This window comes from Bos indicus, chromosome 23 (genome assembly GCF_029378745.1).
Source record: "Bos indicus isolate NIAB-ARS_2022 breed Sahiwal x Tharparkar chromosome 23, NIAB-ARS_B.indTharparkar_mat_pri_1.0, whole genome shotgun sequence".
Classification (NCBI taxonomy): Eukaryota; Metazoa; Chordata; class Mammalia; order Artiodactyla; family Bovidae; genus Bos; species Bos indicus.
This window is the reverse complement of record NC_091782.1, coordinates 18,037,507-18,095,735: the sequence shown is the minus strand read 5'-3', so window position 1 is coordinate 18,095,735 and position 58,229 is coordinate 18,037,507. Positions and strand designations below refer to the sequence as shown.

The 58,229-nt window shown below is 51.1% G+C and overlaps 4 protein-coding genes and 1 long non-coding RNA gene across 6 annotated transcripts; 2 read left to right on the top strand and 3 right to left on the bottom strand.

Annotated features, from left to right (window-relative positions):
• The first annotated feature begins 3,637 nt into the window (after positions 1–3,637).
• Positions 3,638–17,932, top strand: PEX6 (peroxisomal biogenesis factor 6). Of its 2 annotated transcripts, XR_002183506.2 has the most exons (18): positions 3,638–4,604; positions 6,872–7,035; positions 7,492–7,575; positions 12,077–12,179; positions 12,452–12,585; positions 13,216–13,327; positions 13,935–14,143; positions 14,716–14,911; positions 15,090–15,166; positions 15,308–15,440; positions 15,522–15,727; positions 15,865–15,926; positions 16,130–16,238; positions 16,533–16,649; positions 16,766–16,843; positions 16,993–17,132; positions 17,305–17,773; positions 17,860–17,932. XR_002183506.2 is itself a non-coding variant. In XM_019986058.2 (17 exons), exons 1-17 carry the CDS (start codon positions 3,723–3,725, stop codon positions 17,439–17,441), a joined length of 2,943 nt encoding a protein of 980 aa, XP_019841617.2. In that variant the 5' UTR covers positions 3,638–3,722; the 3' UTR covers positions 17,442–17,932. The 2 variants fall into 2 exon arrangements, 1 of the variants encoding a protein (XP_019841617.2); XM_019986058.2 differs by having other exon boundaries at positions 17,305–17,932.
• Positions 17,933–18,027: 95 nt separating this feature from the next.
• Positions 18,028–21,600, bottom strand: GNMT (glycine N-methyltransferase). Its single transcript, XM_019986060.2, has 6 exons — positions 21,255–21,600; positions 19,727–19,854; positions 18,974–19,090; positions 18,701–18,843; positions 18,474–18,595; positions 18,028–18,376 (listed from the first exon to the last, which is right to left on the bottom strand). Exons 1-6 carry the CDS (start codon positions 21,509–21,511, stop codon positions 18,205–18,207), a joined length of 939 nt encoding a protein of 312 aa, XP_019841619.2. The 5' UTR covers positions 21,512–21,600; the 3' UTR covers positions 18,028–18,204.
• Positions 21,601–29,513: 7,913 nt separating this feature from the next.
• On the bottom strand, positions 29,514–37,942 carry CNPY3 (canopy FGF signaling regulator 3). Its single transcript, XM_070778018.1, has 6 exons — positions 37,694–37,942; positions 34,097–34,220; positions 33,192–33,288; positions 30,827–30,949; positions 30,477–30,594; positions 29,514–30,177 (listed from the first exon to the last, which is right to left on the bottom strand). The coding sequence occupies exons 1-6, from the start codon at positions 37,860–37,862 to the stop codon at positions 29,960–29,962; spliced, it is 849 nt and encodes a 282-aa protein (XP_070634119.1). The 5' UTR covers positions 37,863–37,942; the 3' UTR covers positions 29,514–29,959.
• A 35-nt stretch (positions 37,943–37,977) lies between these two features.
• LOC109577304 (uncharacterized) lies at positions 37,978–38,733 on the top strand. Its single transcript, XR_002183527.2, has 2 exons — positions 37,978–38,264; positions 38,394–38,733. It is a non-coding gene; the product is annotated as an uncharacterized lncRNA (long non-coding RNA).
• A 1,892-nt stretch (positions 38,734–40,625) lies between these two features.
• PTCRA (pre T cell antigen receptor alpha) lies at positions 40,626–43,831 on the bottom strand. Its single transcript, XM_019985407.2, has 4 exons — positions 43,799–43,831; positions 43,057–43,377; positions 41,918–41,962; positions 40,626–41,394 (listed from the first exon to the last, which is right to left on the bottom strand). The coding sequence occupies exons 2-4, from the start codon at positions 43,373–43,375 to the stop codon at positions 40,892–40,894; spliced, it is 867 nt and encodes a 288-aa protein (XP_019840966.2). The 5' UTR covers positions 43,376–43,377; positions 43,799–43,831; the 3' UTR covers positions 40,626–40,891.
• Positions 43,832–58,229: the final 14,398 nt, after the last annotated feature.

The window sequence follows — 58,229 nt, the reverse complement described above, 5'->3', positions numbered from 1 at the left end:
ATTAAAAGACGCTTACTCCTTGGAAGGAAAGTTATGACCAACCTAGATAGCATATTCAAAAGCAGAGACATTACTTTGCCAACAAAGGTCCGTCTAGTCAAGGCTATGGTTTTTCCTGTGGTCATGTATGGATGTGAGAGTTGGACTGTGAAGAAGGCTGAGCACCAAAGAATTGATGCTTTTGAACTGTGGTACTGGAGAAGACTCTTGAGAGTCCCTTGGACTGCAAGGAGATCCAACCAGTCCATTCTGAAGGAGATCAGCCCTGGGATTTCTTTGGAGAGAATGATGTTAAAGCTGAAACTCCAGTACTTTGGCCACCTCATGCGAAGAGTTGACTCATTGGAAAAGACTCTGATGCTGGGAGGGATTGGGGGCAAGAGGAGAAGGGGACGACAGAGGATGAGATGGCTGGATGGCATCACTGACTCGATGGACGTGAGTCTGAGTGAACTCCGGGAGTTGGTGATGGACAGGGAGGCCTGGTGTGCTGCGATTCATGGGGTCTCAAAGAGTCAGACACAACTGAGCGACTGATCTGATCTGATCTGAGAAGTGTCTGGAGGAACGTTTCAGAAGGTCAACTTCCAGCAGCAAGTTGACTACATGAAGACACTGAGGAAGGCTCAAGAATAAGCCTGTGGTCCTTGCCCAGGAGAGCAGTGTTATAAGGCAGTATAGGTATAGAGAAGAAATGACAACATTGGGAAACGTGTAGAACTAACAGGATTTGGTGAGTAATCCGATTGCAAAGAGAGTGGTAAAGGAAAAGGAAGAGCTCAGGATGACTTCTGAAAGCCATCGGAGATGTGAGAGGAAACTGTGTGTCATAATGACAAAGGAAGTATAAGAGGATTGGTCAGTAATGTCAAATTCTAGAAAAAAGCTGATCAAGATCGAATAGCATAAAAAAAAAAAAAAACAAGATTGAATAGCATCAGGGCTTCTCTGTGGTTAAAAATCCACCTGCCAATGCAGGGGACACAAGTGCAATCCCTGGTCTGAGAAGATTCCACATGCCACGGGGCAACTAAGCCCACAACTACTGAGCCCACACTAACGCCGGTGAGCTGCAACTATTGAAACCCACACCCTAGAGCCCATGCTCCACAGCTCCACAGCAAGAGAAGCCACCTCAATAAGCCTGCACACTCTCGACCAGCGAGTACCCCCTACTTGCTGCAACTAGAGAAAACCCACACAGCAACAACTCAGCACAGCCAAAGATAAATAAATAAAATTATTTTTAAAAAGGTTACAGATGATCTTTGCAGGAAAGTTTCGAAAGAATGGAAGGAAGGTATAGTGGGTTAAAGAATGAGCAAGAGATATGGAAGTAAAGGCAACAAATCTAGGCTGCTAGCTGTCTTACAGAAGTAATTACTTTCATTGACTAATGATGATTTCAAGGTAATGCAGAGTGGACGACATGCTAACCATTATTTGCTCAAGGAAACACTTAAGAGAAAAGCACGTTTATCTGTGAATAGATATTTGCATCTATATGGATGCCAACCCGGGCAGGATACCAGATATACTTACCCATTTGCAAGACCTCAAGGAACACCATAGCTTAACTTATTCTGTGTAAAGGAGGCATATTCTCTTTGGAATCACTCCACCATCCTCTCAGTCCTTGGGTCTTCTGAGAGACGGGGGACAGAGCCACATAACAGTTTCAAAGTGAAGTCACTCAATTGTGTCACTCTTTGCGACCCCATGGACTGTAGCCTGCCAGGTTCCACCGGTCCATGGGATTTTCCAGACAAGAATACTGGAGTGAGTTGCCATTTCCTTTCTCCAGGGGATCTTCCTGATTCAGGGATCAAAGCTGGGTCTCCCGCATTACAGGGACTCTTTACTGTCTGAGCTGCCAGGAAAACTGCTAAGAAAGTGTGAAAGTGTTAGTCACTCAGTCATGTCCGACTCTATGCGACTCCATGAACTGTAGCCTGCCAGGCTCCTCTGTCCGTGAAATGGGAACTTTATCCTTGTGAATTCAGGTACCTAGTACATTCTTGAAAGTGAAAGTCACTTAGTTTAGTCCAAATCTTTGCGGCTCCATAGACTATACAGTCCATGGAATTCTCCAGGCCAGAATACTGGAGTGGGCAGCCTTTCCCTTCTCCAGGGGATCTTCCCAACTCAGGGATCAAACCCAGGTCTCCCACATTGCAGGTGGATTCTTTACCAGCTGAGCCACAAGGGAAGCCCAAGAATACTGAGTGAGTAGCCTGTCCCTTCTCCAGTGGATCTTCCCGACCCAGGAATCAAACTGGGGTCTCCTGCATTGCAGGTGGATTCTTTACCAACTGAGCTTTCAGGGAAGCATGCTGCTTTAAAGAGGTACAACTTGGCAATTTCAGGTTTAGGACTAGAGGTACCTCCTGAAACTATAATAAAACATTAAGTATATATATTTTTTCTTGTCTTTCTAGGGATAGAAATACCTTACAATATGTAAATCTTATATTAACCTCTCAGATTTTCAGGAAATTTTCAGGAATGCAAAATGTACAAAGTAGAAGACTGCCTCAAGATGAAGGAAAGGAGAAAGTTGGGCAGAGAAGGCAAGGAAGAGAATGCAAGGTCCAGAAAGAGGAGATTGCCACCAACCAATCCACTGATTCTTTTTAGTTTTTGGTCACACTGAGCAGCATGTGTGATCTTAGTTTCCTGGCCAGGGATCAAACCTGTGACTCCTGCAATGGAAGCACTCAGTCCTAACCCCTGGACCACCAGGGAATCCCCCAATCCATTGATTCTAAGTGCAAGTATACTGTTAATAACTGGGAGTGTGGCCAGCTAGTGTCCAGGTGTCTATACAGAGCAGTGGAGGTGGGGACAAGGAAGGACTGTTAAGTAACAGCCCAGATGGGAAACAAGCTGTTGGTCTGGTACTCAATGAGTGAAGCCTTGAATCTCTCTCTTCTGCCTGCTCTGCTGTTCATTCCTCTCCAGGGTGGAAATGGGAATGGATCTCCAGTCTACAAGGATTGGGAGGAGAGAACATCTAGTTTTGGAGAGATGAGAAAGGGAAGCTGCTTTGTCTTTGTTTCAAGCTTGGTGGGAACAGAATGAACAGGACAATAAGCAGGACAAGAAACACTGGAACGTGGGTTTTGTGTAGAATGTGTTGGAATAGGTGTGGCAGCACCAACCACTACAGGGCTACATGAATCACTTGCAGTAATTCAGCCAGCAGCCGCTCCACATCCAAATGCCTGTCTGAGACATATAACCCTACCACTCCCTCCTGCAACCTTCCCGCAAGCCTCCAAACCTCAGTGCCTACAGTTCCACGAGTGGACACCTTCCTAAACACTACACCCACAGCTCCCAGCAGTGGGCCAAGTTTGGTCCAGGCCACAATGATCGTTCACTGATCATTCAATAAACTGTTGAGGACATGCCCGTGGGGAGGTTAGTTGACAGACGTTACTCCCCAGGCAGGCGCGGAAGGTAAACCCCTGTACACACGTCTCACAAGCGGTGTGCATGGACTACCCGACCACAGTGACTGTGTTACTGCCACCGAGGCACCTTTCCTATCTATCCAAGGCGCAGCTCACCCTCCTGGAGCACGCCCTTGCACCCGACGCCCTGCCCACTTCCCTAGGGCTGCCCCTGCCGGAAGCGGAAGTGGCGTGTGAGCCGCTGGGACGTCTAGCTCTCCGGCTCAGGAAGGCGCCCTTCGCTGTGCTCTTTGGTCGCCTGTCACCATGGCGCTGGCAGTCTTGCGAGTCCTGGAGCCCTTCCCGACCGAGACACCCGCTTTGGCGGTGCTGCTGCCGCCCGGGGGCCCGTGGCCTGCGGCAGGGCTGGGCCTAGTGCTGGCGCTGAGGCCTGCAGGGGAGAGCCCGGCAGGGCCGGCGCTGCTGGTGGCCGCCGTGGAGGGACCCGGCGCGGGCACCGAAGAGCAGGGCCCGGGGCCCCCGCAGCTGCTGGTTAGCCGCGCGCTGCTGCAGCTCCTGGCTCTGGGCTCCGGGGCGTGGGTGCGGGCGCGGCCGGTGCGGCGGCCACCGTCGCTGGGCTGGGCGCTGCTTGGCACTTCATCTGGGCCCGGACTCGGACCGAGAGTCGGGCCGTTGCTGGTGAGGCGCGGAGAGACCCTGCCCGTGCCCGGACCGCGGGTGCTGGAGACGCGGCCGGCGTTGCAAGGGTTGCTGGGTCCAGGGACGCGGCTAGCTGTGACTGAGCTCCGTGGGCGGGCTAAACTGGGTCCAGAGGCTGAGAACAGCAGCCGGCTCCCTCTCCCGCCGGTGGTGTCCTCCTTCGCGGCCTCTGGCACAGTCCGGCGACTAAGGGGCGTTCTGGGAGGGACTGGAGATGCACTGGGGGTGAGCCGGAGCTGTCTCCGCAGCCTCAGCCTCTTCCAGGGCGAATGGGTGTGGGTGACCCGGGCTGGAGAGTCATCGAACACTTCTCAGCCACATCTGGCCACAGTCCAAGTTCTAGAGCCTCGCTGGAACCTCTCTGAAAGACTGGGACCCGGCTCTGGGCAGCCGGGAGAGCCTCTCGCTGACGGACTGGCCCTCGTGCCTGCCACTCTGGCTTTTAATCTCGGCTGTGATCCCCTGGACGTGGGAGAGCTCAAAATCCAGGTAGGATACAGGACTGAGATCAGGAATGCTTCTTCCTCTTTATCTCTTCTTTGCCTTAACTAAATTGGAAGATGAGAGCTGTAAAATTCGGATCCTTTACTCCTTAGAGCTTGGACTTTTCCCTTAACACCTCTTAGCCTTATTTATCCATTCTCTACAATTAAAACATGTTGGTGCATGGGAAGGGCTTTCACTATTCAGGTGAAAGGTGAGAATTACAGCCAAATTACCATGTGTAGTAATCTACTGAATCTAATCAGTTATTTGTCAAATTGTTGCAATGTATCCAGTATTGTGGGCTTACCAAGTAGGTGGAAATCCACCTGCCAATGCAGGAGGCGTGGGTTTGATCCCTGGGTCAGGAAGATCCCTTGGAGGAGGAAATGGCTACCCACTGCAGTATTCTTGCTTGTAAAATCCAATGGACAGAGGAGCCTGGTGGAAGTTGGACATGACTGAGAACGCACGCACACACATCCAGTATTGTATTGGGTAGTATGGAAGATCGTACTCCCATCTTTTGCTCACGCTGTCCTTGACTTCAAGTTCCTTCCTATTCTGTTAACCTCCTCCTCCTTCAAGGCCCTTCTACAAATGCCACCTGCTTCTTCAGTTCAGTTCAGTCGCTCAGTCGTGTCCGACTCTTTTCGACCCCATGAATTGCAGCACCCCAGGCCTCCCTGTCCATCACCAACTCCCGGAGTTCACTCAGACTCACGTCCATCGAGTCAGTGATGCCATCCAGCCATCTCATCCTCTGTCGTCCCCTTCTGCCCCCAATCCCTCCCAGCATCAGAGTCTTTTCCAATGAGTCAACTCTTCGCATGAGGTGGCCAAAGTATTGGAGTTTGAGCTTTAGCATCAATCCTTCCAATGAACACCCAGGACTGATCTTTAGAATGGACTGGTTGGATCTCCTTGCAGTCCAAGGGACTCTCAAGAGTCTTCTCCAGTACCACAGTTCAAAAGCGTCAATTCTTCGGCGCTCAGCTTTCTTCACAGTCCAACTCTCACATCCATACATGACCACTGGAAAAACCACAGCCTTGACTAGACGGACCTTTGTTGGCAAAGTAATGTCTCTGCTTTTGAGTATGCTATCAGGTTGGTCATAACTTTCCTTCCAAGGAGTAAGCGTCTTTTAATTTCATGGCTGCAGTCACCATCTGCAGTGATTTTGGAGCCCCAAAAAATAAAGCCTGACACTGTTTCTTAAAGCCTTGCAAAATCTCACACCACAAATTTAACATTACTTTTTCCTATAGCATTTTCTATCTTTCTGAGAGCTTTTATTTTATAGTTTTGTTATGATCATATACTCTCATTCTCAATTGTATATTGTTCTTGAAGGGACAGGTTTTTATTATCCTTAGTGCTTGGTGTTTAATTTTAAAATTAGATTAAATACATCCAAGAGGAGTTTTTGCTTTCTACCTTTAAGGAACTTACTTCAAAAAGAAAATTGTGTTCAGGGGGACAAATATAGTCTACTGTTTAATTAAGCACCTGGATGTATGATTTAGGCCCACACTGACCAGTACAAAAGCTGCTAGCCCCTGGGTGGTTCTTTAAATCAACTGAAAGTAAGTAAAGTAAAAAATTCAGTTATTTGATTGCTTTAGTCACATGTTGAGTGTTCAGTAGCCACATGTAAATATAGAGTTTTTCTATCACTGTAGAAAGTTATATTAGGTAATGCTGCCATAGACACTTAGTGCTGTGGGATGTCAAGAAGAAATAAAAGATATGCGTGAATGGGAGTCAGGTGTGGCTTTCCTTCTAAATGGAGGAAAAATACTGGAGCACTCAGGCAGGAGCTCATTCACCTGACCCAGCTCTTTCAGCTTCAGTGAGATCATGTCCTTTAACTGGAGCCTGAATTCAGTGTCCTCACTACTGTCCAATTAATGTTCCCAGTGGCTGCCTGGTGTCACTCAAATGACTTGTGGGAGTTAAATGTCTTTACCATTTTACTGGCTCGGGGCCAGTATAAAGGTGTCACAGAATGGTTATCATCACTGGTGAACTCTTTGGAGCTAGAGTCAGCAAAGTCAGAGTCAGAAGTCTCTTCCGGGTGCCCATTAGAAGGAGAGGTTTCTGTTTTCTAAGGAAGATATAGGTCTTCAGCTCTACTTTCTTAGGTCTCCCGTCCCACAGCCCTTGTGGTTATGGGAAGGATAAAGGATGGAAGTGTTGGTTGCTAAGAGACTGGGCAGAGCCTGAGTCCCTGGGAGAAGGTTCTAAGGTGGTGGTTATTTCTCTCATAGAGGTATTTGGAGGGCTCCAGCACCCCTGAAGACAAAGGAAGCTGCTCAGTGCTGCCTGGGCCTCCGTTTGCCAAAGAGTTACACATCGAAATTGTGTCGTCTCCTCACTACAGCACTAATGGAAACTATGACCATGTCCTTTACCGGCATTTTCAGACACCCAGGTTAGCCGCTTCCCCCTTGCAGGAGGGTAGCACACCACCCTCAGTGAACTCCTCCTATCCCAGGCCTGAGATTCAGATACCAGAAAGCCTCTGATTTTAAAAAGCCACAGTATGGTGGCTAGAAGCCTCCTGGTGTGTCAGATAGACAAGAGAAATCTGGGCCAGGAGGGTAAATCCAGACATTCTAGATTGAGAAACCACTTTGATTTGAGGAGGGCCCCCAAAAGCCAGGATCCTGCTTTGCCCCTCTCTCTGGACTCTGATGCCCTCTCTGCCGTATCCCAAAGCTCTTACTAGGTCAGGTTTGTTCTCTGGACAACTGCTTGGGATCTCTGGGTGGGCAGTAGACCCCCGAGAAACAGTCTGCAGGTTGAGGGGGTGGGGCATGCGGGGATATGTCAGGCGCCTGCTATTAACTCCCACTGTGAGCTGACCAGGGCTACCGCTGTGTTACAGGGCAGTCCAGGAAGGGGATGTCCTGTGTGTGCCAACAGTTGGGCAAGTAGAGATCCTGGAAGCAAGCCCAGAGAAACTGCCCAGGTATGGAGCTGCCTTCTCTCCTGCAGCTGGGATTCTTAACCTGCGTGCAGGAGTCCTCAAGTTGAATGGAATAATTCTGTGCATAAGAGCATTTTGTTGTTGTCATGCATGTTTTTCGGGAGAGAAGGTACCTATTCTCATGTTCTCAAATAGGCGTGTGACTGAAAAGAGAATTAAGAGCCACTGCCTGCTGGCTTTTGGGAGGTGTTTATCCTCAAATTGATTGGTGGTCCTAGGTATAGTAAAGCACTAAGAATGGTTCAATGGCCTAGTCCAAGGTGGGATTCCTCACTTTCTTCTTTTTTTTTTGGCTGCACCTCGTGGCATGAGGAACTCCCCCAACCAGGAATTGAACTCACAGCCCCTGCAGTGGAAGCTCAGAGTTTAAACCACTGAATCTCCAAGGAAGTCCCCCCTGCTTTCCATTCTTTTTAAAATAAGTTTTTATTTGTTTATTTATTTATTTTATGTTTTGGCTGTGCTCGGTCTTCGTTACTGTGTGGACTTTTCTCGAGTTGCAGAAAGCGGGGGCTGCTCTCAAGTTGTGGTGACTGCTCACTGCAGTGGCTTCTCTTGCTGCAGAGCACACGCGCTGGGGCACGTAGACTTCAGTAGTTGTGGCTCCCCAGCTCTGGAGCACGGGCTCAATAGTTGTGGCACACGGCCTTAGCTGCCCCACGGCATATGGGATCTTCCCTCGCCAGGGATCAGATGCGTGTCTCCCGCATTGGCAGGTGGATTGTTTACCACTGAGCCATCAGGGAAGCCCTGCTTTCCATTCTCAACCAATGTTGTTTGGGCCACACCTCCTGTACACTGAGCCAGAGGAGCCCCAGTACCATCATGATTTCTGCTCTAGTGGATGGAATGTGGACACGCTGCTTTTCAGTCTTGTCTCCCAAGACAGGAGAGGAAGAGATTTGCCTTTGAGAGACCTGCTGTCTTTCCTTATCCTCAACAGAGAGTGAGAAAGAGCGTAACTGAGCCAGGGACCCAAAACAAGGAGGCCAACCTTTCCTCCTGTTGATTCTTACTGCAGAGACTGCATATGAAATGGTAAGGCAGGGACTTCCCATGGTTAAGACTGCACTCCCAATGCAGGGGGAGCAGGTTCAATCCCTGATGGGGGAACTAAGATCCCACATACCACATGGCGCAGCCAAAAAAAAATTCAGAATTCAGAGACTGCTTGGCTTTATGTGAAGGGGAAAATGTGTAGCTTCCTACCCCCAGATGGATTTCCTATAAGGCTTTATTAGAAGAAGAAGACACTAACCCAACTTGGCAGGAAATCCCAGTGAGGTGGTGGGACCACCCTGCAGAAACTTGGGCACAGGAGCCATCATGCCCAGGGTCTCAGGCCGAGCCAGCCTGGGTCCTCTACTAAGAGAGCAGTGCCTTGTTTGGAGTACCTAATTCAGCTTTGGTCAACATTCAGAGCTTGGTTCTGGCCAGTGCTCAGTCTCTCCAGTTTCAGGGCTGTGGTACCCAGAGGAGGGGCCTGTGGTGCCATGTGTAATTCCATTTGGTGCTCCAGGGTGCTGCTTTGAGCTTTCCCATCAAATTTACAACGAGCCTGGTGGAGAATGCCCAGCTGCTCTCCATCACTTCCAACTTCTGTTTTCCATCTTGTGTGTGTGTGTGCTCAGTCGTGTCCAGCTCTTGGTGACCTGTGGACTGTAGCCCACCAGGCTCCTTTGTCCATGGAATTTTCCAGGCAAGAATAATGGAGTAGGTTTCCATTTCCTGCTCCAGGGGATTTCCTGACCCAAGGATTGAACCCATGTCTCTTGCATCTCCTGCATTGGCTTGCAAATTCTTCATACCGCTCTGCCACCACCTCTATCTTAAATAGAGCAACTGTCTATGAGCTAGCTCTCTGTAGGAAAGCTGCAGAATGCCCACCTTTTGTACTTTTAAAGGAAAACAGGCACTCGACCCTCCTGAGACAGACCAGCAAGCCAGTCCTGTTCCTGGATCTCTACTATACCAGCACCTTGGAGACCTGCCTCCCTCCTCTGGGTGCTAAGCATGTAGTTCTTACCTCTGGGTGGGTTTGGAAAAGCAGGGCCGAGCGGGCAGATGGGTCCAAGGACAGAGATGAGTGCTGTATCCTACTCCCTGGACTTGGTAAGAGGCTCCCTGGATGGAGGCTCCCCTGATCCCTGGCACAGAAGTCCACTGGCGGTGGTGCAGCTGGTCCATGCTCCCCCTGCTCCACCTCTCACACCAGGCCTGGGGCGGGGATCGAGCTCCACTGTCTGGCTCTCAGGAACGCAACCCCGTGTTCCCCAGCAGTGTCCAGATATGTTCCAGAGGTCTGGCCAACCTCAATGAGGTGGCCCATCCACTCTCCATGGATGGAGAGTAGGGGTGGAAGGGAGCTTGTGAGGGGGAGAGGTGGGCGTGTCTCCCTCCCCCTCCCCTGCCTCAGGGCTCTTCCTCCTTGGATTCCATTGGCTGCCAGATGCATCTGACCGAGGTGGTTCAGCTTGATTGCGAGTCTAGGTTGTAGACCCACCCATCACTTGTTTATGGGCTTTCCTGGTGGCTCAGACAGTAAAGAATCTGTCTGCAATGTGGGAAACCTGTGTTCGATTCCTGGGTTGGGAAGATCGCTTGGAGATGGGAATGGCAACCCACTCCAGTATTGCTGCCTGGAGAATCCCATGGGCAGAGGAGCCTGGCGAGCTACAGTCCATGGGGTCCTGAGCAGTGACCCCATGAGTTGGACACGCCTGAGCAACTAACACAATACCTATTTATAATGAACAGCAGTAGGACAGGGAATTACCTGGCGGTCCAGTGGTAAAGACTCAGTGTTTCCATTGCCAGGGCTGGGTTCCGTCCTTGGTTGGGGAACTAAAACACCACCAACCGCACAATGCAGCCAACCGAACAAACAGAAAAAACCAGTGGGACAGCTTTCCTTATGTTCCAGTTCTTTCACAGTCAGTGCCTCTGGTGGTGGTCCCAAACCTAGTATGCCTCCCCTTCCACCTGAAGGCCTTTCCACCCCCACCCCTCTCTGCTGCCAGAGGGAGCAGCTGTGTGACTGTGGGATACTAAGCAAAGGAATTTGTACCCCAGGTAGACCTGAAAGAGGCCCGGGCTCTGCCATTGCTGTGCTGCCTGAGGATTACAGACGGCAGTAGTTCCTCTCTGTATCTGGAAAACTGGACTAGTAATTGCTGTCTGCTGCCCTCGCCCCAAGAAAGCAATGGCACCCCACTCCAGTACTCTTGCCTGGAAAATCCCATGGATGGAGGAGCCTGGTAGGCTGTAGTCCATGGGGTCGCTAAGAGTCGGACACAACTGAGAGACTTCCCTTTCACTTTTCACTTTCATGCATTGGAGAAGGAAATGGCAACCCACTCCAGTGTTCTTGCCTGGAGAATCCCAGGGACGGGGGAGCCCGGTAGGCTTCTGTCTATGGGGTCGCACAGAGTCGGACACGACTGAAAGCGACTTAGCAGCAGCAGCAGCAGCAGCAACCCTCACCCCCCTGGTAGGCTGAGTAAGCCTAACTCACTCTAACACTAGCCAGTGACTGCACAGCCCTGGTTATGGCTGGGAGCTTTTGAAAAATAAAAATGCCTGAGCCCTACCCCAAACCTATTAGAGCAGAATCAGGGTTAGGCTAGAGCCTCTGCAGTCTTTTTATTTTTCCCAAAGGAAGGAAAATGTTAATTGTAAAATTCAGATATAATTCACATACCATAAAATTCACACTTTTAAAGTATATAATTCAGTGGCTTTTAGTATATTCACAAGGTTGTGCCATCAACATCACTAATTCCAAAACATTTTCCTCAGCCCAGAAAAAAACCCCCACCCGCCAGCAGTCACTCCCCATTCCCTCCTTCCCTCAGCTTCTGGCAACCACTCCTCTACTGAATGGAATCACAGTATGTGAGAGATGTTTTTTTTTTTTTTTTTTTTAAGTTTCACAGATAATTCTAATGTACAGCCAAAACAGAGAAACATTAATCGCTAAATGTCATTATGAAGGAATCTGCTTGCGATCATATCTTATGGGTGACTAAGAGCTGAAGGACTCTTTCTTTCGAGGTTTTAGGTGGCCTTGGTGGGTACATTTTTTTTTTGGTGGGTGCATATTTGAGGGAGAGTCTGTGTTCTCAAGCCAGTGAAAACGGGCAGATGGTCACTGCTTGGTGTGGCAGTGGCTTCTTCCATCGGAGTGAGTAGGCAGGAGAAACACACCCTAAGGTGATGTTGGTATGAGGGGTGCCAAGGACAGGCACAGCTCCTGCTCTTAAAGCGTGTATGATCCCGTCAGAGAGATAAGGAAGACCACCTGCTTTCCTTTACCACCACGTCCCCCGCTTCCTGCCCACCTCCGCCACATCTGGGGGCATTTCTTTGTACTGCTCTTCCATTTGTCCCTGCAGCGGACCTCTGACTGAGACAGCGCGTTGCCCTTAAGAAGGATTGGATGTGGGCTCTGGATCTGGGGTTCATTGGGCCTCTCTCCCTACAGGTGGCAAGAGATGTTTTTTAAAGTGAAGAGAACAGTTGGGGAGGCTCCAGACGGGCAAGCCAGAGCCTACTTAGCCGACTCCGCCCATACCTCCTTGTACTTGGTGAGGCCCTGGCGGTGGGGATTGACCTGGGGAAAGGAGCAGAAAGAACTTCTGTAGAACAGACTGGTGGCTGCCAAGGGGGAAGGAGTTGGGGAAGGCATGGAGTGGGAGTTCGGGATTAGTAGATGCAGACTTTTATATACGTGTTTAACTGAATCACTATGCCGTATGGTGGAAAGTAACACCACATTGTAAATCAATAAATTAAATACTTCAATAAAGTAAATTAAAAACAACTTCTAGAAACTAAAGCTTCCTCCCACCTTTCACAGGTGGGTTCTACCCTGAGCCTGGTTCCAAGGCTTCCTTCAGGGGACTCCACTCCCTGGAGCAGCTTGTCTCCTCCAGGCCTGGAGGCCTTGGTGACCGAGCTCTGTACTGCTCTGAAGCCTCGCCTCCAGCCAGGGTGAGTGAGGATGCTGCAGCCTCGGTGTGAGAGAGGGCTGCCCGGAGCATCCCCGGAGGAGCAGCAGGCCAGACAAGCAGTACCTGATGCCCTGGCCGTGGTGGGATTGGGTGGGCCTCCCTCCAACCATCGGGCCCAGGCCCCTAGCCCATGTCCTGTCCATAAGCAAATTCCCAGGCTTCTTTTTGGGAGTAACCTCTGCCCTCCAAGGTCAGCTGTGGAGGGAGACTCTCCCCCAGGGTCATTTGTCTCTGAGGCTGCCCTTCCCTTGGAGAGCCCACTAGTCATCCCGATTTTCACCACCTGGGCCCTGAAAGACAAGGTCCTCATACCGCTGGCCCATGTGTAGCCACAGACCCCTTCCTAATTCCCTCCATACAATCCAGACCAGACAGAACAGCCAAGGTTTCACTGATGACAAAAAGAAGTTAATCCCCTGGATATGTCCCAGGCCCCTGCCAGAATTTCACTGATGGTATGGGAAATATGGCCTCACCAAGTGGTGACGGCCCTGGCGGGGAGGGGTGCATCAAGGAGAGTGTCTGCTTTCTGGATCTGAGGGGGCCTGTGTCACTGGGGACTCCCTTCTGGGCAAGATAGAGGAAGCAAATGTCTGTTCTCTGGTTGCAGGGGTGCCCTGCTGACAGGGACTGGCAGTGTCCTTCTACGGGGCCCCCCAGGCAGTGGGAAGACCACCGCAGTTGCCGCAGCCTGCAGCCGCCTTGGGCTCCACTTATTGAAGGTGAGGGTCCCTGGAGAGTAGACCCCCAACTCCATCTCCTCTGCAGCCCAGATTCTCCCTCTCCTCTCTGACCACGGGGCCCACTGGGCCAGTGGATCAGGCATAGTCCCGTGATGCTGAGCTACTGAGAGATGCTCTCAAGAAGGAGCACACTCCAGGACTTCCTTGGTGGTCCAGTGGTTACGAATCTGTCTGCCAATGAAGGGGACACAGGTTTGATCCCCGATCCAGGAAGATCCCACGTGCTGCAGAGCAACTAAGCCCGTGCACCACAACCACCTAAACCCACGTGCCCTAGAGCCCGTGCCAAGAGAAGCCACCGCAATGAGTAACCCCCACTCACTGCAAAGAAAGCCCATGCACAGCAAGGAAGGTCCAGTGCAGCCAAAAATAAAATTAATTAAAAAGAGGATACTGCCAAGGTTTTGGTGGGCAGTCCAGGGAATGTGGTTAGGGAAAAGAAGAGTTAGGGCTTGGCCAGTGTTGTCTTCCTCCCCCATCCCCACCCTCCAAAAAGATGGCTTGCCCCTTCTGAGCCCTCCCCCCTTCTCCTGCCCTGGTCGTGCCTGCCCCTTCCCTTACAGGCCCGTCGGGACCCCCTCCCCAGGTGCCCTGCTCCAGCCTCTGTGCAGACAGTAGCGGCGCTGTGGAGACAAAGCTGCAGGCTGCTTTCTCCCGGGCCCGGCGCTGCCGGCCTGTGGTTCTTTTGCTGACAGCTGTGGACCTGCTGGGCCGGGACCGTGATGGACTGGGTGAGGACGCCCGGGTGGTGGCCACGCTGCGGCACCTCCTCCTGGATGAAGACCCACTCGCCAGGTAGCATCCAGCACTGAGTGGGGAAAGTAGTGGGGCCAGCCTTCTCTCCCCGACCCTGTCAGTGGCTTTCAGACATCCCACCTGGCTACTCTCCAGGCAGCCCTGCCTGAGCTGAGGAGGTGGGCGTGCCCACAGGGAGGAGGGTGCGGACCCTGCTGTTTCTTTTTGTGCTTAGTCACTCAGTCGTGTCCAACTCTGCGACCCCATAGACCGTAGCCCACCAGGCTTCTCTGTCTATGGGATTTCCCAGGCAAGAATACTGGAATGGGTTGCCGTTCCCTTCTCCAGGGGATCTTCTCAACCCAGGGATTGCACCCGGGTCTCTTGCATTGTAGGCAGATTCTTAACTGACTGAGCCATGGGCTGTTTCTTGGGGAATGCTAAAGCATGGCCTCTGCCCTCATTGAGCTCCCTGTGTGTGGGGGGATGCCCCATCTGGGAAGCTTTGGGGCTCCCATCTCCCTCTCTCATCCCTGCCCTGCAGCCACCCTCCTGCACCAGCCTCAAGATGAGGCTGCACTCAGAGGCTGCTGGCCACCTTCCCGCCCTCAGTACCCACTCCCTGTCCACAGCTGCCCTCCCCTGATGGTCGTGGCCACGACCAGCCGGGCCCAGGACCTGCCTGCAGATGTGCAGACAGCATTTCCTCACGAGCTGGAGGTGCCCGTGCTGGCAGAGGCGCAGCGGCTCAGCGTCCTCCGGGCTCTCACTGCCCACCTCCCCCTGGGCCAAGAGGTGAACCTGGCGCAGCTGGCGCGGCGTTGTGCGGTGAGTGCCCGGCAGGGCGCCGGCCTCCTCGCACGCTCTGGTGGGAGGCAGTCAGTGAGGGTGGAGAACCCGAGGCCTCAGTGCTGGGCCCGTGCACCAGCCAGGGGACTGCCCCTCCCTCCCCGCACGGGGGCTGCCTGCTGTGCCTGCTCACACATCGTCTCCTGTGCTTCCCCAGGGCTTTGTGGTGGGGGACCTCTTCGCCCTTTTGACCCACAGCAGCCGGGCAGCCTGCACCAGGATCAAGAACTCAGGGTGAGGAAGCTGGGCCTGGGAGGGGCAAGAGGCAGTCTGGGTGGGCAGGGGCTGGAGAGGAAGGGAGGAAGGTGAGGGCCCCAGTGGGAAGGAGGCTTCAGGGCTGGTCCTCCACAGGCCTCCCTGGGTTTCTCTTTGCAGCTGGGCCGGCGGCTTGAGTGAGGAGGATGAGGGGGAGCTGTGTGCAGCGGGCTTCCCTCTCCTGGCTGAGGACTTTGGGCAGGCACTGGAGCAGCTGCAGGCCGCTCACTCGCAAGCCATCGGAGCCCCCAGGGTAGACACTCGAGGCCCATGGGGGTGGGACCCGAGCACCCTCCACCAGCCGGTGCCCAGCCACACCCTTCCCGCCTCCTAGATCCCCTCGGTGTCCTGGCACGACGTGGGCGGGCTGCAGGAGGTGAAGAAGGAGATTCTGGAGACGATTCAGCTTCCTCTGGAGCACCCTGAGCTGCTCAGCCTGGGCCTGAGGCGCTCCGGCCTTCTGCTCCACGGGCCCCCTGGCACGGGCAAGACCCTCCTGGCCAAGGCAGTGGCCACGGAGTGCAGCCTCACCTTCCTCAGGTGGTGACTGGGCCCAGCCAGGAGGGCAGGTGGACTGGGGGCTGTGGCTGGCTGGGCAGCAGAAGCGGGTGGCCAGGAGGTCAGTTGTGTGTTTCTGCATCTTGAGGAGTCTCACCCTCTCCTGTCACCTCCCTCAGCGTGAAAGGGCCCGAGCTCATCAATATGTACGTGGGCCAAAGCGAGGAGAATGTACGGGAAGGTGAGTGAGTGGGGGCGGAGGGAGAGCCCTCAGGCTGCTGGCCGTCGCCTCTAGTCTTCCTCTCCAGGTCAGGTTCCTGCCTGGAGGGGCCTTTACCTGAAGTGCTAGTGATCAGCTGCCAACCTGGGTTGCCCTCCCCATTTCCTGATATCTAACCCCCACCCAACCGGGCTTCTCCGTCCTATGGACCCCTCTCTCCTCAGTGTTTGCGCGGGCCAGGGCCGCAGCTCCCTGCATCATCTTCTTTGATGAACTGGACTCCTTGGCCCCAAACCGGGGGCGAAGTGGAGACTCTGGAGGTGTGATGGACAGGTGGGGGTCTGAGCCAGGATTCTGGGGTCCAAGACGGAGGGGTATGAGACAGGTTGTACTAGTCTTGGCCGCCCAAAGGGTTCCTGCCCATCTGGTTCTGCGATCCCGTAGCAGAAGCTAAAAGGGGCCGTGGAATTGGGTGTGAGGCTTTGAGGAGACGGGAGCCAGGGTGGGAGGGTCCACAGGGCACGACCAGCCAGGGGCCCTGTGGAGACAGCCTGCAGAGGCACCCCGTGGAGGTGAGAGGGTGAGGATGCACCGCGCACGCTCTCGTTTCCACTCCCTCCTTCGCAGGGTGGTGTCTCAGCTCCTGGCTGAGCTGGATGGGCTTCACAGCACCCAGGATGTGTTTGTGATCGGAGCCACCAACAGACCAGACCTGCTGGACCCTGCCCTCCTGCGGCCCGGCAGGTGTGTGCCCCATCCCTCTCACCTCCACCAGGCCCCTCTGGACTTGCCCCTTGAACCCTATCTGTGCCTCTCCACCCTCATGCTGGGCTCCTTGACACCCACCTATCTCCCTAAAGGTTTGACAAGCTGGTGTTTGTGGGAGTGAATGAGGACCGCGCCTCCCAGCTCCGTGTTCTGAGTGCCATCACACGCAAGTACGCCCCATTAGAGGGAGGGTCCCCCCAGGGGCTTGGGCCTTGGGATGGTTGGGAGATGAGTGCCAAGTCCACAATAAGCTGGTCAGGGATGCCTTCCAGTGGAGTCAGGGAAGCTAGTAAGACTCTTTCCTGTGTACCTACAACAGGTTCAGGCTGGAGCCCTCTGTGAGCCTGGTGGACGTCCTAGACCACTGCCCGCCCCAGCTGACGGGCGCGGACCTCTACTCCCTGTGCTCCGACGCCATGACGGCTGCCCTCAAACGCCGAGTTCGGGACCTGGAGGAAGGTGCGCCGCTCCCCAGGCCCAGAGGTCCACCAGAAACTAGTGGGCACCAGGCCTGGTTCTGGATTTCAGAGGAGGGTCTCTTGACCCCCTGGGAGACTCTAGGCAAGAAGGTGCCTACCCGGGGCGCTCCCCTGCTCAGGCAGAGACCACAGCCTCCTCTTGTCACCCCTAGGCCTGGAGCCCGGGAGCTCGGCCCTGCTGCTCACCATGGAGGACCTGCTGCAGGCCGCGGCCCGGCTGCAGCCCTCGGTCAGCGAGCAGGAGTTGCTCCGGTACAAGCGCATCCAACGCAAGTTTGCCGCCTGCTAGGAGCCCCCTGCAGCCTGGGACCTGCCCACAGGGGCTCACGGAGACCTGGGAGACCAAAAGCCAACGCCCGCCCACCTGAATGCTGCCTACCTCCGGGCAACCCCCTGGTGCTAAGTGCCATCAGGAGCCCCAGGAGAGCTCAGGACACACCCTCTTTGGACCTGACTGCCTTCCAGGCCGTCTCCAACCCTCAGGCCCCTCTGCTCAGGAGGAGCGGTCTGGTCCTGAGGTAAGCCCCTGTGGGAAGCGTGGAAGTCACTCAGTTGTGTCCGACTCTTTGCGACCCCATGGACTGTAGCCTGCGGGGCTTCTCTGTCCATGGAATTCTCCAGGTAAGAATACTGGAGTGGGTAGCCGTTCCTTTCTCCAGGGGATCTTCCCAACCCAGGTATCAAAACCCAAATCTCCCGCATTGTAGGCGGATTCTTCACCATCTGAGCCACCAGGGAAGCCCCATGTGGGTCTGAAAATAAAGTGTATGCTGCCCCCTGCTGGAGTTGCGGTCGGTGTGGGGACGAGCAAGGCTGTGGAGGCGCAACCCCCGAGAGCCTCATCCTTCTGACATGAACACAAGGGGAACAGGACCTGAAAAGGCACAGACTGTATTGTTCAGCCTTCTGTCCTCCTGAGCGCAGCGGAAGTCTGCCCCTCCCCACACCCCCAGGATCCGCACTGTAGGGGCCGCACTGTGGAGCCACCGGTCCCCTCCTCCCCAGACGGAGCCTGGCAGCGCCGGGGCAGAGGGTGGGAGCCGAGGCCTCGCTCAGGCCGTCTTCTTGAGCACGTGGATGAAATAGCAGGGAACGTAGGCCTGGCCCGGCTTGTAAGGTTTGAAGTCACCCAGGACGGTGTGCTGGCACTTGCCCCCAAAGGCTGTTCGAAGCAACTCCGTAAAGGATGCCAGGCAGTGAGGGTAGTAGGAGAGCCGGAACTTACTGCAACAGAGCCCCGGACCCGCCGTGAGGACTGGTGGTCTTGGCACCCCCCCCACCCCACCCCACCCCACCCCCCGCCACCTCGCCAAGTCAGTACCTCAAGCCAGGAGAGCCGCTCTGGCCAGTCCCTGGCACCTGCAGCGTGTAATCCAGGGTCACCATGTGGGCCTTGTTGTTCACGGTCAGCACTGACGTCGTGACGTCCTTGGTCAGGTCACTCTGCAGGCAGTGTTGCCAGCTGTGTCAACCTCTGCAACTACCGTGAGGCCAGGACCCTGGGACCACACCTCCCGCCCTGGGCCTGCCCTCCCCAGGGGGCCCCACCTTATAGTAGATGTTTTTTCCTGGGGGTGCACACCCCGTGCGGAGGATGTGGTCGTAGTTGCGATGATCAATGACCAGCACGCCCCCCGACCGCACCATGCTTGCGATGTTCCTCAGGGCCAGCCGGTGCTCACTCTGGTCTCCTGAACCAGGTGGGGACAGAGAGGCTGCGTCTGCTCAGGGCCCCCAGCGCCAGTCTCCCTCCTGTCTTTCTACTCTGGAAAGGGTATAGTTCAAAGCAGGTTCCACTCCCCAGGCTACACCCTCTCTCACCTTTGCAGTCTGGCAAGTGGGCAAAACTGTTTCCAAGGCAGATGACAGCATCGAAGCCACCCCCTGGTGGTTGGGGCACATCTTTGTCCAGAGTCATCCAGTTAGCTTCTTCAATGACTGGGGGTCAGGGAGGGGAAGTGGGATCAGGGTGGCACCCACCTCCACCAAGGGCAGTCCTGCCTCAGTTTCCCCTTCAAGACACACAAAGGGACTCCCCATCCAGTCAGAGAAGGGGATCATTATGGACGTGGAGGGTGAAGGGAACGAGGGGCCCAGAGAGGAGGAAACCATGGTTGGGAAGGAGGGCTCTGTGCTTATGGGTTTTTATTTGGGGGGACAGGACACTGCCCACGGTCCAGGACAAGCCCACTGTCCAAGATGGGCTTCCCTGGTGGCTCAGTTGGTAAGAAAATCTGCCAGCAATGTGGGAGACCTGGGTTCGATCCCAGGGTTGGGAAGATCCCCTGGAGAAGGGAATGGCTACCCACTCCAGTATTCTGGCCTGGAGAATTCCATGGACTATATAGTCCATGGGGTCGCAAACAGTCGAACACGAACTGAGCGACTTTCACAGGACACTATAAAAATAATTAAAACTAGCCGCTCATTCTCAGTTCCTCATTCTGGTGTGTAAGCCTCCCTTTTCAGGGAAATGACAGTGATTTCCTCCTTTGAGGAAAACAGCTCCCCACCACAATTGATAAAGGAGCCCAGGGTACAGAGAACTGAGGGCACCTGTCCAGACCCACGTACCCCACTTGTCAAAGGCAGGGTCGTGCCTCCGGTTCCAGCGCTCCTTGAGAGCATACTTCAGCATCTTGTCACTGGCATCCACGCTTGTCACGTTGAAGCCCTCTTCCACCAGCATGATGGAGTCCACCCTGGGCAGGACCAGGAATGACAGTCAGAGAGGGGCAGTCAGGGAGGCCTAGAGAGGCAAAGAGGAGGCCCTGCGCTGAACACTCCTGTCTCCTCCACTCTTCAGAGTCCACCCCTGTTTCCTGTCCCCAGGCTCTCTCCGCTAACCTCAAGTGACCTGGCACCAAGTCAGGTATTGTACCAATGGGCATTAATCCTTATGGCAATCCAGGGACTTCCCTGGTGATTCAGTGGCTAAGACTCTGCAGTCCCAATGCAGGGGGCCCAGGTTGGATCCCTGGTAGGGAAACTAAGATCCCACATACTGCAGCAAGAGAAGTCTGTGCCCCAAAATGAAGACTCGGTACAGCAAAAATAAGTAATTAAAACTCACAGCAATCCAGTAAGGTAGGTTGTGTTATCCCTATTTGAGAGGTGGGGCAAACTGAAGCTCCTGCAAGTTAAGTAACTTGAGCACAGGAGATAGTGTAGCATAGTGGATTTTTTGCTTTTTGTTTTTGGCAGTCCCGTGAGGCTCGCAGGATCTCAGTTCTCCCACCAGCTATTGAACCCCGGGGCCCTGGGCAGTGAAACCTCAGAATCCTAACCACTAAGCCACCAGGGAACTGCCAGATGGTGGTTCAGAGCACAAGCCAGACCTTAACCAACCTGGGTCCACATCTTCGTTCCACCTTTACCTCTCTGAGGCCAAATTTCTGCAACCATAAATAGCTATCACTACTCTTGTAGCTCAGTCGGTAAAGAATCTGCCTGCAGTGCAGGAGACCCGGGTTCAGGCCCGGGGTTGGGAAGATCCCCTGGAGAAGGAAATGGCAACCCACTCCAGTATCCTTGGCCTGGAAAATCTCATGGACAGAGGAGCCTGGTGGGCTGCAGTCCATGGGGTCGCAAAGAGTCGGGCACGACTGAGCAACGAACACACATACACACAAACACACTTATGAGGTTTTGAAAGGATTTTAAAAACTGATGTGTGAGAAATACCTGGCACAAGGCTTTGGCAGAGGCACATCACGATGAACAAGTGTTAAGTGTGAACGCTGCCGCTGGAGCGGGATTCGACCTTATGTGAGGCTAGCCCCAAAACCCGGTCCTTGGGCCGCCGCCCTGGCGAGCCCGCCCTCCCCATCCGCTGTGCCCACACCCTCGCTCTCATCCTGGGTCTCCTCGGCCCCGTTCTGCCTGGGCAAACACACATTCCCCGCCCTGGCGTCGCGCCCCAGCCTCGGCTCCCGGGTCGGCGGAGGAGGCTGCCCCGACGTGCCCGCCTGTGATCCTGCAGCCCGGCTGCGCGAGCCAAGCCTACCCCATCCGCTCGGTGCCCCGGGTTCCCGCTCACCCGGGCCTCCTGCCCGCCCCCGCTCGCGCTCACTGCGGTCCCCGGGGCCCCGCCCGGGCTCACCCGGTGCCGCAGGCCACGTCGAGCACCCGCTGGCAGCCGTGCTGGCGCAGCAGCGCGAGCAGCCAGGCCTTGTACTCCGCGGTGCGGCTGCTGGTGTCCCCGATGTAGAGCTGCCACACGCGCGCCGCCTCTCCGTCCGCGTACTGGTCCGGGAGCCCTTCAGCCGCCACCCCCAGGGAGCGGGTCCGGTACACGCTGTCCACCATCCTGCGACGCGCCTGGCCCTGCCGCCGCGGCCACCGGCTCCGGCTCCGCATTTATAATGCGGCCCCTGCCAGAGCGCCGGCCGCCCCACCTGCCCAATGGCAGGTGAGCGCACGGACACGCCCCTGCCGGGCTCCCGGCCCGGGGCCGCCGGGAGGGCGCGGCCTGGCAATCCTGGACGAGCCCTACCCGCCTGCCTGAAGATCCGGCCCTCCGGACCATCCCTCGGCGGGAAAGGACCCTCCCAAGGCCCCAGGTCGCTGGAGGGCCGGGGAAGCGGGGCAGGAGAAGGGCAGCAGTGAGAAGGCCCGCTCCACCCCCGCCCCAGGCTGGAAAGAAACTTGAGTCCGCAGAGATGAGCGCCCAGGGCTGAACCGTTCGTTGCAGGGGGGGAAAGGTATTAGCATATCTAAAGAAGGACAGTCCAGCTGAAGGAGGGCCTAGTCAGCTAGGGAAGGAAGGAAGGGGGATAATGCTGGCTCGGCCATTCAAGTCCAGGAGCGGTTCTGGCTCAATTCCACCCAGCTGGGGCCAGATGCTCCTCTATCCTGTAGGTGAGGCATCAAGCCTTTTCTAAATGCCTCAGATGCAGTTTGGTTCAAATTCCTCTCCAATCACGCGCCCTTCTAAAGACCCAACTACTTTCCACGGAGGTGCCCACAGAGTGGGAAGTCCAGGGTCAGGGCTGGGCGTGTCCAGTGCTCTTGCTATCACATTGTTCATTATCATTTCATAAATTGGTCTTTTGCCTTGATTAGTGTACATCCACCCTTCCTTCCCAAAGCAGAAGGTCTCTTCCTGGGACAAGACCCTGCACGGAGATGGATGGTGCCCAGAAAAATGATGCTACCCAGGGAACCCCAAGACACCAAGAACAGCCTTCCCTACCTGTCTTTGTCTTCTGGCTTCAGAAAGAGCCAGGGTGGGGCTTCTAACCCTAGAGATTAAGAATCCACCTTGCAATGCAAGGGACACTGGTTCAATCTCTGATCTGGGAAGACCCCACAATGCCTCAGGGCAACTAAGCCCCTGGGCCATGTTGTAGCTACCTGTTCCGCATTCTGGGAAACAAACTCACTCAGAAGGACAATGCAGATAGTAGAATGCAGTTTATTACACCAGCGAGGCCAAGGCAGAATCTCCTCTTAGCCAAGGACCCCGACCAGTTTTTATGAAAACCTTATATACCCTAAGCGTACGTGCCCAAACCCACCTCCCCAAAATTCCCTGAAACTAGTCTGAACAAAGGAAAAAGAAAGATACAATCAAAGTTAACCCATGATTCATAAGCCTTAAGCCTAGGTAGTTAACAGTGGACAATTATCAATAGGCTTGTGGTCATACCCCAATAAGCATACTAGAATGTATGATTCTGTTCTGTTACACAGATAATTTGGGTATTCTTTTAGGCGATGGAGAGCCCTGGGGGTCCTCCTTCTGGGGGCCTGGTTTTTCAGTTGGTACGTCATTTCCATAGATACTGGGCATATAGCTCAAAGTCCACAGTCCGGCCCAAGATGGAGTCCTGCTTTCAAGATAGAGCCTGTTCTGTTTCCTCCTTCAGCCATAACTACTGAGCCCACTTACCTAGAGCCTGTGCTCCGCAGTAAGGGAGGCTGCCACAATGAGAAGCTCACACACCACAACTAGAGAGCAGCCAACACACAGCAATACGGAATTTAGAACAAAGGATCCTCCACTCCCCTCCCACTTTTACCATCTATAGAATCCTGGAGCTGGAGGAACCCCAAAGATATGTAATCATTCTTATCTTTCAATAGAAAATATTAGCTCACAAAGGACCTCAAATGGGCCTGCCCACCCGCAGGTAGTGGAATCTTGTGCTCACACCATGCTACAGATGGATCTTTGGCCACATGCTTAGAAAGACATTGTACTGGGGAGTTTATAATAGGATTTTTTAAAAAATAATATGAATGCTGATAGTAAATTTGGATTTTTAAAAAATATAGAGTTTCTTTTTTATTAAAAATTATAGCTTCTAAATATACTTTTCATTTCAAAGATAAGATTTTTGTTCTGAAGTTAGTAATTATTTGATTTCTTTCTCATTCAGAGGCATTAAAAAAAAAGTCAAGATCAGAGTACATATAAAATTTCATGGACCTTTTTTCTTTCTTTTTACTTTTAACTGTCAAAACATACTTTCTTCTCTTGACCATAAATTACTTGGCCTCGAGCATCATTTCTGGCTACACTGAGAGGATGTGCTATGACTTGTTTAATCACTCCTCATGTTATGAACATTTAAAATGCGCCCATAATTTTTCAAAAGAGTGAACATGTAGATGGTTATGATGGAACCATTTTCCAAATGGAATTTTTCTATTAATTGATACTGTCACCCAAAATAAATGTTTGTTTCAACGCTTCTCTACATGAAGATATTACTCATGGATATCTCACTGGGTAGAAAATTGTATCTAATTGTTGTAATCTTCTTTAATTACTACCAAAATGTACCACGTAATTGCAGTCCTTCATTGCTAAATTATTTGTCCATGTTCTCTGCCCACCGAAATATATCAAAACTGCCTTTTATTTTACTTGGTTAGTCACTGTAAATTTTAGATAACCCAAATCTGAGGCCCTGGACCGAGGAAGGGAAAGTCATAATATAAATCAATTTATAGTTTGACTCGGCTGAAAATAAGAATGGGATTCTCCAGGCAAGAATACTGGAGTGTGTTGCCATTTCCTCCTCCAGAGATCTTCCTAACCCAGGGATCAAACCTGCGCCTCTTGAGGCTCCTGCATTGACAGGTGAATTCTTTACTGCTGAGCCACCTGGGAATCCTCCCCAAATGTATATGTTTAGAAAGAGATTCTAGGTTGGGAATATGGCTGCAATGGAACAAACTCTATGACTATACCTATTTAAGGACACATTAAAATCTTAAGATTGGAATTATATACAGTAACTACAAATGGAAGACATTCTGGATGTCTTTGTTTTGATTCAGAACAGGTAGAAATTCATTGTTCAATGGAGTGATGCCAATTTCCAAACTCTAGTTCAAGCTGCTGAAAAAAAATCTTCTCTGCTGACTACCCAGATTGACCACTGTGATGCCCACATGAAGTCTGCTAATGGATTTTTATCACAGTGGATCCTTTCTTAGCCTTTTCAACATATGATGTACGACTCAATCTGCTTTAATAAAGTCCCATCAAGTAAGTGTAAAATTGGTCCCTATATGGGTGGGTGGTAGCACTAATTGGTGGTGGCTACATTACTATTACACTCTTTGGAAGGACTGATGCTAAAGCTGAAGCTCCAATACTTTGGCCACCTCATGTGAAGAGTTGACTCATTGGAAAAGACTCTGATGCTGGGAGGGATTGAGGGCAGGAGGAGAAGGGGACGACAGAGGATGAGATGGCTGGATGGCATCACCGACTCGATGCACATGAGTTTGGGTGAACTCCAGGAGTTGGTGATGGACAGGGAGGCCTGGTGTGCTGCGATTCATGGGGTCGCAAAGAGTTGGACTTGACTGAGTGACTGAACTAACTGAACTAACTGAACTAACTAACATTACTATTAAGCTTAGTGCATCTATGAGTATTTCATCAATGTGCTAACCTCCAGCAAAATCTCTTGTGAATATATTGACCTCACTGATCTGGGTTTTTTATTATTATTATTTGCTTGTTTGTTTTGTTGTTTAGTTTTTTGCAGCTTGTGGGACCTCAGTTCCCCAACCAGGGATTGAACCTGGGCCCTAGGCAGTGACAGCTCAGAGTCCTAACTATGGACCACCGGGGAATTCACTGAGCTGTTCTCTCATGTAAAAATGACACACCATTTGAGCCCTGGTAACACACTGCTCACTGAAACAGGTGACTTGGCACATGCTGTCACATATTGATGAAAGGAATGATAAAATACCAAGACCACTTTGGCCAGCAATTCTAACAAAATAACACCTGGGGACTTCTCTGGTGGCCCAGTGGTTGAGAATCTGCCTGCCAATTCATGGGATATGGGTTCGATCCCTGGTCCAGGAATAGTCCACATGCTGCTGGGCAACTAAGCCAGTGAGCCACAACTATTGAAACCTACACACCTTAGAGCCCACACTCTGAAACGAGAAACCACCACAGTGAGAAGCCTGAGCCCTGCAACTAGAGAAAGCCCGCATGCAGCAACGAAGACCCAATGCAGCCAAAAACAAATAAATAAATTTAAAAACTAACACCTGACTTTTGAGTGTCTTGCTTTGTTTGTTTGTTTTTCGGACAGAGAACCTTTTCTACTTTAGAAGAGTGATGATGTTAGGAGATGTTACCACCCCTGGAGCTGGTAATGCAGCCGGTCAACTTCTCCAATCTCCAGGTGTCCCTACATCTCCCAGTAGAAAATCACAACCGTTTTAGTGGAAGTTTAATAGGTGGAGAATACACTTTTAAAGAAAGAATGAGTAAAATTGGATTCCTTTTAAAGAAATTGTAAGAAGTCAGCCCTTAAAGGCAGCAGTAAGGGTCAAGCTGCCTTTAAAAAAAAATAATATTTATTTTTGGCTGCACTGTGTCTTCGTTGCTGGCTTTTCTCCAATTGCAGTGCAGGGGGTTCTCACTGCGGTGGTTTCTCTTGTCCTGGAGCACTGACTCTAGGGGACTCAGGCTTCAGCAGTTATATTACGAGGGCTCAGTAGTTGCGGCTCCTGAGCTCTAGAGCACAGGCTCAATAGCTGTGGTGCACAGGCTTAGTTGCTCCACAGCATGTGGGATCTTCCCAGATTAGGAATCAACCTGTCTCCCCTGTATATGCAGGGGGATTCTTTACCACTGAGCCACCAGGGAAGCCCCCAAGCTGCCTTTAAGCTATACACACAACTGTTAATTTTGAACAGGGAAAAAGACTTGAAGGTTAATTCAAGTCTTTTAACTGCATGTCCAGCTTTAAACTCTGAAGACATAAATAGACTACTGGACAGCACCTGGTCTTCGGCCTGCCTTCTGGAGAGCCAGGTAAGGGGAAGAGGGTGGACGAGCCAACCAGCTGTGGCTGCAAAGCTCTATGTCAGAGGCTGAGCCACAGGACGCTGAAGCCATTCTTTCTGGGTTCACAACCTGGTTGGCTCACTTCCTAAATGTGCCGTCTGGGCAAGTTATTTGAACTTTCTGTGCTCCACTCATTCATCAGATATTTAGATACTCTGGAAATTCCCCAGTGGTCCAGTGGTTAGGACTCTGAGCTTTCACTGCCAAGGGCTTGGGTTCAATCCCTCATGGAGGAACTAGGATCCCATGAGCCCTGCAGTGTGGCAGGGAGCTGGGGGGAAGCAGCTACCCTGTGCCAGGGGCTGTATTAATCACTGGGGATCAAGCAGTGAACAAAGTAGACCAAAATCCCTTTTCTTTTTGTAGAATGTGTGGGGTTGGTGGTAATAGTGTTTTGTGATCTTCATGCTGGTTGATTTTGGTATTCAGTTCATAAAAACTCATTGAACTGTACATTTATGATATACGTACTTTGTGTATTTTATTATTCAATAATGTGTTTAAAACTTCATGGCCTTGTGTAGATCACAGCTGTATTAAATCAGTTAATTATGTAAAAGCATGTAGAGCGGTGCTTGCCACGATAATATGCATTCAAGAAACAGTGGCTACTATATTATTATTGTTCCAGTGAAATTCCTCAATAGCACAAACCAGGCCATCAGGGGATGGTCAAGAGGGATTCTGCTGGCTCTGCCGCTAGGATTAGTACACAGAGTCCTTCTTTAAACCAGTTAGGCATGGACTGTGCATCTGTCAGGAAAAAAAATGTGCTTTTCTTTCAGGATCAAAGCATAAGAAGAGGAATTTTGTTTGTACTTGTGAACTAAAGTGATTTAGGGCTGCTCTGACGTGTGGACAAGCTGTGAACTGCACGGTTTCCGCATTTAAGGGGTTTTCAGTCAAACTCCAAGCCTCAGGGGCTTGTCTATCATTTTCTGGCAGGAATTCTGGCGGTCAAATGTCTAATTCTAACAAAACTTTTTATTAAAACAACTGTCTGACAGAGGGGAGTCAAAGGTATGAAAAGCACCGCTAAGGTGCAAAAACATATTGCAGGGAACCACCACCCAGGGACTTGGAAATAGAGGAGCCTGCCTCCTAGGAGCTGTGCCTTCAAACAGATACACAGGGGCCCTGATGCAGCCACTTCCGAGCCTGCAGAGCCCCAACCCCTGAGACTTGACTGTCGCTGCACTTGAACAAACTGGACTTGTGGCTAGTCCATTAGCCTTTGAGGTTCTGGATGATGAAAGTCTTCAACAGAGACGCATCCTCTCTGAGGTGCTGACAATTCACGTTTCTGAGGACAAGACTTCCTTCCAGTGTGGCTTCATTGAGGTCCCAGCCCCTCTTAACACAACATCCAAATTTCTCCTGGTGAAGTGGGTTCCAGCTGACCTCCTCCTAAGAGCCAGGCCGACTCCTAGATCCCCAGACTGGCAAGTCTGAGCAGCACCCAGACATCTGTCTGGCTGACAAGCATCCAAGTGACTCGGGTCCACGTGAGGGTACAAGACACCATTCTGATTGGGTTTCTACTAAGGGGACTGAGATCAGGTTCACTTGAGCTTAGCCAGACCTCTCACCTTATGGAGAGAAGGGGTGTGGGAAAGCGGGAGGCTGTAGTCAAGCTCAGAAAGGCTGGTATGTGTGGTGGGGAGAGGGAAAGGAAAACCTGGGAAGTGGATCCTGCTCTTTCCTAGGCTGGGCCAGGGAGAAGCTGCCTGCTAGAGTGGGTGGGTGGGTGGAGAGCTAGAATGTGCAACATGCCTGGCCTTGTGGGGACCAGGGGGTGGGGTGCAGGGTGCGGGGTGCGGGTGAGGGCGCTCATCCTCCAGCAGCCGCAGGTCAAAGAGCAGAGCAGTCACCATGCTGCCCTCCCTCCGGTCCGGGCCTAGGCCTGGGACTGGGCTCCTAGTCTTTGTCTCAACCTATTCACAGGACAACGAAGCTCTGGGGACAGAATTAAGCCAAGCACTGAAGAGCTGTGGAACAGTGACAGGAAGGGAGAGTCAGAGACTGGCCACCAAACTGTAGACAGTCCAGGGGGCCGCAAATGGTTCCCTAGCCCTGAGTTCCAATGCCTGACCCCTCCCCAGTCATCTCCTACGCTCAAAACAGAGTCCAGGCTGGGCCCAGAGTCTCAAATGGCTTCTCGGCCCACAGCCCCTCCAACGTGGGGATAGTCTCCGCACTGCAGTCAGTGAGGGGGGCATTAGGCCACAAAGAACCATCCTCTGGGGGCCTGCTCCAAGCTTTGTGACTCAGGGCAGCAGCAGCTTCCAGTCTGCTCCACTCTCTGTGGCCTGGCTGTCCCCAGCCCTTGGGAGGGGAACCCAGAGCATTTTTGCCAGAAGCTGGAGTCTGGGGCACCCGTAGGGTTAAAGCACGGACTACCCGCAGCCGTCACCACTACCGCTTCTGACGCCACCACCGATCTCTGCCCTCAGGACAGCCCGGGAGGTGCCTCCCACCCCTTCTCCTCAGAGGCCAGCCTTGCTGTTCGTCCCCTGCTCCCAGAGAACACGGTGTAACCAGTGTTGTTGGGGGCTTGGCTGTCCTCCCCTGTGGGTTCCTGGCACAAGAGCTAGGGAATGCAGAGTGGTCAGGTGTGGTCATCAGGGAACAAGGGTCAAGATCAAGAGGCCAGAAGCCAAGAGGCAGGACGTGGAGAGGGGGGGCTGGGGCTGGTGGGGTCACCGTGCACACTTTACACAACCAACGGGAAGGCCTTGCGGGGGGAGAGGGGAGGCGGGAGGCCGGGAAGGAGTGAGGACGGCTCTCCTGGCCTGAGCAGCTCAGGGAAACCACAGGCAGCTGAGGGGCAGGGCCGGAGCTCTATGCCCACCCCATACCCAAGGCCCAGCCCTCACCCCAGGGCCCTCCCTGCACCTGCTTTCCCCACAGCAGGCAGGTTTACAGGAACAGCCTCCCATCCTCAGCCCCCAAGGCGGGAGCAGGGGGGCAGGAAAGAGTGAGGGGGGGCTCCGGCCCCTCTGAGGAGCTGAAGGGGACTCAGAAATATGAATGAAAAAGGCCGAAAGGTTTTTACTCTGTGAGCCCCAGGGGAGGGCCGGGCAGAGCACAAGGTGTCCACAGGAAGAGGGGGTGCGGGGAGGAGGAGCTGGTGCTGGAGGAGAGAGGGGGTGGGGGGCTCTGGAGCCCCAGTCCCGGGTCCAGCTCAACACCTGCCCACCGGAGTTCACACTGGAGTCCTCGGCAGTCCTGAGATCGTGGGGCCCGCCTGAAGTCTGGGTCAGGACAGGAACGCTGGGCAGAGGGAAGAGGCCGGCCCGGGCTGCCCGAAGCTGACCCAAGTTCTCCCAGGGCTGGAGTTTCCACGGCAGGAGGTGGCACTGGCTAGGCAGGCACCGCTGAGGCCCTGCGCTGCTCCATCTGCGGAAGCCGGGGGCCCAGACCCTTGGGCTCCCAGCTCAGGCTCTCAGTCAGCAAGAGCCACTGGGTTAGGCTCAGAGCTCGTCAGGGGGGCTGTGTGTGAGCGGGGAAGCCTTCTGGATGCCCTCGTCCTCCTCGGGGCTGGGGTCTCCATCGAGGTCGCCCAGCTCCTTCCTCTGTTTGCTGCTGCCACCGCCCAAGCCCTTGGCCCGGCCGCTCTTCTTCTTGGATTTCTTGCCTCCCAGGGCAGCTGTGTCCCCCTTCTTGCCAGACCACTGTTCTGCCAGGCAGCCTGCAGGGAGGAGGAGACACACCCTCAACAGGCTGGCTGCCTGGCTGAGTGAGGAGCTCGGACTGCAGAGCCACTGGGGGCGGTGATGCGATCTGGCCCCAGCTCTGCTTCGCTGGGGTCCCCCCGGCCCGTCTGGGGGGCATCTGAGGCACCAGGCCCTGACCCCGCCCTGTACCATCCAGCCCCCTGAGGATGGAGGCTCCAACACCGCCATTTCTTATTTCTTTTGCATCCTCTCCTCACCCGCCTCCCCTGAGGGGGGAGCATGGAGGGCCCAGCCCTGCTGCCCTGGGACTCACTGGCGTCCTTGCCCTTCAGCACGTGGTTGGCGCAGAGGAACTGAGTCAGGTCCTCCTCCTGGTGGTTCCTGTACCAGTCCTCGATCACCTCCTCGAACTCCTCCACCAAGACGTCGCACTGTTAACCGCAAGGCCTCACGTCGGCAACGCCCGGGCCTGGCCTCTCCCGGGGGAGCCGGGCGAGCCTGAGCCTCGTCTCGCCACCCACCGGGCTGGTGGCTGTGACTCCCCCAAGGAAGCCGTAGCCAGAGGCGGGGTGAGACGGCTTGACCACAGTCCCCAGGCTCCCGGTGGCCCTCGTCAACTGAGGACCTGCCCTCACTGAGCCCGGGCGGCGGCGGGGCCCCTACCTGCTTCTTGAGGTCGGCCACCTCTGCCGAGGTCTCGTTCCACAGCTCGTAGGGGATGTCCATCACCACCTTGACCCCTTTGTGCACCAGGTTGTGCAGCGTCTCAAAGGTCTCTGACATGCCCTGGAAGACACGATGGGATGTGAGAGGCAGAGACCCTTCCCCTCCCTGCCCTGCTCCTCTCCCGGTGCGGCTGGAGACCCAGGGACCCCGCTAAGGTCAGGACCCTCTCCGGCTTCTCACGCTCATCCTCACCTTCCCCTCCCCTCTTTGTGGCCTGCGTCCCACAACCCCTCCACACACACAGCCTGTCCTGCCTCCCCACACCTCCTCCTTTCGGAAAGGTTGCTCTCGGGGCCCTTTGAGCAAATACTCCTTTCCAGGATAATAAACCGGTCCTGTCTCTTTCCCCTCACTGTGGCCTCCCCCGTGTCCAGCCCACTCCCTACTTCTGGTTCTTCCCACAACTTGTACCTTTCCTTGCTGGGAAGAAGCACAGCCGAGGCAGGGAAGACTCTTGGCTCTGTACGAAATTATTTCTGCCCGCCACCTAGGTCTTCTCCACAGAGACAACACACTACCTGTTTCTTCTGTCTCCTAGAGACCACGCAAGTGGACACAAGCCACTACGCACACAAAAATAGCCTCTCCTCCACCCCCGCACAAGCAGCTGTATGTATGTATCATATACACCATTCTGCACTGTGCGTTTTTTTACTTAATAATATCCTTTGGAGAGGGCTTCCCAGGTGGCTCAGTGGTAAAGAATCTGCCTGCCAATGCAGGAAACTCAGGTTCCATCCCTGGGTCAGGAAGATCCCCTGGAGAAGGAAATGGCTACCCACTCCACTATTCTTGCCTGGGAAATCTCACGGACAGAGAAGCCTGGAGGGCTATAGTCCATAGGGTCGCAAAAGAGTTGGACGTAACTTAGCGACTAAACAACTATACTCTGGAGGTGATTTTAGTTCAACTCATAAAGAACTACCTCATTCTTCATTGTACAGTTTGCCTAAGAGTCCACTGAATGGCCAATTTACTTAACCACTCCCCTACTAGTGAATGGTCAGGCTGCTTCTAATTTTTTCGCTATAGAAAGTAAAATTAAACATTGTTACGTTAAACATGGGTTTATTACCAAGTACAATGTTAATACAAATTATAAAGATAAAACCTAGGACTTTTGTGGCTTAGAAGTATTTCTCTAGGTTTCCCAAGGGTTTCTGAAGGATCTCCTTTTCTAGAAGGGTACTTAGGTGGAGAAATGTGGGAGACAGCTCTTCTACCAGGCATAGAAGATGCAGAGATAAAGAAACATGGGCCCTTATAGGAGTGACAGGAGACACATGAGCCTCCAGACCCTTCACAACCCCCTCTGGATCCTTTTGGAAAGACACATGGCAACAGGTATACGGGGAGGGGTATGGAGATAGGTGGGTAGGATGACATCTTATCAATGTCCAGGAGTCCTGGCATCATTCAGCCACAGAAGAGAGTTTATTGTCAGTTTATTGTCAAGCCACTCCCTGGAATTGTGTGGCTGGTAGATTCTGTGTATGAGAGTGGTGAGCTCACACAGGTGTATTGACTTCTGAGCCACTGCATCCGTGTGACACAGTCTTCAAGCAGAATGTGTGAGATGGGGCAAGAGCAAAGGAAGAGGAAAGGGAAGACATCCAGTTTTTGATGGGACTTTAAAACCCTGGGCCAGGGCAAGACTGCTGTTGTACGGATCTGTTTTCCCATCACACATCTCATTTTGGATCAGAACTTAAACTGATTCACTTTATTTTTTCACACATTCATGCACCTTTCTTTTGTGGATAGAAAAATAAATAGCACAAGGGGAAATTTTAAAAAAAGGAAACATGGGCCTTGCTGCAAGGAAGCTCATTCTCCAGTGAAAGAAGCATTCATGTACATGGTGAGTGCAATAAATGTCATAAAGGCATCATGATGGAGGTCCAGGTAGGGCCCCATGGGCCCAGAGAAGGGATACGGCAGCCATCACCCCCTCCCCAAGAGTTTTCTGACATCTCCTCTAAACTCCCACAGTTCTGCGCATCCTGAGTTCTCCCTGCACAAAGTGCTCTGACCCCAAGGGGGCTGCCACCCGGGAGCGTTTCTGTCCTAGGCTGAGGCAGGACCCCAGGGGGCAGGCCCAGACATCAGGAATGTGCCCACCTGCACTGAAAAGTCAGGCCGCTCAGGACGGGAGGGATGCAGATGGCAATGGATAAAGAACAGGGAGCTGCCGAGGAGGGAAGCTCCCAGGGCATGATCTTCTGATGGCACCCAGACCAGGAGACACACTGAGACCCGAAGCCCGGCCCCAGTGGGGAGGAAGGGCATATACAAAGCCAACCTTAGCAAATCGGTTGCTGCCGGTCCTCTCCTTGTGCAGGCTGTAGTCCAGGAGCCGCTTGCAAATGGTCTCCGTGACTTCAATTAACCTTAAGTCCCTGCCGAGACAGCAGCACAAGACAGTCCCTGCCTGAGCTCCCCTCCTCGACCCTGCGGGTTAGGGGTCCAACCCTCCAACCCCAGCACCTGCACGGCTCACCAACGGGAAGGCAGAGCTGGGAGGGAGATAGGTCATCAGGGGGGCTCTGAAATGCTGGAACACAGACCAGAGAGACACAATTGTAACAGCTCTATGGGAAGAAAGTTGTTGTTGTTGTTTTTTAAATATAAAGTTAAATGATTAGCTAGATTAAAAAAAATAAAGCAAAATGTATGGATATTTGATGTCGAGATAGTGTTTCATTTTGAAAGGATGATCATAGTTGATGGAAACGCTTTTTGGTTTGTTTTCAATATTTATACCTGGCAAGGTATAAAAGTTGGTAAGCCTGTTTTTTTCTGGCTGCCCTGAGCAGCTTGCAGGATCTTAGTTCCCTGACCAGGGATTGAACCTGGGCCATGGCAATGAAAAATGTCCAGCCCTAACCACTGGACCACCAGGGAATTTCCCAGCAATCCTATATTTTTAAAGACTGATCCATAAATTCCAATCACTGGGAATCACTGGTGAGGTCCAATAGTCTTGCTTTTACAGATGAAGGATGTGAAGCCCAGGGGCACTTGGGGATTTCGGAAGGCCATACAATCAGTTCAGGGTAGAATCAGTGGGCAAACCTGGGTCTCAGTTAGAGCTGCCTCCTTTTTGTGGGTCTGCCTAGTGGGGAGGGAGAAGGGAACTTCACGACGCTGATGCCTCAAGGAACAAAGCAGGGCAGGCTGGTGCCCCTCTCCCTCCCCTCTACTTACGACTTTGTATACTTGACGCCTGAGGCCTTCCGGTCCAGGATGCCATAGCCTGTGTCGATCACCTCCTTGGTCTTGCCAGTTTCCTCAAAGGCTGACTTCAGCTCCACAGCAACATATTTACACACTGGGGAAAGAAGACACAGCACCACCGACTGAGTGCATCTGAGTTTTTGCTGGGAGCCGGCTCCCAGCAAAAGAGACCCAAGGGGACGCCTCCGCAGGACTGGGTTGAGTTGATGCTTGGGGCAGAGAAAGGAGTCAGCACCAGACCAGCAGTAGAGTTCAGTGGGTGAAAGTAGGCTCCAAGACCCACTGCCCCCTGTCCTCTCTGGGCCCTCATTCTACTGTCTCCATTTCTCCCAGCTCCTTCCTGTCCCCTACCCCGACAATCATTCATGTCACTGAAAAGAATTTCAAACATACAGAAAAGCTGAAAGAGTACAATGAATAACCATACACCTTACATCACAGTCAAGAGTTGTTAGTAAAAAAGAAGAAAAATAAATTAAAAAAGAAAGAAAAAAGAACAAAAAGAGCTGTTAGTTAAAAAAAAAACCAAAAAACACAACAGTGATTTACCACTATTTCCAATTTATAATATAAAGCAATGTGATAATAAGAGATGTCAACAATATACGCACTGTTTTTGCTAAACCATTTTGAAAATAAGCTACAAGACATCATGATCTTTGCTCCTAAACAAGTCATCGAGCACTTCCTAAGAACAAGGACCTTCCCCTACTAATCATAAAACCACCACCATGCTTGGAAGATTTAACAACAATTCCTATCTCATCTAATACTCAGTCCATGTTCAAATTCCCCAATTGTTCCCAAGATGTTTTTTATGGCTATTTCATTTCTTGATTTCATATGTTATTTCAACACCAGTTCTCTATTCCTACCAAGTTAATTTGCTCCATTTCCCCCTACAGGCCTGTTTCTACTGTTTTTGTACATTTATTTTCTCATTTCCTCTTATTCTTCTTCAAATAGTTATTAAGCAACTCCTACGTGTCAGGCACTGCCTGGGGATACAGAGAGGAAAACAAGGTCCCTCCCTCCCAGATACTCAGTCTAATGGAGCAGAAAGAAGTGTAAACAAATAATTACCATTGCATAAGGACTGCTACTACTGTATGTGTGCAGTGCTTGGGGCCTTAGGAAAGTGTGTGATGCCCTCTAGGGCTTCAGGGCTTGTCTGTCCTTTCTCTCCACCTCATCTTAAAAGCCTGCTCCCCCAGGAAGCCCTTCTGGATGAGTCCCACCTGCTCTTGATTTCATCCTGAGACACTGTAGGACCCATGCTCTCACCAAGGGCCTTGATCATCTCATGTGACTCTCCAATTAGACTACAAGGGCACTCAAAGAGAGGATCATGGGCTGAATTTCTTCCTTATTCCTCTATTTTGGGACTTGGTATGTGCTGGATACTTGATAAATACTGCCCGGAGAGACTGTGCTTGTGATAGAGCAGCTTCTGATGCCTCTGAATGGAATATGATCTGCAGGCTAAATGTCAACAGCATTGTTTTAATAACAACAGCAGAGTTGGATAGAAAACCAATTTACCACCAAAACAAACAAATCCCCTGCAGGCCTGCTTGGTGAACTTTTATAACATATGCATTAATAGATGGCTTGGAGAACTTGGAACACATTAAGATTCCAAAATGTCAGCCACTGATCTCAGAGTCCAGGATGAACTGAGGGTGTCTCGCCTCCCTGGCTCTCCATCCAGGGCCACCGAGGCTCCCACCCTCTTCGGTCCTGTACTCTGTATGAGCTTATCATTTTTCTGACTCCTGTGCTCCCCCCTCCCAGGTGCTCACTATGTAGTATGCCAAGCCCAGGGGGTTGGAACCCATCAATCCATTTCTCTTATATCCATCAAATACAACCTTGCTTCTCAACTCCCCCAAACCTTACCTCTTCAAGACCCCCTCTGGGGATCCCACCCAGAACCAGACTTGGAGGAGAACCAGAGGAGGCTCATGGCATAGACCCTAGATCCCCGTGAACATCCACCCACTTCTTTCTGGGCAGGTTCTCTTTTCTCTGTGCCAAGGCCTCTTCTACTCAGGCTACTAAGCCAGAGGCAGGCTTTGTGGGCCAGACAGTCAGCACTTAATAACTAAGGTGTCACAGTGATAATAAAAGTAAATATACACTTAGGTTAAGCCATCCCATGACTGAAAATCTCTTCTCTTTTATTCTTTATCAATTACCTACAAAATCAGGTTGGATTAGAATGATCTAAAGATTTTTGCCAGCTCTAGGCTTTTATGAGTCTCCTATGGAAAAGAAGTGTGTGCTTCTTAGGCTGTGAGAACAATAAGAGAAACCATAAGGGCTCTTTGGCATCAGAATAAGATAGAAAATGAGAAGGGGAAGTAAAATCCCCAAAGGATCTTAGCTGTGGCCAGAAGAGTGAAAGGAAGGCATTAGAACCCTGTGACTGTCTGTTCAAGAGAGTGAGGGAGAAAGTACAGGCTAGAACCCATACTGGAAGGCTGACCAGTGAGGTCAGCTCATCTCTGAAGCAACTCACCTTTAATCTCTCAAATGAAAGGATTACGCCTCCCAAACCACCCACACTTCCCAGTGCTCAGGAAATATCTGGCTGGCTACAGGCTTTGAATTAGGATGCAACCGGTTTATAGCCAGCTTTCAGGGGTGAGGGGCTGGGGTTAGAGAGGTGAGAACGTAGGAGTGTGTGTAAAAGTCTGAGGACAAAACTGAGAAATGGAGATGAGGGAAAAAAAGGTAGGGCCTTGGCTGGTGTGTGTGCTGGCATGCTTCTCTCTCCTTCTCTGTCTCCCTCCCTATCTCTCTTTCTCTCACACACACACAAGTGCCACACTTCCACCTCTCTGTCTTTGGGATTCACTGTGTTCCCATATCCCTAAAATCTCCCTCTCTCACCAAGTTCCCCCAGGTTCTATTTTTCTCCTAAAGTGACCCCTTAGGTCTCAGACCCTCTTCCTTCCTCCACACACTCCCACAGCACCCCAGCTTCACCCACGTTCACTCATGCCTGTATGTGAACAGCTACCTAGACAAGGTCCCTTGCCCTGGAGGAGCTCACGGCTAATGGAGGAGACGGCCGGTGACACACAGCCGGTTGTGGTCAGGGCACAAGGGGAGCGTCTCAAGTTCTTTCCTCAAGACGGGTCATGTGAATCTTTTCAGTTCCTCAAATTTGTCCTTTGCCTGTAGGTCTCTGTATCTGTGACTTCGCTTCTCTTCACTCGACTAACTCCTAACCACTCAGGGCTTCCAGGAGGAAGCCTTTCCCCGCATTTGGGGGTCTAGATTTAGATGCTCCTCACCCAGCCCCCAAAGCCCGGCGCCTCCTCTCTCGTGGCATCTACCACCCCCATTGTAACTGCTTGTTTTCAGCGATTTCTGACCTCCAGGTGCACCGAGACCCGATCTCTCGGCCGCCCCTGCGTTCCCAGCGTCCAACACAGTGCCAGGCACAGAGTAGGTTCCAGGAAAGGAGACCCGCTCAGAGCCCGGGACGGTCCCTCCCCCAACCCTCTCTGCAAGCCCCGCCCCCCAGCAGGATACTCCCCACGGGCCCCGCCCCCTCACCTTCGCATTTGCTGGGCAATCGAACCCAGTCGGTGTCCTCGGCTCGGGCTTGCCTGGGGCCCAGCTCCGGGGCCGGCAGTAGCAGCAGCAGCAGCAATAGCAGGGAAAGAAGCAGAAGACGGTGGGGCCTGGGTCGGGGCCCGGACGCGGGCTCAGGTAATGGCTCCATGGCCCAGCCGGACCCGACCCGAGCGGACCGGGGCTGTGCTTCCTCCGGCTGCGCGCGCTGGGCAGCTTCCCGGAGCCGCTTCCGGGACTGCACACGTGCCTCGGCGTAACCAGGGCAACGGCGACCCCCCCCCCCCCCCCCGCAACACACCCGCTCCCCCTCCAGCTACCTCGGCCCGCCCCCAGAACGACGAAGGCCCGCGGACTCGGCAGCCAATGGGCTTTTCGGGGTTTGCCTTCTAGCGAATGGGAGGATGATCTTTTTTCGGCTTCGGCCAATGAGAGAACGGATGGTGTCCTCAGTGACCTATGGCAACATCTTTTCCCACCTCCTAACGGAGGCTCTGGGAGGGACTCGAGGACCAGGATTAGGGGAGAGGGAGCAACGCTCCGGTCCTGAAAGGTATGGGAGAGACAGTTTTCACTGCCTTCTCCGCCTTCTTGCACGCCATTTACCCTGGGATCATAGAGCAGCCAGCCCTATGTCTTATTATTATTATTATTGCTTTTGTTGTTACTGTCACTCGAGTAGGCGCTGTGGATGAGACTTGGACGATTCAGAGTCCCCTGCCTTCAAGCAGCTTTCTTTGTACCCAGTAACCCTAGGCTTCCCCGACAACTCAAATGGTGAAGAATCCGCCTGCAATGCAGGAGGCACAGGAGATACAGATTCGATCCCTGGGTGGGGAAGATACCCTTCAGGAGGAAATAGCAACCCACTCCACTACTCTTTCCTGCAGAATCCCTTGAACAGAGGGACCTGGCAGGCTAAACCCCATAGGGTCGCGGACGCAACTGAGTACGCACACACCTGTCGCATAAAACCCTAAGTTTATCCCGGTGGTAACTAGAATAAATCATTTCCTCTCTGAGCCTCAGTTTTTATCTGATGACAAAGTGATCCTCCTAGCTGCTGTTCAAGGCTTACTTGTTCCTGGGAAGCTCGAACAGCTTAATAGAATTAAAGCTTATCGAGAGGATTATAAAAAGTTCATGCATTAACTTTAATATTAGTGTGTGATTTCGGTTCCTTTTCTGGCCTATTATTTATATCTTTGGATTCTGAGCTCCCACAGACAGGGACTTGACTAATGAATGATTGATTCCCTGTCCACATCCCCAGCATCAGGGCTCTTGACACAAGGAGTTGCTCAGTGAAACTTCCTTATGCTGTGTCATCAGGGTGAGGACTCTCTGGGTTTTGAAGGATGGCTTCATTCTGCCCCTGAGCTCAGTGGTCTATGGACACACAACGAGCAAGGCTGCTTCTCTGGGAGTTTGCCTGCAAATTCTGTTTTTTGCCCATAAATCCCTGTTTCCAGTGCCTCCTGTTTCCTTCCTGGAGGTTGGATATTTATGGTATTTTATAAAGACTTTAAAGGACTGATACTCAAGTCTATTGACTGGTCGTTTCCTGATCTTAGCTTCTTGCTCCCAACAATTCCGTGGCTGACAAGGCACTCTTGGATAGGCAGGAGCTGTGGTGTATAGAATTCCACAATGGAGAGGATCATATCACCGTCCTGAGGTCCTCCATGCTCTCTAGGCTTCAGAAGACTTGGGGAGGCTCAAAGTCTGGCCAGGAGCCCTCCTGGGAAATGATGTTAAGCCAGCCACAGTGGGGATTCAGAGTCTGGGGCAGGGCAGGATTGGGGGAAGGCGGGCAAGATGGGGAGAAGCACTGAAGCTCAGGGAGGTTTGCTTCCAGAATAAACAAAAGATCCTCTGAGAGCACACTTACATAAATTAGTTTGATGGGAGCTCTGGGTTCAACATGTGGGCTGAGAGCTGGGAAGGGACAGTGGCTGTAGAAAGTCTGCATTCGCCCCTGCCCCCACCCTGCCGTCCCCTTCCTCAGTCTGTGTGTTAGGGAAGGAGCAGACCCTGTGGGACTGGTGGACAGATTGACCCCCAGAAGCTGTGTCCTCTGCCTCGGAGAATCCAAAACAGAGGTGGGAGAACCTCTTACAGGCTGGTGAGAGACGACCAGTGGAGGAGAGGTGAGGGTTTTCATGAAACAGCAGCAGCTGAGAGGGCTTAGAGGCTCTGGGAAGCTGGAAGTGTCATTGACACCTTGTGTGTGTGTTGCGGGGTCGGGGCGGGGCGGGGGGGGGGGCGGGGGGGGGGCGGGGGGGACGGAGCGGGGCGGGGCAGGCAGTGTTAGAACGGAGTTCGCCACTGCCTCTTTGGGAGAAGGAAAACTACAGTAGGGCCAGTGACCCAGGTAACTGTCCTGTGCTGCCCTGGGGGGATGTCTGGATTCACATGTAAGCATCCAGATTCTTGGGGTGATGACTGGAGAGAAAACCCTGGGTTTCCTGCCAGCGCTGGATAAACAGGGGACACACAGGTTACACTGCATTGTGGGAGCCTCATATTCTATCAGTGCAAGAACCCTGTTGAAGAAACAAAAAACAAAAACCTCTCTAGTGCCTGGCTCAGAACTGATGCTCAGTGAATATTTGTCAAGTGAATAATGATCTTATTTGATTAATGACGTATACTTTGGAATTACTGTCTGTGCTCTCGCCCTTGGATATGATCCTTTTACTCTGGAATCCTGGCCCTGTTCTTTTCCCTCGAGTCTATACAAGCCTTCACATCAGGTCCAGCACACCCTCTTGCTGGGTTCCTGGGCCCCTCCCCCTGACCTCTCAGAAAGTTTGGGCAAGTGTGAGGAGACAGAGGGGGGGCCTACCCAGTGCCTGATGATGGGGAAAGGAGACAGGTGGGCCCGTATCTTCCCCAACCCCCAGCCCCACTCCCCAGGCTGTCACCCTCCAGAAGCCTTCCCAGATTTCTGCCTCCTCTAATTGTGCCAAATACCCTTCTCCCAAAGTAGACATGAATTAAAATACTTTTTGTTTGCTTGTGTTATATATAAGTTCTCCTTTAATTGTTGTCAACTATCTGCACATCAGATGTCCCGGTGCCTGGGTGGATCACCACCCTCAAGGGGCTTCCAATCTAATGGGAGAGACAAAGCTTTTTTAGCTCAGAAAGAACCTCAATCTGAGGGGGAGACCGAGCCTAGCCCCCGGGGAAGCTCGGGTCAGCTGGAGGAGGCAGATTACAGAGAAATGCTCCAAGGCTTGACGTGGAAAGACTGAAGGAGGGTCCCGAGCTCCAGGCCCTGAGCACTGGCGGCCCCTCCTCCCAGACTGGGTTCCTGGGATCCCGACGGGGACGGCGGGTGTGAACCCGGCGGCGGCGGTCCCGGGGCTCCAGCGGCGGCGAGGCGGACACGCTGAGACCTCGGCCTGTGGTGCCCCCATGATTGCGGCGAATCCGGTCGGCGGGGCCTGAGGACGATCCTCGGGGCGGCGGAGGCTGCGGGAGGAGGCGGCTATCCGCCCGGGGGACCTCGTGGGGCGCCGGGAGACTGGGGGCCCCAGGGCCAGACGCTCCGGCTGGGTCCCCCCGCGCGGCGGGCGGGGCGTGGAGGCGGCCGCAGGTCAGCAGCACGTCCAACAGCAGCAGCTTGAAGAGCAGCAGCCGTAGCGCCCCGAGCCGCAGCACCAGGGCCCGCGTCCCTGCGGGAGAGGAGGAGCCGGTGAGCGGCCTGGAGGCTGGCGCGGCCCCACCCGCAACGGAACATTCCCCAGAGAAGGGGAACCAGGGGACGGCCTTCCTGATGTCTAACCTCAGCTCTGACTGCTGGGAATAATAACAGACACCTTCCTAGCCTTCATGTTATTTCATCCCCCAACAACCAAGAGGATGTAGGCCAGGCAGGAAGCAGAGCCTGGCTGTGAACACCACTCTATGTCCAGCAGATGTCCAGTCTCCTGAGGCTCCCTAGACTCCCAAGAGTCTCCCAAGCCCCTCATGCTGAGGCCAACCCTCTGGGCTGCCCAGGGACCCTTCTGCTACCTCTCACCTGCGCTTCTCAACCTGGTGTCCAGAAAGGATGCTGGGGTCAGAGGATCTACCAACTTGCCCCAACCCAGGGAGGCAACCTCTTCAGGGGATACCCACCAACCTGCACTGCCCCCTCAAGGGAGCACATTAGCCCAGAGCCCGGCGGGGCCTGAGGTCCTGGGTCCCAGTACTCACCCCTGAGAGGCTCCCAGAGGCAGGTCCTGGCCGAGGAAGCATCTCCTGGCAACCAAGGAAAAGGGAGTGAGTCCTTGGGATGGGCAGTGCTCTCCACCCCAGTGCTATGCCCCTGCCCTGCTCAGGGCAACTCTTAATGGTGTGTTGGATAAATAGACAAATGAACCAGCAGTGGAAACCCTGAGCCCATCTGTGGCAAGTCCTGTCAGGGGCCCAGATCTTCTCTCCTGACTGTTCCCTGTTCTGTGCCCCTAGAGATGCCTCAGCACATTTAGACAAGGAATCAGTTTTCTTAGCAGTCTTCTTTGGAAGTCAGGACATTTATTCAACAAATGTTCCCATTTGGAGGATGAGAAAACTAACATAATCCAAAAAAAAGAAGTAAGTCATCTAGTCAGTAATAATAACAGCTGGCTTTGGACATGTTACTTGACCTCTCTGTGCCTATAAAATGAGAAGACTAGCATGGCCTACTTGTAATATGGTAATATGACCTAAATGTAAAGTATTTACAACAGTCCCTGGCACAGAGCAAACAATAAGTAAGTGATAGCAATTTACTATTTAATTATTGTTTGGTTCTAATAGGTATGGTGATATAGATATTAACCCTGGGTATACATAGAGAGGGTGATATAGATATTAACCCTGGGTATACATAGAGAGGGGCTTCCCTTGTGGCTCAGATGGTAAAGAAAAGTCCGCCTGCAATGTGGGAGACCTGGGTTCGATCCCTGGGTTGAGAAGATCCCCTGGGGGGGGGGGCCATGGCAACCTACTCCAGTATTCTTGCCTGGAGAATCCCATGGACAGAGGAGCGGGGCAGGCTACAGTCCATGGGGTCACAACTGAGCAACTAAGCACAGCACAGCATAGCATACATAGAAAGGTATTGACCTCAGGATGGAGGAGCCATTACTATCTCTCAGAAGTCACACATTAGAGCTTGGATCTGAATGAGATATCACAGTTGCAAATCCCAGGAGTCAGGGACCCTGAGGCCACCCAGCTCTGAGCCCAGGCATCACCTCACCTAGATGTTTGGTCTGGTGCCTGCGCTCCCTCCCACCACATCCTGATTCCAGAGTGTGTGAAAGGGGGCAGGGAGCAACCCCCGGGGGCCCAGGCCCTGTCCCCACCTGACAGCTGTAGGGGCTGTGTGCTCTGGCCGTGGTCCCCAGCCCCAGGCCCAGTGTGGCAGACCAAGGTGTCCCAGGCTGCCAGCTCCTCGGAGTACAGGGAGAGCTGAGCCAAGCGAGTCCAGGTGCCATCCTCTGCCGGGGAAGGGCCATAGGTGAAGGCATCCAGTGAGCTGCCATTGCCAGCTGAAAACCAGATGGGACTCTCGAAGCCAGGGGGTGCAACGTCAAGGACCAGGCAGACCACCAGCGTCTGCTGCTTCCCGTCCACCAGCAGTGTGATTGGTGGGGCCAGAGAAGGGAAGGGTGTGCTGCCCATACCTGCAAGAGAGCACATACTTGTAGGGGGCCTAGAACTGCCCATGCCCTCCCAGGTCCGCATCTCATATCCTTCCATCTGGGTTTCTCTTCCATCAGTCCTCCCACCAACCATCAATCTGTCCTCCCCGGGCGTCCATCCTTCTCTCCTTGAATTTACCTACCTAACCACCTTCCTTCCCTCCATCATTTCTACCATCATCCATCTTCCCTACATCTCTTCTTTCTACTTTCAATCTCTATATATCCATCCATCCATTTATCCATCTTCCCTTCCTTCCATTCATCCATCCATACTTCTGTCACATCTGAATCTCTGTGTGCCAGGCACTGGGGATACAACATCAATTAAAATATTGTCCCTGCTCTCAGTGATTTCAATCCCATGAGAAAGGCCACAGATGCAAACAAATACTCATAGTACCTTGTTGTGCCGGCCTCAGGAGAGTGGTTACCTCTGGGGAGGAAAGGAAAGAGGTAGGATATGGAATGAGATCAAAGAAACTCAAATGCTCTGCACCTTTTTGTTTCTTTTTAAAAACTATTTGATTCAAATGTGGCAACATTTTAACCATTTGCTAATCTGAGTGGCCTATGCTTGGGTGCTTGTTGTATTAGTCTCAGTTTTTTGTTTTTTTTTTTTATGTTAAGTCTGTAGCATTTTGTTTAGATTTAATTCACATACCATACAATTCACCCATTTAATGTGTATGTCCGTATTATTTTATAATTTTAAAAAAGCCAAAATAAGTCATGTAAGTACTGCAAACATTTGTCCTGTATTTTTCAGAATAGTCCTGATGTTCCACAAACTTATTCTTTGCAATAAAGATGACTCATTTAATATATAACAAAATGCTATTTTTGAATGGGTGGCTGTCTTTTCATATAAACAGAATCTCAAAAGTTAAAACCTAGGGAAGGGAGGTGGGAAGGGGGTTCAGGATGGGGAACACGTGTATACCCATGGCGGATTCATGTTGATGTATGGGGAAACCAAAACAATATTGTAATTAGCCTCCAATTAAAATAAATAAATTTATATTAAAAAAAAAAGTTAAAACCTACAAATTCACACCATGAGTTAAGTGCAGCCAAGCTAAAGAAATGCCCCAGGGTTCAGGGAAGGCACTAGAAAATCTTGTGGGACCTGGAGGTAGGGGGTGCTCACAAAACTTTTTTTTTTTTGGCTGTACCATGCAGCACATGGGGTCTTAAGTTCTCTGGCCAGGGATTGAACCTGTGCCCCCTACAGTGGAAGTGTGCCTTCTCAACCACTGGACCACCAGGGAAGTCCACAAAAGATTTCTTGAAGGTCAAATAACTGACCTAGAAGCAGGCAGATGGTAAGTAGTCACTCAGGGTTTGGATTCAGACCTCTGTGACTCCCAATCTCACAGACCAACCCACTTGGAAAGATGACCAAGATTTTCCTACATGTCACAGAGGACCAAGCCTGGAACATGGCCTCAGACAGAGTTGGTTTGACTTTTGATTCATCCACTTAATTTACTGAGTCTTAATTGTCCCATCAATACAATGGGGTTAATCACACCAACCCAAGGAAACTGTAGTGGATAATGAAGCTCATGACCATAAAACACCTGGCAGATGAGGATTAGTATCATCAATACTAGTATTAATAAGGCATCATGAACAAAGGGAGGAGAAAAGGCTGAGAATGGGTTCCAGGAGCCTCAGCCTCCTGAACCTTTCCAGCTGTACATAGAGAAACACTCCTCGAGTTGAGTTCAGCATCTACCTCCTCCACGAAGCCTCCCAGAATTGCTCCTTCTCACCCTGGCTGCTTCCTTTTCAGAGCACAGGTCTCCCACCACGGGCTCTCCCTGCTCCACATGGGTGTGATTTATCTCCCTAGCAAGGGAGTGCTGGTGACATACTGGGGGCCAGCTTTAGAACAAGGAGATGTCCTGATTCAAAGGTCAAGGAGCTTTCCCCACCACAAACATACGAACATGCACATGCTACTAGATGAACCCGGAATTCTCAAAAGTTTAGTCCTTCGTCTCCAGCCCCCATCTTTGTAGGGGTGGGGTCAGGGGTCAATACACCTGGAAAGTCACTGAGGCCTTGAGACTTCTAAGCACCTATTGGTAGAGGGGGTTGGGAGCGAACATGAGATACCCTGAGCCCTGAGGGCAGGAGACGGGACACGAAGGAGCCGGGGACTCACCATGTGGCCCGTGTCCTATGGCCCTGTACAGCCCGCCACAGCCAGGCTACCCCACCCCCACCCATCATGCACACCTGTCCAGCTCACTCCAAGAGGTGAGCACCCTCCCTCCCAACACGGTGGACTCTGGGGGAGCAGGACTTGGGGGCCCCAGAGCAAGATAGCTGGGAGGTGGAGTACAATGGGGAAGGGGATAATGGGCTTCTGGCAAGACCCTCCTCAGGGGACCCCAAATACCTCTGTCCTGCCTCCCTGCATCCCTCCCACACCAGGGATGCCCAGAGTGAGGGTGTGGGCTTGGGCCCACTAGAGGGGCACAGAGAAGGGTGCAGGGGTTTGCTCACCTGTGGGCAGGGCTGGACACCCGAGGGCCAGGAGAAGCAGCAACCAAGACTCAGCCATGGCCCACCTGAGAGGAGGCAGGACCCAGCTGCAGACCTGCGTGTGGGCTGGGGGAGGAGGCAGCCACAAGACGGCCTCGCAGGCCACAGGCACAGCTGCATGTCAGCTGCTCCACCACGGAGCCGTTTCCCCGGGCGAGGAGCCTCCCGCCCCCACCCTGGCCCCCAAACCCAGCCTTCTCTCACCGGTCCAGGGAACTCAGAGCACCACACCCCCTCCCATCTGAGGAGCACTCCACAGCGTGCAAGGCCTTTTCCCAGCCACTGCCCCGGTCACCTGCAGGATCTAGGGCACTTGACGGTATGTCAGGGGCTTAACATCCAGCACTTCATTCCATCACCCAACTACTGTGAGTTCCATTTCACAGGTGAGGCAACTGAGGCTCAGAGAGATGGAGTGACCTGCCCAAGGCCACCCAGCTGGCCAGTGGCAGAGCCAGGGCTTGAACTATTTTCTGATGGCTAGCCTTACTATAGCCAAAAAGCCCAATAAGCTTATTTCCATGTAGTCAAATATAACACTTTTAAATAGAATTTGTTTTCTAAATCAGTTTCAGGTTAATAGCAAAAGTGATTTCCCATATACCCCCTGCCCCATCGCATCAAGCCACCTCCCCCACCTTTAAAAAAATTATTCTTGGCTGTGCTGGGTCTATGTTGCTGGGTGGGGGCAGTTGCGGCAAGCAGGGGCTACTCTTGGTTGGTGCTTGGGCTTCTCATTGCCGTGTCTTATTGTTGTGGAGCACAGGCTCTAGAGCGAGTAGTCTTCAGTGGTTGAAGCGAACAGGCTCAGTAGCTTTGGCTCATGGGCTCAGCAGTTGTGATGCCGGGCTTAGTTGCTCTGCAGCATGTGGAGTCATCCCTGACCAGAGATGGAACCCATGTCTCCTGCATTGGCAGGCAGATTCCTATCCACTGTACCACTATGGAAGTCCTCAAGCCCCCTTTTAAAAATGCCATTTTCAGTGACTCCCCTAAATTTAGCTGTAGCTATCAATTTGACCCTGATACTTCACATCCAGATATATATTCTGATGGAATAAGAGAGTCAATCATTGTAAGACAAAGATTTGTGCACAAAAATGTTCTTCTAAGTATTATATTAGAAACCAAGAGAGGGAATTCCCTGGTGGCCCCGTGGTTAGGACTTCATACTGCCAAGGGCCGAGGTTCAATCCCTGGTGGGGGAATTAAGATCCTGCAAGCTGCAATGTGTAGCCAAAAAAAGCCCCAAAACAACAAAATCAAACCAAGAGAAATAACTACCTATGTTCAATGCTTGGAGAAGAGTTGAATGAATTAATGTTTGGCGTATTTATGTTAGTAAATATTATGCAGCAGCTTTTTTTTTTTTTTTTTGGCCATGCCTGGCCACTTAGGGGAATCTTAGTTCCTAATCAGGGATGGCAGGGATGAGTGATGAGAAAGTGATGAGTCCTAACCACTGGACCACCAGGGAATTCTGTATGCAGTACCTTTTAAAACCATGTTTTTAAAAGAATATTTAATGACTCAGGATATAGACTAGAGTTTGGTTCAGTGTGTGGGCTGTGAAGCCAGAACATTCAGGAGTTGTGTGATTTTCACCAAATTATTGACTTCCCTAAATCTCAATTTCCTCATCTGTACAATGGGAATAATACCTCAACTTAAACAGATCACCTATGAAGTGGGCCTAGCATTATTCTCTCTATATAGTAAGAAGTCAATAAGTGTTCTCTTTCTTTATATATGTGTATACTAAATTACATACACAGAAAACTGAAACAAACAGGATTCAAATTTAAATGGAAAATATACACCCAATTTTGCATAAGAAATATACGATTATTCCTAGAAGGAAGCAGACCAAATGTTAACAATAGCTATCTCTGCAAGTGAGGATATTGAATAGTTTTTCTTTTCATGTTTATAGTTGTTTATTTCTTCAATTTTCTATGACAAACCTGTATTATATTAAAAATCAGGATAATAAACATTATTAAAACATAAAACTGCAGACATACTAGAGCTTATTTAGCCATTCCTTTACTTGTAGATATTTGGGTTTTCCAGTTTGGGGCAACAGTTATCTTTATTCATAAAGTATTTTCCAAATTCATACTTACTTCCTTAAAATTGGCTTAAAGGCCTCAATGATTTTGAGGGCTTTTGTTTAACTTAAAAGTTTTTACAATTGTAGTAAAGTGGTGGTGGTGGTGGTTTAGTTGTTAAGTGGTCTCCGACTCTTGCGATCCCATGGACTGTAGACCACCAGGCTCCTCTGTCCATGGGATTTCCCAGGCAAAAATATTGAAATGAGTTGCCATTTCATTTTCTAGGGATCTTCCCGACCCAGAGATTGAACCCAGGTTTCCTGCATTGAAGGTGGATTCTTTACCACACAGTAAAGTACACATAACATAAAATGTACCATTTTAGGATCAGTGATATTAAGTACATTCACATTCATATTGTACATCTCTCAGTGGATATCCCTCAATGGTTGCTTCTCTGTTATAACTATCGTGAACACGGGTGTACAAATCTCTCTTCAAGACCTTACTTTTAGTTCTTTTATATGTATACCAGAAGTAGAATTGCTGGATCATACAGTAATTTAATTCTAACTTTAATTTTGATAGTGGCCATTGGAAAGGGTGTGAAGTGTTATCTTATGGTGGTTTCAATTTGTATTTCCCTAATGATTAGTGCTGTTGTGCATCTGAGGCCTCTGTGTTTTAAGTCTCCCTGATATACTTGTTATACTAGTCCATGGAATTTTCCAGGCAAGAATAATGGAGCAGGTTGCCATGTCCTTTTCCAGGGGATCTTCCCAACCAAGGGATCAAACTCATGTCGCTTGTGCCTCCTGCATTGGCAGGCAAATTCTTTACCGCTGCACCACCTGGGAAGCCCCTTATGATTCATGTTAGTATAAAACCACTGCAATGTACGGAAGGCCCACACCATCCCTACCAGAGCTTCGTTGCTATTGTTCAGTTGCTCAGTTGTGTCCGACTCTTTGCAACCCCATGGACGACAGCACTCCAGGCTTCCATGCCCTTCACCATCTCCCAGAGCTTGCTCAAACTCATGTCCATTGGGTCAGTGATGCCATCCAACCATCTCGTCTCCTGTCATCCCCTTCTCCTCCTGCCTTCAATCTTTGGCATTTCATTAAAAAATAAAGTAAAAATTTTAAAAATCCTACTTTAATCAGTTAATGGCATCTCATTTCTCTGATGACATTGTTTTCCCATTTTTAGTTGTTTCCTTTACTGAGCTGTCCATAGTCCTCTTTTAGTCGTAGTGTCTAATTAATTTTGTAAGGGCTTTAACATATTAAAGATATCAACTCTTTGTATAATGCACTTTCGTCATTGTTGTTTCAGTCGATAAATTGCGTCTGACTCTTTGTGACCCCATGGACTGTAACCTGCCAGGCTCCTTTGTCCATGGGATTTCCCAGACAAGAATACTGGAGAAGGTTGCCATTTTCTTCTCCAGGGCATCTTCCTGATCCAGGGATGAAATCCGAGTCTCCTCATTGCAGGTGGACTCTTTAGCACTTAGCCACCTTGGAAGCCCTATAATGCACTTGGCTGGAGCCTTTTACCAATTCACTGACTACTTTTAATTTCACTTTTTAAAAAAACCCTGCAGTTATTTGTTTTGTATGAACCAACATATCCATCTTCCCTATTGGGATTTAGCTCATACTTTTAAAGCCTAGAAAATCCTCTCCCCTCTAAAGGATGGATACATTCCCACTTGTCTTTTTGTGCAAGTGTTGTTTAATCCCCCACCTCCCATTTAACGCCATCGGGAACTGAATTAATTTTGGTATGTTGTAGAAGATGTGCCTCTAAATTTCATTTTTTTTCCCCCAAAGAACAAATCAATTATCCCAGGATTATTCATAGATAATCCTTCTTGTCCTCACTATTTGCAAAACATTCTTTATTACATGTTAATATCTTTTACATTGGCGGGTTTATTTCTTCCTGCCTTTCTGATTTCTTTATCCTGGTACCATCTTCACTCGTTTCCGCCTGGATGGTTATTTTAATAATCTTGTCGATGGCACTCCCCGGTGTCCTGAGGGACCCCCTTGGCCCAGGTTGAGTTCCCACCCCTTTCCCGCGGGGCAGCCTGGAGGCCTCGGGTGCCACGTGTTCCCAGGCGCCACCCTGGCCCAGGTGCTCTCAGTCTTGAAGTCTCAGTGGGTTCCCCCCGGGAGGGGGAGGGAGAGAGGCAGGTGTCCTTAACGACTCTCCTGCCTTCCAGCCGGTGGAGGTGCTGGCTTGGGCTCAGTTACCACAATACAGATGGGGAAGAGCCCTTTGGCTTGCTTTGTTTTTGAGTTTCAAGATCTTCCCAGAATAAGAAGGCTGAAGACCCCCACCCCCATCCGTGCCATCAGCAGCCTGCCTCACCTGCTGTCTGACTGGGCCACCTCGAGTTGGGACAGCTACCCTTCTACTGGCCCATTCCCAGCTCCCTGACACAGGTTGGCCTGGAAGATTTCTTTGCCTGCTCTTACATTGGTTCCCTCCTTCCAGCAGCCCCAGGAATCTCCCCCCTCCCCGACCCCACAGCCTGGCAGATTCTAAAGATGCCCTCCCCCCAGGATGGTGAGGATGCTGGTTTTAGATCCCAGAACTGAATCCCTTCTCTGAGCTCCTCACTTGGGACAGAAACTGCCATTTGCAGATCCGCAACATAGAGCCAGAGAGTGTTCACAGACATCTCATTTAATCCTCAGTTCAACCTCTCAGATCATGTGTTATCATCCCAATTTTGCAGTCGAGGAAACTGAGGCTCTGAAAAATGCAGTTACATCGCAGAGGATTCTCTGGTAGGCACGTGAAGTTGGGCATTCATTCCAGGTATGTGTTCATAGGTCTGTCTCTCTCCAAAGCTTTTTTCACAAGGTTGTGGGGAGAATTCAACTTAATATGGGGACCCACCTGACTGCTGGGTACACAGCGTATTATCCTTCTCCCCTCTGTTTTCACAGGCACAGGTAGAAAACCCAGGGCTGTTGTTAAACTGAGATGAGCCACATAGAATGTGAAAAAGAAAGTTTAGGGAAAGTAGCAATGCTTACTAGAGAAGACTGCTGATGCTGCCAATAACTACGGAGTGTGAATCTGACGTACCTGATTCAACCGTAACCAGAGGGGCAAACAGGGAGTCAGCATGTGTATTTCTACTGAAATATCGAGTAGAAGTTTCTTTTAGTAACATCAATGGGAGACTTCCCTGATGGTCCAGTGGCTAAGACTCTGAGCTCCCAATGCAGGGGGCCCTAGTCCCATCCCTGGTCAGGAAACTAGATCTCACATCCTGCAAATGAAGACCCAGTGCAGCCTTAAAAAAAGTATTGACAGGGATACCTAGTCCACTGATCAACTTAAAATCCTACAGTAATTTTTATTTATTTACTTATTTTTTGGCCACACCTGGCAACATTCAGGATCTTAGTTCCCCCACCAGGGATCAAACCTGCACACCCCACAGTAGAAGGGTGGAGTCTTAACCACTGGGCCCCCAAGGATATCCCCCCTACAATAATATTTAAAATGAAAAATTAAAATCACCTCAATGTTCAATATTAAGGTAATGACTGAATAAACTAGGATAAGTCTACATGATGAAATATTATGCAGGCCTTAAAATGTCCTTTCATTCAGACCCGTTTATTGGTCTGTTTTATGCCAAAGTTTGGGGCTGGACATAATAAGACAAAAAGAGAAACTCCTTGTGGTCATGGAAGGAGACAGACTCAGAAACAGATCAGGGACTTGGAGTATGACAGAGGCCGTGACTGAAGCATGTATGTGTGTATATTTAGAGGTAGAGAATGGGGTACTAGAAGAGGGAGATTATTCTTCTAGATCTGGAGTGAGAATCAGGAAAATTCTTTAGAAGATGATGCTTGGGCCAAGTCTTGATTCTTTCTAAAAAGTTTGTAATGCCATGGATGTGAACTTGGGCAAACTTCGGGAGATGGTAAGGGACAGAGCGGACTGGCATGCTGCAGTCCATGGGGTTGCCAAGAGTCGGACATGTCTGGGCGACTGAACAATGACAAATGCTATGGAAAACTTTTATTATGATGTTAAAGGATGTTCATGGAGACACCACACCAGCGTGGGTTGCTTAACACCAAGTTTAATTTACATAAGAAAGACGTAAATTTTATTCTGTGTACACTATTGTTATTTTAGGGTTTCTGTTGCTCATTGCCAAACTAATCCTAATTAAAATACACGTTGTATGTGCCATGGTCCTAGCAGAAACACTGATGGGTAATTTGAAGAGAGTTTAATAAAGGGATTGTTTGTAAAGGTGTGGGCAGGGTATAAAGAAATCGCTAAGGCTGCTGCAGCACCCCATGGCTAGTAATAGTGAGGTGTCAGCCCCTGAGGCCAGAAGAGGGGAGGGGAGCAGTTACAGGAACCCAGAGCCAGAGACAGCTGTGTGGAGAGGGTCCTTGAAAACACACAAGGAGCTGTGACCTCCCAATAATGGAGGTGCTGCTGATCTGGCAGGGAGGGAAGGAGAATAAAGGACCTGACTTTGCCATCTTCCCATCCTTAGGCCTCTGGCTGGTCCCCCACTGACAAATAGGGGGTGTGGGAGTCCTCTGAGACTTTCCAGGTCACAGGGCTGGTGGGATGGGAAGAGGGAGGGAGAATCTGGAAGGTCACAGAGAAGCTCCTCTTAAGCTTTGTGCAGATGAAAAATCCACATCCCCAACACAGAGAACACTCAGGGACCCATCAACTACTGTATCATTGGGAAGTGATGTCATATGTCAACCGAAACCTAAAATATTAGCTCCCATCGGTGTTGTTCACATAAGGTAGCAGGGGACAATGGGGGTTATGAGAACTAAGTTCATATTCACAGCTGCCTCCTTTGCCCTCCAGTGATGTATTCCTTTTATCCTTTGCCAGCACCTTGGCTGGACTGGGTTCTTTACCTGGTGGTGACTCAAACCTTTATTCCTATGGGGTCTGAGTCCTTGAGAATCTTGACATAGTGGGTTGCTGAAGTTTTCTGTTAACCAGGACAACTAAGCAGAGAATTCTTTTTTAGGGAACTGATTCTTTAAAAAAAAAAACCAAAAACATTTATTTATTTGACTGCACTGGGTCTAAGTTTCAGCACTGAGCAGTGACTTAAGAGGCACTTAGTAAATCCCCAGGGTTCCAGATCTAGTGCCTACCTCTAGAGTGTGGTAGCAAGCAAAATTTTCTCTGGTAATTGAGATTAGTCAACCCAGATATTACACTAACCTCTTTCTCTGCCTGCTGGTTCAGTAGCATGAGAAACCAAAATGGCCAGGGGTCATCTCAGCTTTTCTAAATCATCAGTACTAGGATCATTCCACAGTGCAAGTGTTTCTCCCTTGAATGCTAAGTTGCCAGACTCCCTGAGGTCAAGGTTATGGGGATGGGTAGCAAAAGTTCTTCCAGTAGATCCTAAACTTTAGCTATAATAGGGAAAATCCTGAAGCTACCCCGACCTCTTGGTTGTATATATGTGTGTGTGCTCAGTCGCTTCGGTTGTGTCCGACTCTTTGCGACCCTATGGACTATAGCCTGCAGACTCCACTGTCCATGGGGAGTCTCCAGGCAAGAATACTGGAGTGGGTTGCCATTCTCTTCTCCAGGGGATCTTCCCAACCCAGGAATCAAACTCATGTCTCCTGCATTTCCTGCATTGTAGGCAGATTCCTTATTCACTGAGCCACCAGGGAAGTCCCAGTGTATTGGGACACACAATTTTGGTTTTGGCTTAAAGAATACACTGTATCCTACAGGATAGAACATCCACCTTGTAGGCTGTAGTTTCTCTGCTCTAACTGAGCCTAGAGCTGGTCCGTCCTCCATTCTATCAAGCCAACTGCTCCTGGGTCATGGGGCACCTGGTAAGACCGGTGAATGCCTTGGGTATGAGCTCAGCTATATGCTTTCTTGGCAATAATACACGTGCCCATGTTGCAGGCGATGTTATGTGGCATGCTATGGAGATGGATAAGGTATTCTTTAAGTCCATAAATAGTGGTGATGACAGAAGCACTGGAGGCAACAGTGAATTCATATCTGGAACATGGGTTCTCTTGAAGATAAAGCACAGCGCATCCATTCTAGGGGGGGCAAATCAAGTCAAAATGAGAATGGTGCTCTGTCAGGCTGTAAGTAGGATGGTCACTCAGCACTGGCCACAGCCAGACTAGCCTCAAGGACCATGGGAAGTCCTCAGGGAAGACCATGTTATTAAGCCAAAGCATAGCTTCCATGCCTGCTACCATGGGTCCACTGAACAAGCCCTGGAGTGCCAGGGGAAAAGGCTGACCGTGGTCCACAGCCTGTCATTTTTGCCCAACTGCTGACCATTCTTTCCCATGCTTTATTCTGGGTCATTCTTTGGTTGTTAAGCATCACCACCTGCTGTTTACCCCACTAGGATACCATTATTCTCATCAAGATCAGGGAATTCAGTTTCACTATCTGGTATCCCTCATTAGCATCTCCAGCCTACAGAGGATGGCCATCAGAGCTAGTCTAGGAGCTGGTGGCCCTCACCAAGGCATTTTTGGATTTTATTTATGTACTTATTTTTGGCTGTGCTGGGTCTCTGTTGCCAAGTGTGGGCTCTCTCTAGTTGTGGCGAGCGTGGGCTACTCTCTGTTTGTGGTGTGAGGGCTTCTCATTGTTGCAAATCACAGGCTGTAGGGCATGCAGGCTTCAGTACTTGTGGCACATGGGCTCTGGAGTGAGCTCACAGCTCAATGACTCCAGAGCGCCAGCTCAGCAGTTTCGCCCACAGGCTGCCTTGCAGCGTGTAGAATCTTCCCAGACCATGGATCAAACCCATGTCCCCTACACTGACAGGGGATTCTTAACCACTAGACCACGAGAGAAGTCCACCGATGCATTTCTTAATCCTCTGGTAAAAGGGAGTGTTTTCCAGACCACCTTAAAATACACGGCTAGGAGTAGTTAAGCAGATTGCACATAGTAAATCCAATCCAGCATTCCCATCTCTCTGAGATTTTGGATTCCTTCCTTTATAGTATGCCAGGGAAATTCTGGCATTTCAAGTTTATTAATTCTAGGCTACCAGTAAGTCCAGGCTTTAATTAAGCATCTTAGCAGACTATTAATTCCTCTCCCAGGTGCTTGAGCCAACACATAAAACCCCAAATCCTGTATGAGCATCCATGGCCATGAGTTTGGCCAAACTGTATCTTATCTTGGCCAAACTGTATCCACCCTCCCGAGTCTATTTCCCTTAGAACTTCTCCCACATATGCTCCCATGGCTCCTGCCAAGGCAGTTTGGCAAGGGCTTGTGACTCTGGGCATCGTTTTCTCAGCGTGGGCCTTGTGCTCCTCCACCCAGGCTGTGCTGAGATCTAACTCATGAAGGGCCTGGGGTCAGAAGGGATGGAGGGGGAGGGGTTCTGAGACTGGCCTCCTAGGAGACAGGATCACGACAAGAGGAGGCTGTCTCTATGGACAAGACACTTCAAGAGAATCTGGGAATTCAAGTTCTTAGTCTTGTCCGTGTCTGCCCAAATGTCCCCATCTCAAGGTCCACCCTTTCCCATCAATGCCCTCATCTTAGCATAAGAGACCTAGAGGGGTGAGGTTTTTTTTTTTTTTTTTGGCTATGGCTTGCTGGATCTTAGTTTCCCAATTGTCAGTTAAAGCTCAGAGTTACAACCACTGAATGGCCAGGGAATTCCCTATAGGTATTTAATAAGCCACATAAGCCCTCTCTAGGAGATGCAGGTTCAATCCCTGGGTCGGGAAGATCACCTGGAGAAGGAAATGGCAACCCACTCCAGTATTCTTGGCTAGAGAAGTCCATGGACAGAGGAGGCTGGCAGGCTAGAGTCCATGGGGTCACAAAGAGCTGGACACGACTTAGCGATTAAAAAACAACAACAACAACAATGAACTCTATCTGTAGAAGGTGAGGGACTCCTTCAAGGTCCCATCAAGGAGTCCACATTGCTCACTCACTTTCCTCATCAGGCACTGGTAACTCCCAGATCTCCTTTCTCCTGCAAGTGTTCCCGAGGCCATCAGAAGGTCACCTATGACTGAAACTGACATAGGCCACAGAGAGAAGGTGAGTTCTCCCTTCATCCAGTGTTCGGTTAAAAACCCCAACTGGAGTACCATGTAGTCTAGTGCTAAGTGCCTGTAGTTAGCAGAGAACCCACAAGTTCAAGAGCACAGTCCCCAACAAGACTACGCTTAGTTCAGATGCCAACTGCAAATTCAGAGTCCTGGGCCACAGGCCGTTTTGTCTCACTGGGTACAAATTTGGGAGATGCCGCAACCCCTTGAGTTCAGTAATTTGCTAGACAACTCACAGAGCTCAGGAAAGTTCTGTTCTTAGGATTACAGTTTTGTTAGTATGTGTGAGAGTGTGTGTGTGCATGTGCACACACACCCTCTCAGTTGTGTCCCACTCTTTGTGACCCCGTGGACTGTAGCCCACCAGGCTCCTCTGGCCATGGGATTCTCCAGGCAAGAATACTGGAGTGGGTTGCCATTTCCATCTCCAAGGAATCTTCCCAACCCAGGGATCGAACCCACATCTCTTGTATCTCCTGCATTCGCAAGCGGGTTCTTTACCAGCTGAGCCACCTTTTGTTAGAGAGGGTATCAACCAGTGAAAGTGTGTGTATTAGTTCACTCTTGAGTCCAATTCTTTGTGACCCCAGGGACAGTAGCCAGCCAGTAGCCTGCCAGGCTCCTCTGTCCTTGGAATTCTCCAGGCAAGAATACTGGAGTGGGTTGCAATTTCTGCCTCCAGGGGATCTTCCCAGACCAGAGATCAAACCCAGGTCTCCTGCATTGCTGGTGGATTTTTTACAATCTGAGCCACAGGGAATCAGAAGGACCAGTCAGATGAAGAGGCACCTAGGGCAAGGTCTGAGGATGGCCTGCATTCAGGGCTTCTGTGTCATCTGGTGGAGCCAGGGCATGCTACCCTCCCGATACATTGATGAGTTCATCGATCAGGAAGCTCCACTGAGCTTTGTGTCCAAAGTTATTATAGAGGGTCCATTCCATAGGAGAAGAGTCGGACATGACTGAGCGACTGAACTGAACTGAACTGATTCCATAGGCACTGCTGATTAAACCATTGGCTGGAGGCTGAACTCAGTCCCACTTCCTGGACCCCCCATGGCTCAAAGCCCCAACCCTCTAATCATATGACTGGTCATTCCCAGTCCTGAAACCCCTAAATGGGGCCACCACGAGTCACTTTCTTTGCATAAATGATCAGGGCCCACCATGAATATCACTTGTAATACTTGGGAAATTCCCAGGATTTAGTCTCCTTGTGAGGAACCAGGGACAAAGGCCAAATTCTTTATTATACGACACTAGTGTGGTCAGTTTCCTCCAGACTGATCTCTATAGCTCACCCTTTCCAACTTTTTGACAAATTTCAAACTGTTTAGATTCACTAATTCTTAGCAGTTTTGCCATATAAACCTTTTCTCTCGCATCATGACATTCACCCATAAGTACCTCAGCATGTATCTCCTATTCCCCACATAAGGAAAACACAATTACTGCACTTAACACTGATATAATATTGTCATCTAATACATAGAGCATATTCAAGTTTTCCCAAGAGTAAAATGTCCTGTGTAACTGATTTCCCCCTTATCTTCCTCCAATCCAGGATGCACACTTTGCATTTTCCACATGCCCTTTAGTCTGACATAGACCTTCAATCTTGTCTTTTTCTGTCTCTGTGTTTTATGACCTCAACATCTATAAAGCGTCCAGGTCAGTCATTTTTTAAAATGTCTCCTACTATGTCTATTCATTCCTCCAGTTTAGATTCAGAGCGAACGTTCTTGGCAGAAACGCTACAGAGATGTAGTGTTTCTAAACCTGTAGTGTGCTTCCATCACTTCAGGAGACAGATGAAGCTAGTTTGTCCAATTAGTAATTAAGCTTTGCTCGCTTGATTAAGGCGGTGTACGCCAGATCAGGCTAGCTTTCGATAAACATAGAAACCTGGGTTTTATTGGCATTGATTTCCCAAGCAGCTGAAGGGAATGTAGCCCTCCTGGCCTGCCTTCATCTTCACTCCTCCACTCTGTGAAAGCCAGGGATAGTCTCCACCGCAGGACGTGGGGGGAGAGTGGCTAGGCTCTGCAGGGGCGTCGCTTGTTCCCAGTTCTCCTGAGGCCAGCGGAGACATCGCCTCCGTTATTTTCTGTCT

What these genes read in the sequence shown, in the direction of transcription:
- CNPY3 (XM_070778018.1), bottom strand. Translation starts at nt 37,862, where the DNA reads ATGGAGCCATTACCTGAGCCCGCGTCCGGGCCCCGACCCAGGCCCCAC. An exon ending in GGCGTCAAGTATACAAAGTC is followed by an intron (nt 33,289 to 34,096) that starts GTAAGTAGAGGG and finishes CTGTCTCGGCAG; the next exon opens with GGACTTAAGGTTAATTGAAG. An exon ending in GCAGCAACCGATTTGCTAAG is followed by an intron (nt 30,950 to 33,191) that starts GTTGGCTTTGTA and finishes CGTGTCTTCCAG; the next exon opens with GGCATGTCAGAGACCTTTGA.
- PEX6 (XM_019986058.2), top strand. Translation starts at nt 3,723, where the DNA reads ATGGCGCTGGCAGTCTTGCGAGTCCTGGAGCCCTTCCCGACCGAGACA. An exon ending in CGGCATTTTCAGACACCCAG is followed by an intron (nt 7,036 to 7,491) that starts GTTAGCCGCTTC and finishes GCTGTGTTACAG; the next exon opens with GGCAGTCCAGGAAGGGGATG. An exon ending in AGTTCGGGACCTGGAGGAAG is followed by an intron (nt 17,133 to 17,304) that starts GTGCGCCGCTCC and finishes TGTCACCCCTAG; the next exon opens with GCCTGGAGCCCGGGAGCTCG.
- GNMT (XM_019986060.2), bottom strand. Translation starts at nt 21,511, where the DNA reads ATGCGGAGCCGGAGCCGGTGGCCGCGGCGGCAGGGCCAGGCGCGTCGC. An exon ending in GAAAAAACATCTACTATAAG is followed by an intron (nt 18,596 to 18,700) that starts GTGGGGCCCCCT and finishes CACTGCCTGCAG; the next exon opens with AGTGACCTGACCAAGGACGT. An exon ending in AGCGGCTCTCCTGGCTTGAG is followed by an intron (nt 18,377 to 18,473) that starts GTACTGACTTGG and finishes GCTCTGTTGCAG; the next exon opens with TAAGTTCCGGCTCTCCTACT.
- PTCRA (XM_019985407.2), bottom strand. Translation starts at nt 43,375, where the DNA reads ATGGGCAGCACACCCTTCCCTTCTCTGGCCCCACCAATCACACTGCTG. An exon ending in ACAGCCCCTACAGCTGTCAG is followed by an intron (nt 41,963 to 43,056) that starts GTGGGGACAGGG and finishes CTTGGTTGCCAG; the next exon opens with GAGATGCTTCCTCGGCCAGG. An exon ending in CCTCTGGGAGCCTCTCAGGG is followed by an intron (nt 41,395 to 41,917) that starts GTGAGTACTGGG and finishes CCTCTCCCGCAG; the next exon opens with GGACGCGGGCCCTGGTGCTG.